The 72,089-nt window shown below is 39.4% G+C and overlaps 6 protein-coding genes across 8 annotated transcripts; 2 read left to right on the top strand and 4 right to left on the bottom strand.

Annotated features, from left to right (window-relative positions):
- Nucleotides 1-24,192: 24,192 nt before the first annotated feature.
- On the top strand, nucleotides 24,193-24,978 carry LOC109183991 (uncharacterized mitochondrial protein AtMg00810-like). Its single transcript, XM_019334018.1, has 2 exons — nucleotides 24,193-24,532; nucleotides 24,620-24,978. The coding sequence occupies exons 1-2, from the start codon at nucleotides 24,193-24,195 to the stop codon at nucleotides 24,976-24,978; spliced, it is 699 nt and encodes a 232-aa protein (XP_019189563.1).
- A 4,723-nt stretch (nucleotides 24,979-29,701) lies between these two features.
- LOC109183990 (arp2/3 complex-activating protein rickA-like) lies at nucleotides 29,702-30,757 on the bottom strand. Its single transcript, XM_019334016.1, has 4 exons — nucleotides 30,693-30,757; nucleotides 30,429-30,614; nucleotides 30,064-30,196; nucleotides 29,702-29,924 (listed from the first exon to the last, which is right to left on the bottom strand). Exons 1-4 carry the CDS (start codon nucleotides 30,755-30,757, stop codon nucleotides 29,727-29,729), a joined length of 582 nt encoding a protein of 193 aa, XP_019189561.1. The 3' UTR covers nucleotides 29,702-29,726.
- Nucleotides 30,758-35,282: 4,525 nt separating this feature from the next.
- On the bottom strand, nucleotides 35,283-36,854 carry LOC109183982. Its single transcript, XM_019334010.1, has 2 exons — nucleotides 35,834-36,854; nucleotides 35,283-35,513 (listed from the first exon to the last, which is right to left on the bottom strand). Exons 1-2 carry the CDS (start codon nucleotides 36,768-36,770, stop codon nucleotides 35,476-35,478), a joined length of 975 nt encoding a protein of 324 aa, XP_019189555.1. The 5' UTR covers nucleotides 36,771-36,854; the 3' UTR covers nucleotides 35,283-35,475.
- Nucleotides 36,855-47,848: 10,994 nt separating this feature from the next.
- LOC109183989 lies at nucleotides 47,849-48,676 on the top strand. The gene has a single exon (XM_019334015.1). The coding sequence runs from the start codon at nucleotides 47,849-47,851 to the stop codon at nucleotides 48,674-48,676; it is 828 nt and encodes a 275-aa protein (XP_019189560.1).
- Nucleotides 48,677-54,994: 6,318 nt separating this feature from the next.
- On the bottom strand, nucleotides 54,995-56,249 carry LOC109183977 (translation initiation factor IF-2-like). 3 transcript variants are annotated; one of them, XM_019334003.1, is made up of 2 exons: nucleotides 55,320-56,249; nucleotides 54,995-55,239 (listed from the first exon to the last, which is right to left on the bottom strand). In XM_019334003.1, exon 1 carries the CDS (start codon nucleotides 56,225-56,227, stop codon nucleotides 55,331-55,333), a length of 897 nt encoding a protein of 298 aa, XP_019189548.1. In that variant the 5' UTR covers nucleotides 56,228-56,249; the 3' UTR covers nucleotides 54,995-55,239; nucleotides 55,320-55,330. The 3 variants fall into 3 exon arrangements, with proteins under 3 accessions (XP_019189548.1, XP_019189549.1, XP_019189550.1); XM_019334004.1 differs by having other exon boundaries at nucleotides 54,995-55,125; XM_019334005.1 differs by having other exon boundaries at nucleotides 54,995-56,001; nucleotides 56,086-56,249.
- Nucleotides 56,250-62,312: 6,063 nt separating this feature from the next.
- LOC109183988 lies at nucleotides 62,313-63,322 on the bottom strand. Its single transcript, XM_019334014.1, has 2 exons — nucleotides 62,515-63,322; nucleotides 62,313-62,341 (listed from the first exon to the last, which is right to left on the bottom strand). Exons 1-2 carry the CDS (start codon nucleotides 63,320-63,322, stop codon nucleotides 62,313-62,315), a joined length of 837 nt encoding a protein of 278 aa, XP_019189559.1.
- Nucleotides 63,323-72,089: the final 8,767 nt, after the last annotated feature.

Below are 72,089 nucleotides of genomic sequence, written 5' to 3'. Positions count from 1 at the left end.
TCCACCACTGGCTGAGCTAAGAAGAATTGGTGAGGCTTCCAGTTTGCCCTCACGCACACTTTCGTTTCCTTGCTTGATTGGAGTCTCGTCCATGGGTTGGATATGCGGAACAATGGCACGAGATAGATCTTCGAGATGAGAAGTTGAGACTTCTTCCGAGTCATCACTGTCAGAGGGGAGTTTTCTTAAGGGAGATCTTTGAGGATAGGTGTCATAGTCAGGACCGATTAAGAATGTATGACTATCTTCAGGGTTGGCTTCTTGAGCACCTACATTACCCAACTGATCATCATTATCACCATCGTCATCATCATCATCATTCTCATCATCAGCATCGCCAACAACATCATCATCATTATCATCTTCATCTTCGTCTTCATTTTCAGCACTTTCGTCTTCTTTAATCTCTCGTCCAAGCTCATCTTTCGTGCCACTGACATTACAATTTGGATCATTTTGGTGTTCCTTCTCTAATGTGGTCTTGATCTTTGATAGCAACATGGCATATCGAAGTTGCTTCATTTCTTCTTCAAAAACTGGATCCAAGGGTGGCTTGTTAAGTTCGATGCAAATTGGAGCTTTATCCCTCCCGAGAGTGCGATTTGACATCTTGTAAGAGAAAACTCTATTGATTTCTTCAATTCGAAGAGCTTTCGAAACGTCATCAGTGCCAATCCACTCAAGTGCAAAGATTTCTTCGTCCTGCATTGCTTCAAATGTTTCAATGAACGTCCTTAGGGGGGCAGTGCGCCACTTTTGCCACTGCAGGACTCGTTTGTAATCCCTTTCAATGGATTCTCTAAGCAATTGATCTCGTGGAAGACGAGAAGCTTTTACTTCAGGAGCTGGAGCTGAAGGTTTCGGTATATCCAGAGATGTTACTTGCACAACGGCTGTCTCGTCTACCAACACAGGTTCTTGTGTCAGAATTACCTGCTCTGTATTGGTAGGTTCTTGTGGCAAACAAGGCAAAGCGATCAAAGCATCAGTCGCCTCTTTCGTCTTTTCTGGTGACCCAGGTTCTTGTGGAAGACTTAAGCGACTGGCCTCCATATCTACATTAGCAGGTTCTTGTGTCAGCTCTCGAAGGAGTTGATCTGCCAAAGTAGGTTCTTGTGGATGGTGGTCTTGAAGAGATCGAAGATCAGACTTGGGGTCTTGAGCATCAGAAATTTTCCCAGGAAGAACATCTTTCGGTTGAGCTTCCCCCTCAGAAAGTGCTTCTTTCGTGATTATTTCCCCCTGTGGGGATGCATCTTTCATGTCTTCTTCTTTCGGTGTAGAAGGTTCCTTTGGGATAGATTTAGCCTTGACAGGAGACCGAAAGTGACTCTTTTTGATGATTCTTGAGAGAATCAGATTGTCTTCGTCTTCGGATGAATCTTTGACAAAAATTGTTTCTGGTAGAGGAGAGGGTGGAATTGGATCTTTCTTCTCTTGTGGAGATTTTGAAGGGATTGGAACAACTGGAGTTTCTTCTGCCTTTTTCGCCTTACTCCGAGAGGAGTGTTTTTCTCGTTTTTGTCGTTTCGGCTTGGGTTGATCATCTTCTGAAACCCTAGGTGTTCTTGACTTCCTCTTGGCTTTGACCTGCTCAATAGGGACTCCCAACTCCAATGCCTTCTGCTTGTCATACCCTGATGGTTTTTGTTTCATGTGACATGCTTTCTGTCCAGGCCGAATTCCTGGGCGCAGAATGACTCCTTTCGTTGCCAGAAGATGGCTTATCACAAAACCATATCCTAACTTCTTTGCAATGTCTCCTGGACTCTTTCGATGAAAGGTGATGGTGTGAACAATATTGTTGAAGATGATCTTTGACCAGTCGACTTTAAAATCATTTAAGAAGGCATGCAGCATTTTCAACTTCTCCTTCGTCACATCATCCGTGCCCGAGGTCTTGTGATCAACAAGTTTATTGAAAATATCAACAGTAAACTCATAATCTAGCCGGAACCACTTCTTCTTCAACGGCCATGTGATTTCTGCCTTGGATGGTGCGTGATTGTTCTTGATGGATTCGTAGAACTCCTCTGGGTCGATATGATAATAGATAATATCCGACTTGTAGGACTCATCTCTCTGTAGAAACCCGTATGTTGATCGAACGTCCTCCGAGGTAAGGACCACATGATGATTATTGACTCTGGAAGTGATAGTCAGATAATCAGAAGATATTGAAGCATTCATATAGAACTGAGTTACATCAACCGGGTGCCAAACAGTATAAAGATGTGTGATGAAGCCATATAATCCTGTTTCTGTGAGGAGATGTATGATGTTTTCACCAAATTTTCTATCCAAGATATACTCAAGGAATCCATGCGCGTCCCACATACTTCCCCCTACGATGAAGGGTACTCTGGATTCAATGAATCTCAGGTCCTCAGTTGGAAAACTTGGGACTTCCAGGTTGGAAGGAGTTTCTGGTTCTGTATTAGATGGTGATGCTTGTGGATGTTCTGCCATAGTTGAGGATTTGAGAGAAACAGAGGGTTATGAAGAATGAGAGTGAGAAAAGTGTGAGAAAGGTAGGGTAAAAAGATCAAGAAGGTTTAAGTAGGGTTTTATAGAACTCCGGGTATCCGGGTATGGATGATCCATTTAGAGATGAATTATTTAAAATTCAAAACACTCCCGGTTCTTCTTCTCCAAAAAGGTAACTGATCAACGTGGGGGAGTGATAAGATCGTGTGCAGATAAAAAACGATCATTCCCTCATTTAATGAGGTGAGAGAAAATCACTCGAGTGCTTATGGGTGCATTAAATGCACGTCACATCATGTATCAGACAGAGTGGGGGAGTGGACCACTTTTCGCGGCCATATGATCCCATTAGGATTCATCTAAACGGTTGGAAATAAAAGCTGAAAGCATTAAGCATATTTAGGCATGATTCCAAACCCGAAAGTAGATAGGATTTTCATAACATTAGACTTGTGAGACAAATAAAGTCAAACAGGTCCTTTTTACAGCAACAAAAATGCTTCTCCCGAGAGAATTATTACACAGAACAATACGCAACACAAACGATTACGATCTCTCGTGCATTTGTAGGTCGGCTTCCCTTCTACACATTGCTACCCTTCTTCTTTCGTTCGTACTCAAGGTATTCCCTCTTTCGGATTTCATGAGCAAATACTTCAGCGATGAGGATCTCGTGATCTGCTCCCAAGGTTTCTCTAGAGAGACCTCGTCTCTCCATGTCATTTAGTTCAGCCATTACCTTGGCCTTAGCAAAAGAGTACAATGCACGATATCTTTCTTCGTGCTTTAGAAGAGGGGTAAGTTCAACAAGAGAGTAGAACTCTGAGATTTCAGGTTCCTTCTCAGATGATGAACCTTTTTCAACCGAGTTCCCGAGATCACGATGAGACATTTTTCCAGACTCAGATAGGCTCTCGGATGAGAGTGCCTTTTCTTTCCCTTTATCCATGAGATGAAGACAGAGATGAGTGATTTCATAGAAGATTGAGAGGGTCCATTATATAGAGAGATTGAGTCTCTCATAAGATGTGTCCAACTGATTTGACCAAGACACTGCTTAGGGAATATATTCTTTTTCAAGAATTTTGTCCTTGATTCGAGATTTTTAGACAGATGATAGATAAGACATATAAAGTCTCGTTCAAAAGGGAACCAGAGCCAATAAAGCTTTATTATTCGAGAGAAGAGAGTACATAAGATAAGACACAACAGACAAAAGATCAATTTTTCTTTCTCTCGTTTTTCTTGACTTCAGATGGTCCACCTTTGGCCTTCTTCAGGTTTCCCAGCATTTGCTTAAACCACTTTCCGGATCGGGGGTAGTTTGAGCCAGATGAAGATCCAGGTTCTTCCTCCTTATCATATCTCTCCTCTAAATCTTCTTGAGCCAGAAAAGCCATGTAATCTCTATCAACCCACTTGCTGGGATCGTCTGGGATGGCCTGAGCAGGATCTTTTGAGGGTCTTTCCTCACTTTCAGATTTTTCAATGATGAAGCCAGCCATCTCATCATATTGGAGTGATGAGTCTGAGTCAGAGAGGAGATCCACAGGAGCTTGTGGACTGTTACCAGGGTGAAGATCACCCTGTTCTTCCCTTATACGCCTAGCAACCTCTTTTAACTTGTGAGAGTCACCTCTAGTGAAAGGTTTCTTTGGAGCCATGGTGAAGGATAGAAGAATGAATATTTCGTGAAGAATTCACCTCCTTTTTTAGCAAGAGATTCACATAGCTCATGTGTCAGTTACACATTAAATTCAACGTCGCAATAAATGCTCATAGATAAGTTCAAGAGAGGTAATCAATTCCCAACAGGACTTTGACTGTTAACTTGTTTCTTTATGAGACTCCAACTTCAATGAGCTTAAAAGTCATGTAACTCATAATAAATTAAGTGATGAGATCTCCTGTGGTTTTTTACAATAAACAGACAAAGTTAAACACAGTTAAGAATTGCATTTATAGTACGAAGGGATAACATTTTTATTTGATCATAAGGGTGAAAGACAGAGAGTTCCAAGTCATGAGAGTACATCATACAACAGCTTAGAGAAAATGATAAGGCACGTGAAGTTCCAGACGAGTCATCTCTTCGGTCACATCAGTTAGATTTGCCTTCTTTGCATATTCATCCAACTCCTCAAGTGAGAGAGTGGGTTCGGGTGACTGAGTCAAGGACCGAGAGTGAACCATAGTGAAATCTTCATAAGATTGGTCACTGGGTTGAGGAACTTCATAAGATGTTTGCTTATTAGAGCTTTCCATCATCAGAATTTTCTCTTTAGCAAGCCGAGTGGCTTGTTCCATGCAGTATGCCTTCTTAGCCCTGGACTCATTGACCAATTTGTCATGAGTTTCTTTCTCCTTTGGTGCTGTGTTGGGCATGGAGTAGGTTACGATGACCCTTTCCCCATCTTCCTCCAGCCTTATAATGGTGGCATTCGGTAGCTTGTTGGCTTCTTGCATATGATGTTTTAGACGTTTAGCCCTTTTCTCAGCTTCATCGCTCTTTTCCTTGCCTTTGTCCATTTCCTGCAATCTTTATCCTTTTCTAAGAACTTGTGAATGAGTAAAGCTCATGAAATAGAAGAATAATTTATAGGCAAAAGATAACGTGCGAATCTTAACACAATCTTTTAGATACTGACATCAATTTGAAAGGATAACGAAAGATAAAGTCATAAACTAAAAGATCATGAACATGATAACATCACAGCTTTTCACCGTGGACTAACAAAGTTATTCAGGCTTTCTTTTTCTTGCTGCTTGCGGTGGACTTGAGAGGAGATGCTATCTTGGTAGGAGTGCCTGAGGGTGAGTAGTCAAAACTATCAGTTAGTTCCAGCACACTGTTTTCTTTGACATATCCAATGGGGTTGCCAACAGAGTGGAAAGATTCTCTTGACTCATTATCGGGCGTGTCACGGAGAAGGTTTTCGTATGTGTTGAGCGTGTTCAAGAAACTGATTAAGCTGTTGCTCAGTCACTAGTGGCTCACTGAGGATTTCACTCTTTCCCTCTCGTGCCTCCGTAATGTTTCTTTCTCTTCCCGTACTCATACCTGCACATGCAAAAACAAACACTAGAGTTTTCGTTAGATGAGAAATTTTATCCTCGTAGTGTACCTCATTTATAAAGATCCTTGCGTGTGAGGATAGATCAAATCTTTCGATTTTCGAGAGCAAGAATCTTTCCAGATTTGATTCTCTTGGCTTTATGTCATTTCAATCATTCCGAGTTCATGCCTTAGAGAAGGGAATCTTGCTTCACTCAAGGGTTTCGTGAGTATATCTGCAAATTGATCATCAGTATTAACATACTCAAGAGATATGTCCTTTTTCTCGACATGATCACGAATGAAGTGATACTTGATGTCAATATGCTTAGTCCGAGAGTGTAACACAGGGTTATGCGTAATGGCGATTGCACTTGTGTTATCGCATTTTATGCTCACTTCTCGTGCATTTATGCCATAATCTCTCAACTGATGTCTCATCTATAAGATTTGAGCACAGCAGCTTCCAGCTGCTATGTATTCGGCTTCAGCCGTACTTGTGGCAATAGAGTTTTGCTTTTTGCTAAACCAAGACACAATTCGTCCTCCTAGGAACTGGCAGGTTCCTGAGGTACTTTTTCGATCAATTCGACATCCTGCGAAATTAGCATCTGAGTATCCAACTAGATCAAATGATCCATCTTTTGGATACCAGAGACCGACACTTTACGTTCCCTTAAGATATCTTAGTATCTTTTTAGTTGCACTTAGGTGACTTTCTTTCGGTTTGGCTTGAAATCGTGCACATACACCAACAGCAAATGAAATATCAGGTCTGCTTGCTGTTAGGTATAAAAGAGAGCCAATAATACCTCGAAAGTTTGTTTGATCAACATCTTTCCTTCATTATCAATATCCATTCTGAGGGATGTGCTCATTGGAATTTTAACCGAACTTTTTCCATCAATTCCAAATTTACGGATTAAATCCTTGGTATATTTGGCTTGATTTATGAATATTCCATCTGGGCATTGTTTGACTTGCAAACCCAGAAAATAGTTCAGTTCACCCATCATACTCATCTCAAATTTGCTTTTCATAAGATTGGAGAACTTTTCACACAAGATTAGATTCGTGCTTCCGAAGATAATGTCATTAACGTAGATTTGGACTAAAAGAATATGATCATTATCTTTTATACGAAAGAGTGTTTTATCAACCACTCCTTTCGTGAAGCCACAGTTGATAAGAAAGAATTAAAGGGTATCATACCAGGCTCGTGGAGCTTGTTTTAAGCCATAAAGAGCCTTTTTGAGATGATATACCTTTTCAAGCTCATTATTGATTGCAAAGCCAGGTGGTTGTTCAACATAGACCTCTTCTTCAAGAAGTCCATTTAAGAAGGCACTCTTGACATCCATTTGATAGACTTTGAAGTTCTTATAGGCTGCAAAAGCTAGGAATATGCGAATAGCTTCCAATCTAGCTACAGGGGCGAAGGTTTCATCAAAATCAATACCTTCTTCCTGGCAATACCCCTTAGCAACAAGACGAGCTTTGTTCCTAACAATGAGCCCATCTTCACTCATTTTGTTTCTAAACACCCATTTAGTTCCAATGACATTCTAATGAGATGGTCTCGGAACAAGTTCCCATACCTCATTTCGTTCAAATTGATGGAGCTCTTCTTGCATGGCTATTACCCAGTCAGGGTCTTTTAGAGCTTCTTCTATGGTTTTTGGTTCCATTTGTGACAGGAAGCATGCCATCATACTTTCGTGCAAAGAGGCTCTTGTTCTTACACCTTCTTGGATATTTCCAATAACCTGATCTGATGGATGATCTTTTAACCATCGAAGGTCTGGTTCAAAAGCATCTTGTTGATTTTGAGCATCCATTTCAGGAATAAAAGGTAGATCAATGTATATCATTGGTTCAGATGTTGTGATAGATGTAGGATCATTCTGTTGAATTCCAACCTTCTCTTGAAACACAGGTTCGGGTTCAGGAACCTTTAATTGATATTTCGTGTAGGACGAGAGTATGTCTTCTTCGTCTGAGGTATTTTCGTCAATAGGTTGCTGAGAATTTTGATTTGACTTGATTGCTGTTTTACATCCAGATGGGTTCATCTCAGATTGTTCATCAAACTTGACATGAATGGATTCCTCAATTACCATTGTTCGCTTGTTTAGAACTCTGAATGCTTTGCTTACAGAGGAGTATCCCATGAATAGCCCTTCATCAGCTCTTTCGTCAAACGCTCTTAGATGATTCTTTCCGTTGTTATATATGAAGCACCTGCAACCAAAGACATGAAAATAACCGATACTAGGAGTTTTACCTTTCCATAGCTCATATGGTGTCTTGTTGTGAGATTTGTTGATCAAGGATCTATTTTGTGTATAGCATGCCGTGTTTATGGCTTCAGCCCAAAATCTCTTAGGTAGTCCTGAGTGAGAGATCATCGTTCGTACAGCTTCTTTCAAGGTTCTGTTTCTTCTTTTGGCTACTCCGTTTTGCTGAGGAGTTCGTGCTGCCGAAAGTTGGTGGAAAATTCCATTTTGCGCACAAAATTCCTTTATGACTTTGTTGACAAATTCCGTTCCCTGATCTGATCTTATTCGTATTATTTTGAGCTCCTTTTCTGTTTGAAGTTGTCTCAAAAGATTTGGAAGAGCTGCTTCTGTTTCATTCTTCTTTTTCAAGAAAAGCACCCATGTATATCTTGTGTAGTCATCTACTATAACAAGAGTATACTTTCTTCCACTCAAACTTGCTGGATCAACAGGTCCGAAGAGATCCATATGTAGAAGACTTAGAGATCGAGAGTTTGCATCTACATCTTTTGACTTGAAAGATGACTTGAATTGCTTCCCTTTTTGGCAAGCCTCACATATTTTATCTTTCGTATAAGATGCTTCGGGTAGCCCTATTACGAGATTTCTCTTGGCAAGTTTGTTTATCGTCTTCAAGTTCAGATGACTTAGTTTGTTGTGCCATTCTTGATTGAGATCTGCATTACTTTTGGCTACAAGGCAAACGTTAGCATTAGAAGAATTTAAAGATAATACATACATATTCTTCTTTCGTTGTCCCGTTAAAGCTGTCTTGTTATCCTTCGTGTTCACGATTTTGCATTCGTCTTTGAGAAATTCTACTTTGTATCCTTTTTCACAAAATTGACTTGTGCTTAGAAGATTGAACTTCAGTCCTTCAACGTAAGATACATCTTGAATTGTTATTCCCTTTTTTATGATGTCCCCTTTTCCACGAGTTTTGCCGCTAGTTTCTCCTCCAAAGATAACTTTGGGTCCATCTAATTCCTTAAAGTTGCTCAACATTGTTTTGTCACCAGTCATATGTCTTGAGCATCCACTATCAATATACCATATGACCTGTTTTTCCTGCATCAAAGATTATGTGTTTTTAGGTACCCATTTAGTTTCGGGTCCTTGGGGGTTAGCAGTCAACTTTGGAACCCACATCAACCTAGAGTATCCACGACTCATCCTTGGTCCTCTATATCCATTAGATGTACGATAATCATAATGGATGCTGGCAAAGACTTTAGCATTATATTTCTTACGTTGATCTTCCTGAGGAAGATTTTCATAATGCTTGAGATGATTGGTTTGTTTACGCAGATGAACCTTTTCAAATACTGCTCTAGGGAGAGGTTCTGGGTAATCAAACCAATGTTCTTCTGATGGCCCAGTCCATCCATTACCATATCCAGATCTTTTGAAGGATCTTTCGGGTTGTCTGATTTGTCCGCTTTTTGAGATTCCTTGAGTAGGATTCTTTCGTGTGAATTTCGGACGATATTGCCTCTGGTTAACATTCGTCTTTTTATTGGATTGAGTGTTCCAGTTAGGCTGACGCTTTTTATGGCGTGGATTCTGTTTATTGCCATTTGGTCCATTCCTTTTGACATAGATTTGTCTATGATTGCCATTACTAGATTTCTCCTTTCCAGATTCCACAATTCGTTGCACAGCCGTACCTTTCGGTTGGCTTGTTGATTGTGGTGTTTCGACATTGTTAACTACCATCATAGGCTCAGACACCTGGGTGGGTCCTTGAACAAACGCGGCCTCGAAGCTTTCGTGTGAATATGCATTCGTGGATTTGTTCAATTCGACTTGTGAAGAGGAGCTGGGGTTAAAACCAATTCCAGTTCTTTCCCCGGGCAGTCTGGATTCATTCATCATTCTATCCATTAGGTTGGATGAATTATTGAATTTATCCAAAACTTCAAGCAGTTCTTGCTCTCTCTTCTCTTTTGTTGTGCATTGCTCCTTTAGAGCGAGAACATCTTTCTCAAGCTGCTCCTTAGCAATGACTAGCACATTGTTCTCAATACGAACTTGCTTTAGTTCATTATAGCTAAGCATGAGCCGAGAGTTCTCCTCCTTGAGTTTGGAGTAAGTGCTATTTATCACATTGAACCTCCTTATCATTTCGGTGACAGATTCATTGGAGGTAAGACTTCTCACAGAACTCGACTCAGCTGAATAACAAGAGGATGAATGAGAATTTACCTCGTCTTCATCTGCCATGAGACATAGTTCGTCTGACTCTTGACTGAATAAGCACAGTAGTCCTTTCTCCTCATCAGTGTTTTCGTCTTCTGAGCTAGAGCTTGAGGAGCTATTTCGGTTGCGACTGTGTCAGAAGTTTCGTTTACTAACATTGCCTTCCTTCTTCCTTCCTTTCTGGAGTTTGATAATTCAGGTTTGTCGCTTCTTTTATATATTTCTCCAGTCTCTTTTGAGGGACTTGTGGTAGCATTGTTATCTTGATGTTTGCTTACTATGGGATGTGGACAGTTCGCCTTGAAGTGTCCTGCTTTCGGCAATTATAGCACAATAGCTGAGAGTCCATGGTTTCAGTTTTTGAGGTTTGAGGGAAGCTCTCGTGCTTCTTTCGGTGGCCCGATCGTTGTGGGTCTTGAAAGTTGTTCTTTCTCATGAACCTTTTTATTTTCCTAACAAATAGTGCATATTGTTCGTCAGATAAAAAATCACAAGAGTTAGATTTCGACCTGTTGGATGTTGATGCTGATTGATTTGCCATGAGAGCAATGTTTCTTGTTTCTGAATCTTCGGCATCTTTCGGTTCATGTTCGAACTCATAAGCTTTGAGATCACTGAAAATTTTGGCTGTGCTTGTTGTTTTCATATCTCGACTATCCCTCATTGCAATAACCTTCATTTCCCATGATTTTGGTAGACCACGAAGGATCTTCAAATTAATTTCCTTCTCAGTAAGTTCTTTTCCAAGATCTGATAAATCGCCCATCAGTCTGGTGAATCTGAGTTCCATATCCATGATTGATTCATTTGGCAGCATTTTGAAATCTTCAAATTTTTTCATAGCCATTGTCAGCTTGTTGTCCTTTTCTTGCTCGTCTCCTTCTCCCAAACTCATTAGGACATTCCACACTTCCATAGCATTCTTGCATTTTCGGACTCTGGGAAACAAGGAATCATCCAGAGAGTTGTAGAGAATATTTCTTGCTACATTGTCCAAATTCGCTCTTGTTCTCTCTTCCGAGGAGTACTGGTCTTTTGGCTTTGGTATCATTTGTGGAGCTCCTGCTCCCTGTGCGGCTGCTTGAGCATTCGCCATCATGATTGTGATTGGTCCGGTTGTTATGACGTCCCACATTTCATCATGAATAGAGCATAGAAGAGCCTGCATTCTTAACTTCTAGTCATCAAATTTAGCAAGACTAAATGCAAGTTGTTTGGAGCGATGAGCATGTTCCTTTTCCATTTTTGAGTAAAGAAAAAAAAAACATGCAAAGAAAATATGCAAGATTTTCAAGAGATTTTTGAAAAGGGATCTACCAGGCAGTAAATGCAAAGCCTTTACCGATCAAGGTATTGGCTCTGATACCACTTGTTGGTCCCGATAGAATGAAATGAGAGTCTAGAGGGGGGGTGAATAGACTCTTTTCGTGAAAAGCCCTAATCGTTACCTTTCGGTGTCTTGGCGTAGCGGATAAGATAGATTCGTTTTAAATACTTTGCACGAGTTTGCTTAATTAGACAAACTTTCGGTAACGGTGATAAATTGAATGATATGAACGCAGAAAAGAAAAGCGTAAGCAAAGAGATAGAAGGGACACGAGATTTTATAGTGGTTCGGCTAATGTTGCCTACTCCACTCTTCTTCCACAACTGTTGGAAGGATTGCACTATCACTCTTAGTACAATTACACAAAGACTTCCTTGATCACTAAGCCGGACAGCTTTCGTAGGTTTTTCAACTCCTCGAGTTTACTCCGCCTCTATCAACTTCTTCTCCTGAGTTGAGGTTGGTAGAAAATGATTTCTTGAATTCTCCAACGATGAGGTCTTGACTCTGAGATATGATTGCTTCAAACAGATGGCAAGACTTCCTTTGAGGTGTAAGAAAACGATCAATAATCTTCTTCAAGTAACTTAGCACCTCAAAACTGGTTCACAAAAGCTTTTAGTAAATTGTAGGCGTTTCAAGAGCTTTTGTAAGTAAGTCGAGTGAGAATGAACCAGCACCTTCTTAGTTGATGAAGGTGGGTTTATATAGGTGATGAAAATTCATCCGTTGGAGGGAGATGAAATTTTCGAACCTTTTAACCATTGGACAAGGACCGGGGAGCTTCATGCATTAAATGCTCCATTAATGAGGTTGTACCATGTAGCCGTTGGAGGTATGGAAAGCATTAGGTTTTGTCCTATAGCTTTAGAAGATGGTACATCTTCATTTAATGCTCCTTGAAAAGTGTGTCCCTTAAGGTGAGGTCCTTATTGTCCTAGGATGTTGTCAAAACGGACATCTAGAACATTCTTCTCGTTGTTGAAGAGAAGTAATGTTTGATACAGATCGTCTTCATAAAGAACTGTCTTTTCGTGTTTGTTGACAACTCCTTCTTGACTCTCGTTGATGTTCTTCATGTCTCGTGTCTTCTTTCGCTTTGGAGACCTTAACATCTAATCATAACTCATTTTCGTGTGTTTGTCTAGCTTAACACGAATTACATAGGAGTTATGGCAACTCTCGTCTAGGACGAAAGCAGTGATTGAAAAAGCTAAAGGTTAGGGGTCTACTTTTCTACATTACATTGGTATCATCAAAATCCTAATACAATGTTCCTAACATAAATTACTTAGAATTTGTTGTAATTTGCCTTCTTGGTTGTTGCTCTAGCTAGTTTGGCATAGTGTCTCTCACTTTCTCTCTACTTCAATATAGATAGGTGTATGAAATGTCAAAAAAACAATAACCCGAGCAGTGAGACCTTGCTTATATAACTTATATGTCATTAATATAGACTTTGTAACCATTACCGTTACAACCGTTACAACACCACTTAATGGCCATTTAAGAGCCATAATATCTTGCATCATTTAATCATTTTCTTAATGAAAAATGTTACAGAATAATGGTCGTTCATGGAGAGTTACGAAGGTTAATGCCCATACTTAATCTATAAAGGTTAACAATAATTGGTTTTCTAGTGGCCAAGCATGAAGATGACTATGGCCAAACCATTACCGTGCAAATGTTAGCAAGATTTGATAAATTTCTTAGGAAGAAAGTTATAGTATTATCTATGCTTTGTAACTAATCATGCTTCACTGTTTTCGAGCTCTTTCTCTCTCTCTTTGTGCATGTAGCATAACATGGACACCCAATATACATATATCAGTACGAGGTAGAACCCGACACCAGAACAATTATAAACCTTAAAGAGACATATGCATACTACAACCATGGGGCCGGGTGAGGAACCCATCTCAAAAAGAGACAAAGAGGATAACATAAAGGCTAAGCCAGTTGGGAAGGATTGAGGAAAAGAATGTCTTCTACTAATTTCGAAATCAGAGAAGTGTCGAGAGAAGCAGCAGACGAAACACCTGACTAAACTTACAGCAGCAGTAGCCTCTCAAATGATTTGAAACAACATGATTTACACATGAATTTTAAAATCAAATATAAAACGAAAACGAAAAAGTAAATATTATAGACTTGAAATAAAAATACACACGTGTTTTTTTTTTTTTGAAGGGCACACATGTTTTCCTCCTTCTACATTGGAAAAACATTGCTTCGTATTTCCAATTCAAACTTTGACATCTCTAAAGTTTCTTACCAAAACAATATGAAGAATTTGTTTTCTGAAAAAATATTAATAAAAAAAAAAAGAAGAAGAAGAAGAAGAAGCTAAGGGATTGTTTATCAAAATGAAAAAAAAGAAAAAAAAAAAGGAAAGATTTTCTGGAAAAAAAAAAAACAAATAATTGGAGTGGAATAATGGAAAATGAAAAACTTTTTTACTAAAATCAATTTTCAAACTTAGCTTTCTATCTCCATTTGGAAAATATAATTAACTCTAAGGTCCTAGGTTTGAATCCTTTAATTTTTCAATTTTATTATTATTATTATTATTATTATTATTATTATTATTATTATTATTATTATTATTATTATTATTATTATTATTATTATTATTATTATTATTATTAGATTGGGGTGGTAGTGACGTGAACCATTGCTGCGCTACACCACTTAGTGTTGAGAAGAAGGCATGGCAGTACATAGGACCATCCGCTCCTATCATCCTCATCCCTTTTTGAAAGTCGATCATGTGGTCATCGGGGTTACCCGTCCCGTCGAACGTGGGCATCGCAGGGCATTCAAAGTCTCTTGGTGCGCGATATTCTTGATTTTCTATAGTGAACGGGTTAGTGGACAACGGAGACCGAGTGGCCGACCGGTCCTTTCTACCCTTAGTCTCCATCTGGAGGTCGGGGGTCTCACCACAACTTTCTAGCAGACTATCTGGAGGACCTTCTCTATTACGCTCCTCCCCTTGTGATTTTTGCTCGCAGAGGAATGCCATTTGAGCGCCTCTCGCTCGTCGTTGAGGGTTGAGCCTTGTTTTCCGTTGCGATCGTTTAACTGTTGGGTTGTCCTGTCCTAGTCGTGGGGTGGGGGGTCGTTGGCTTAAAATTCCTAAACGGTCGAGGATTGAAACTGTGAGGTGATGTTCTCTGGATGGGTCAGATCCCTGTGTTCTCTCGGGTGATCTGTCCCTGTTGTTAGTTCTGTTCGAATGATACTCACGAGGGGGGTCCAGTGGGGACTCGCCTCTCAGTATGCAGTCACGCTGCAAGATTCCCAGGAGGTGCTCAGCGGCCTCCACTACAGTGGGAGGAAGTTCGACCGGTTGGGTCTGTGAGACGTCAGCGACCGGTGAGCGTGTGCTCGGATGAATTATCCCCTCTTCTCGAGGACTTTCCAGGTTGACACCTCCCTTCGAGGGCACTGACCGACCGGACAACATGCGAGAGGTAGGTTGATTGAGGGTTTCTCGCAGATCCCGAACGGACCAGCTAGTGCGGGTGTTATGGCGAGTGCTCCCCATGATTAGGGTTTCGATCGTGTGCTTTAGGTTTGAGGGACAAACGTAAACTTTTCGTATCGGTCCCCACAGACGGCGCCAATGTTGGTTTTATGACTTTTGGACAGTCAACGGCAGGCCAACACTACCGTTAGAATAACGAGAATATAGGAAAAATATAGGAGAAATATATGGAGAAAATATAGGAACTTTGTATTGAAGAGTATTGCTCGTGAATAGAGAAAGTTGTCCCTTCTCATCTATGTGAGAGGTCTATTTATACATATTTTGGGCCTAGAGCCCTACAAGGAATAAGAATTCTAGACTGCCTCATATTGGGAGTCTTAGTTACATAATAAGACCTAATTCTATTATACTAGAAATAATGAGTCCAATTCTGATTATATTGGGAATAATAAGCCCAATCCTTAACGAACTCTTGAGTTGTTCCGTACTGGGTATCCTTCTTGGGCTTCCTTGATGCAGTTGATTTCTTAGGCCGGTCCATGTGGCCCAAGCCTAGTATATTATCCATCAGAAATCATCACCGGCTGCTAGGAATCTATCTTAGTAGAATCAAATTTCACAGCCTCCGTGGTCTGCCCTTTAAGACCAATATATTCCCGCTTAATTGTTCCTGAAATGTCATTTCATGAAGAGTATGAATAAGACAGACTGTTAATTTTGTACCCTACATATTCAACACAAGAATAAAGTCCATAAACGAACCTCACTTGTGTTCCACACTTGGTGCACATATATAGCACTGTAAATGGGTTGAAAATTACAATTTATCATCAACTGCTCAAGTAACATAAGCATTTGCCAATGACCTTGTGGTTGAGTGCACTAGCATCTGGGTGGTTGTGGGTTCTTAGCCTCAGTGGATGCGGTATTGACTCTTTGTGCTTCAATAGATTGAGAAAAGTAGTTATGAACAGATACAACATTGTAACAGAGTCAATAGAACTCAAAAAAAAAATTTTAAAAAAAACAAACATATGTGAAACATGAGACTGATTAGCTGCCCTTCTCCATTACATCCCATTCTCTCTCCTTCAATGGCGAAAAAATTTGACATTATTTTAGTTTTCACCCTTTCTATGAGCTTTTATCTCACCTCATACAATTATACAAATTATAAGTCACATAGTCTCTTCTTCTGGTTCCTACCATCCATGACCATTTGTTGTAGAATAATGGTCGTTCATGGAGAGTTACGAAAATTAATACCCATACTTAATCTATAAAGGTTAACAATACTTGGTTTTCTAGTGGCCAAGCATGAAGGCGACTATGGCCAAGCCATTACTGTGCAAATGATGTTAGCAAGATTTGAGAAATTTCTTAGGAAGAAAGTTATAGTACTATCTATGCATGCTTTGTAACTAATTGTCACTTTTCTCTACCTCTTTCTCTCTCTTTGTGCATGTAGCATAACATGGACACCCAGTATACATATGTCTTGTACTGATTTTGAAGTACGTTGAGGACGGTGACGAGCTTTTCTTCATTTAATTTTCATGGCTTCCATAAAATTTTTGTTTCACATGTTGGAATAGGGTCTACATTAACGGTGAGAGGCAGAGGGAGAAGATTGAAGAAGAAGGGTCTACATTAATGGTGAGAGGCAGAGGGAGAAGATTGAAGAAGAAGAAGACTGTTATTATTCAAGTTTTTTCCTACAACTTTACACTGGTTTATATATATAGAAGATGAATGTAAGGGAAAAGACAATAATCTCCTTATGCTAAGCTTTTCTACTTCTTTATTTTCATCCTCTAACACCCCCCGGTAAGCTGGAGCATGCAAATTTTGTATGCCCATCTTAGATAGGAAGGAGTTAAACAGAGGAGTTTAACAACTACAGCTTGTTTGTCATCAGACCACACTCAGACACCCAACTATTCTGGCCATACAGTCCCATATTTTTGGCATATGACTAGGCACATCCAACTTGATGACCATCCTCAATGAATATCTGGATAGCTTTGGCATCCTTCTCTCTGTTTCCACTGGCAAATCCTTGATATGCCATATCAAAGAAGGCAAAATGTCCCTTGACCTTGAGATGATGAGAGATCTCATTCCATTGTTCCTCCAATCCTTCCATTGTACTGGAACCACCAATGATAGGCTGTTTTGCTGGGCAGCCCTGAGGATGAACAGCTTGGTTGGGACTGGCAGAAGGGATGAAGTAGATGCTGACCTTCTGTGCAGATTTTGTAAGGCTGGATCTGCAGATCTGTGCAGAAATGAAGCCCTCTCTTTGTCTGTTTTGCAGGTTCTGAAGACCATCCGGATTCCAGAGGCTACTATACACTCCCGTACAATCCTGAATGGCAACAACACCTCCTGATAATTTTGCAATTCTTTCGTTTAGCTTTTGTGGATTGAGGGACACAACCGCTATGGCTGAGTCGGAAATAGCTTTAGGGGAAACAATAATCGGAGCATTACACCTCTCCGACGATTTCCCTCTGGAAGAAACCAACGACACGAGCTCAGTGACGATATTTTCCTCTCTGAACCCTTGTTGTTGCAAACTCTCCTTCACTTGCTTCAGCAAAACACATTCTCTGTGAGAGGCCTCAATAACAGATTCAGGGCCATAAACAGCAGAATATGGTTCCTGTGCCTCTTCAATCACATCTGCCATTCCCATCCCATAATCACTCAAGATCCCACAGAACCTGTGAATTAGAACTTCTTTCATACCCAATGATCTAGCAATGGCACAGGCATGTTGAGGTCATGCACCTCCAAAGCAAGCAAGAGCATGGTTGCTTGTCTCATGGCCCTTCATCTCAGTCAATTGCCTTATTGGACGGCACATGGTTTCATTGGCCACATTCACAAATCCCTGTGCAATCTCCTCCACAGTCATATCCTTTGCTAAAGGATCCTGAGTCTTTCTATAGGAGTTGATATCCTTTGCAAGTTTCTCAAACTCTTGTCTAGTAGCATCAACATCAAGTGGCTGGTCTTCATTAAAGGACGCGAATGAAAGGCTCTTGAACCTCGCAGCACGACGAGCACAGTCGTCGTTCCTCTCACCCGTGCAGGTATACGGAGCGAACTTCGGAGCTCCGATTGCTGCTGCAATTGCCGCTCTCTTCGATCGGCAGGGAGTGTGTGGATTTTCCAGATCTTCTGGATTGTGATTTCTCTACGTGAACAGGTTCCGATGCGGAACGGCTATGGCTGTCACCTGAACTGGATATCGACTCGGAATCGACGGACGAACTCCTTCCTTCCGCTGCAGAACGACTATGGAGATCGCCTGACTTGGAGATCGACTCGGAATCAACGGAGCTCCTTCCTTCCGCTGCGAAACGGCTACGGAATTTTGCTGCTCCAGACTCAGATTCCTCTGCGGAATCGTCGCTGATGCTGATCGACTAACGATCGAGCGATCGGATTCTCCACATCTGCTGGATTTTGGCTTCTCTGTTGGTGCGAATTCAGATTCCTCTGCGGAATAGTTGCTGTTGTTGATCGGATTGGCGATCCAATGATGGCATTGTTGCTACTCTGCGTAGCAATGTTCCTCTGCGGATTGATCGGAGAAAATCGTAAAAGCAATCGAGCATCAGGAGTCGTCGAATAGCTTCTTCGACTGGACTCTCCGATGCCGACGACGGCGGCGTAGGTGAACCACCGTGGTGGCTCTGATACCATGTTGGAATAGGGTCTACATTAATGGTGAGAGGCAGAGGGAGAAGATTGAAGAAGAAGAAGACTGTTATTATTCAAGTTTTTTCCTACAGTTTTACACTGGTTTATATATATATAGAAGATGAATGTAAGGGAAAAGACAATAATCTCCTTATGCTAAGCTTTTCTACTTCTTTATTTTCATCCTCTAACATCACATAATATTTTGGAAAATGAATAAGAAAAGTGTTGAGTCTGCATGTACCTATTTTGCTGACAATGAAGAAAAAAGGTGCTATGTTGCTAACGTGAATAATTGTTAAAAAAATTGCAAGTGTTTTTTTTTTTTTTTTGAATAGTCATAATTCTTTACAAGGTAGCTAGTATACTAGTATCTGTTTGATCTATACTCATTTGGAATGGTCACAGGGATACCATCACACTACATGATAGTTAGCAATTGCAAATGTATTAAAACAATCGAGAAAATATAATCATTTCAGTAACCAATTCGACCATTTCTTCACAAAAAAAAAAAAAAAAACATAACAAACACACATTTTAAGTTCTTACAGCACGTTTGGTTCACGGAATGAATTTTGAGGTAATAGGAATGTTATTCCATAAGGAATAGAATAGACAAGGAATAGAATATGAATTGTATTCTATTGTTTGGTTCGCGAAAGGAATAGCCTTTAGGAATTATATTATAGTGTTTGGTTGATTTAAGGAATAGAAATGAAATATGTTTTAAAAGACATAAATACCTTTATAAAAATATGTGATGGTGGCGGTGGTGGTGGTGGTGGTGGTGGTGGTGGCGATGGTGGTGGCGGTGGTGGCGGTGGTGGTGGTGGCGGTGGTGGTGGTGCTGCTGGGGTGGTAGTGGTGGTGGTGGCGGTGGCAGTGGTGGGGGCGACGGTGGTGGTGGTGACGGTAACGGTTGACGGTGACGGTTGTGGCAGTGGTGGTGGGGGCGGCGACGGTTGTGGCGGTGGCGGTGGTGCTGCTGGGTGGTGGTACTAGTGGTTCTGGTGGCGGTGGCGGTGGTGGTGGCGGCGGCGGCGATGGTGATGGTGGTGGCGGCGGCGATGATGGTGGTGGTGGCGATGATGGTGTGGTGGTGGCGGCGATGGTGGTGGTGGCGGCGGCGACAATGGTGGTGGTGGCGGCGGCGGCGATGGTGGTGGTGGCAGCGGCGATGGTGATGGTGGTGGTGGCGACGACGGTGGTGAAATTGGATAAATTTATATATAGGATAAACAAATTAGGTTAAAGAAAGGGGTAAAAAAGGAAATAGATTTTAAAATCTATTCCTAAGCGTTCAATAATAGGCTAATACCAGGGGGACCCTAGTATTAGCTATTACCTTATTTGAGGTAATAGGTTATTACCAGGAATATTATTCCTGGTAATATAAATGGTTACCAAACAAAGGAATAAGCCTATTACTGGGAATTCTATGCCATTCCCGGCCTATTCCGTGAACCAAACGGGCCATTAGAGTTTAATTAGAAACTCTAATAAGAACTAAAAACCGAGATGTACATTTGTATTACTCCCTAACAACTAGTTAAATGTAACGTGTTGTCGAACTAAATAAATGTCTAATATGAAAAAGAAATTGTACATAATTACATTATAAAATTAAATAGAAAGTTACTATATAGTTTCATGTACAACTGGTCATTAAATTATTAATTTGTTTAGAATTTTATATTTATACTAGTTTTACACGCGCATTGCACGAATGAATTAATGTCAAATATTTATAATTAAGTATTTAAAAGTATTTCAATGCAAGATTATATATGAAAAGTTCATACATAATTGGGATCTTAAAATATATCAATGCAAGATTATATATGAGAAATTCATACATGACTGGAATCTTAATGTAAGAAGCTGTGAATTTTCGTTGTTGTATATATATGACTTAATTTGACTGTGAAGCCGTTTCGACTTCTTAAATGACAAGAGCCAGTTTAGCTGACTCACTGCTTACTCATCAACGGATGGGCAAGCTTAATGTTAGAATTGGAGCTATAGGAGGCTCAAGACTCCCATGCCACTTTTCCCCACCGATGTAGGAAAGATCAGTGGGAAAAGTGGCATAACTAAAGGGATTCGAAGTTCGGCTCCCCATATGTTTTTATTTTATTTTATTTTATTCGTTAAATTATTATTGTTATTGTTATTATTATTATTATTATTATTATTATTATTATTATTATTATTATTATTATTGTTGTTGTTGTTGTTGTTGTTGTTGTTGTTGTTGTTGTTGTTGTTGTTGTTGTTGTTGTTGTTGTTGTTGTTGTTGTTGTTGTTGTTGTTGTTGTTGTTGTTGTTATTATTATTATTATTATTATTATTATTATTATTATTATTAGGTCGTTTCACATGTTAATCTATTACCCACCGCTGATATAATTCGCTGGTCAAACCTGCTAATATAATTCGCTATTTGCTAACTGCTAACACAATCCGCTAACCGCTGATTGCCAAACAAGGACATTGCGAGGTAGTTTCTCACTTCAATTTGTTGTGTGATTTGAATACTCTTTGTCAACAAATTCCCCAAGTATTTAATATGATTGGCTTTTTCCTTACACCGCCACCGACGCCGCTGCCTCAACTGCCGACAGTCTCACGGCAGCGAGCGAACTCGTCGCTCGGCAGGTAGCTTGGAGGAGATAAGACAAGGCTATCTTGTCCCTCTTAATTTCGTCTCTTTCGGAGGAGACGATGCGGTTCGCCGTTGGTCGGTCTACTTCCCGGCAACTCTGGCTCACCATCAAACAATCTCTCGCCTCTTCCTCGCGTTCTCGGGCATTGCGGTTATTCGGTGAATTGCAAGCCCTTCGGCAAGGTGATTCTTCCATCGCAGATTATATTGGTCGTGCACAGTTGTTGGTTGATGATTTGGCTCTTGCCAGTCGTGATGTTACATTAGACGACCAAAACCTATACGTCTTCCGTGGCTTGCGATATGAGTTTCGTCCGCTTGTAGCAACCCTAGCTCGGGGTGCTGCAGGTTCCGCTTGCAGAGGTGGCGGATTTCTTTGTGTCACAAGAGTGGATTTGCGCTGCTGATGGAAACGGCGGGGTACCGCCGGTTGCAATGGTCGGTGGCCGAGGCGGTACGGCCCCTAGCCACGGTGGCTGTGGCAACGCGACACAGCAGCACGATCGCGGTCGAGGATCGGGCGGCGGCAGACGCGGTCGCGAGCGCGGGCATGGCGCGGGCACAGGTCCTCGGTTCCAAATATGCAACAAACAAAGACACGGGGCTCTCTCGTGTTGGCATCGCTACTCCACCTCCCCGGCTCCTCAGGCGAATGTGGCAGTCTCTGGTGAGAATGGTGATTACACAGGTCCACATGAGTGGTTCCCAGACATTGGTGCTACGAATCATGCTACACCTGATTCGTCCTTGATGACTTCCGCAACAAGTTATGATGGCCCGGAAACTTTGCGAGTCTGCAGTGGTACATGTTTGCATATTGTTAATGTTGGTTCTGCTTCGTTAGCCACTAATTCTAGATCATTTACATTGCGTGATGTTTTGCATGTCCCTGGTCTCTCTACTTCATTATTATCTATTCAGCGTTTTGCCAAAGATAATAATGATTTCTTTGAGTTTCACCCTCTTTGTTTCTTTGTGAAGGACACTTTGACCAAGAAAGTCCTTTTTAAAGGGCATGCGTCCGGAGGTCTCTATTCCTGGCCTGCGTCTTCTCCTGCTCCAGCTGCTTTTGTTGCTGCGCGCTCGTCCTTCGTTTGGCATATGCGGTTGGGGCATCCGCACTCTCGAGTCTTACGCAAAATTTTAGAGTCTTCGTCTGTTAGTACATTTAATTCGAAAGATCTTCCCAATGTTTGTTCCTCTTGTCAATTGGGATAGTGATCTCGTTTTCCATTATCTCGTGTTGAAACTACCAGTACACAACCTTTAGAATTAATATATTCTGATATTTAGGGCCCTGCGCCGTTACTTTCTACGAATGGGTTTAAATATTTTGTGTTGTTTGTGGATGATTACACACGATATATATGGTATTATCCGATGCGTGCCAAATCTGAATTATATGGCATATTTGATAAGTTTGGATACTTGTTGAACGTTCTTTTTCTCGCAAGATTATTTCTTTTCAATCTGATTTATGGGGAGAATATAAGAAGCTTGGTTCCACCCTTTCTTCTCTAGGTATTCGTCACAGGCGGTCTTGTGCATATACTCATGAACAGAATGGATAGGTGGAGCGCAGGCATCGTCATGTTGTTGAGACAGGACTGTCCTTAATGGCTCAAGCATCTGTTCCTTCTGGTTTCTGGGACTATGCTTTTTAGACTGCTGTCTATCTTTGAGACTGCTGTCTATCTTATAAATAAAATTCCCACTCGTGATTTGTCTGATGAGTCACCACACTTTCGTTTGCATCGTTAGTTCTCCCCCATCCTACTCTTACTTGCGGGTATTTGGTTGTTTGTGCTTTCCTGTTTTGCGTCCATATAATCGAAATAAGCTACAATTTCGTTCATCTCCGTGTGTCTTTCTGGGTTACCCCCCGTCTTATCGTGGCTATCGTTGTTTAGATACTAACACTAACAAGGTCTTTATCTGTCGCCACGTGCAATTCGTTGTGTTTCCTTTTATTTCTCCTATTGCCTCACAGGTTCCTAAGCCACGGTCCAAACCGTGGGCCACCGCACTAGTTGTGACGAGCCGAGGGAATGATGTCTCGGCCACTCTTGTTGATGGCACTCGGCAGGTTGATGAGCCCGTGTTGGCTCTTGGCCATTATGACGGTGCTGGTTACGAGCAGTCCGCATCGAGAGAGCGAACCGTCTCGTAGCTCGGGTCCGCATCAACATGTTGCCTTAACCACTACTTCCACCATGGTGTCTGAGCCTACCTGTTACTCTCAGGCGGTCAAGTTTCCTGAGTGGCGTGATGCAATGGACGCAGAGTTCAATGCCTTGGATCATAATCATACATGGCGTCTTGTTCCTTCTCAACCAGGTATGAATGTTGTTGGTTGCAAGTGGATTTTTAGAACCAAACGGAAGGCCGACGGTTCAATAGAACGTCATAAAGCACGATTGGTGGCCAAGAGTTTTAATCAGGTTGCTGGAGAGTACTTTTTTGAGACATTTAGTCTTATGGTTAAACACACTACGGTACGTCTTCTCTTATCTTTAGCCGTATCGCGTGGGTGGTCTATTCGCCAGTTGGATATTCACAATGCCTTTTTGAATGAAGAGCTAGCTGAGACCGTTTACATGCGCCAGCAACCTGGTTATGAGGATCAGTCATTACCTGATCATGTGTGTTTGCTTAAAAAATCTCTCTACGGTCTCAAACAAGCTCCGCGTGCATGGTTCACAAGGTTACATGATTTTCTAGTCTCTGTGGGCTTTGCGCCCTCAAAGACTGATGTGTCTCTTTTAATCTATTCTCGTGATTATGTTCATCTTTATTTCTTGGTGTATGTTGATGACATTTTGATTATGGGGTCTGAGTCAGACCTGTTACTGCTCTATTGATAAATTGGCACTTGAGTTTAAAGTTCGTGATATGGGTGTGCCTTCTTTCTTTTTGGGAATTGAAAATGTCCCGTTATCTGGTGGTATGCTTTTATCTCAACAACGATACATGAAGGATATTCTCAAACGTGCTAGCATGGTGGATTGTAAGCCAGTGGTCACGCATGTCTCTATCGCGAAAACCGCCGACGATGTTGCCACTCCCTATGCCGATCCAACACAATACAGAAGTCTTGCTGATGCTCTCCAATATCTTACGGTAACTCGTCCTGATCTGTCTTATGCTGTTAACCTATTGTGTCAACATATGCATGCTCCTACTACTACGGACTGGGCCTCTCTTAAAAGAGTCCTACGATATATCAAAGGCACCCTGCATTTTGGTCTGCGTATTTCTCGGTCTGCATCGTTGGATATTCACGCCTATTCTGACTCAAACTGGGCTGGCGGTCTGAATGATCGCAAGTCTACTAGTGGTTTTGCTGTGTTCTTGGGGAGTAATCTTATATCTTGGGTCTGTCGAAAGCAACGGACAGTGGCACGTTCTTCAACTGAAGCAGAATACAAAGGTCTGGTTGATGTATCTCCTGAGGTTACATGGTTTGTTTCTCTGCTACACGAGATCGGCATCCCACCTGCGTCTCCTCCTCGACTATGGTGTGATAATTTGGGAGCTACTTACCTATGTGCCAATCCAGTGTTTCATGCCCACACGAAGCACGTTGGGATTGATTATCATTTTGTTCGCGATAAAGTAGCCAAAAAGGAGTTGGAGGTGCACTTCATTTCAACTAAGGATCAACTAGCAGATATCTTCACCAAGTCTCTTTCATCTATCCGTTTTAATTCTCTACGTGACAAGCTCAACGTTTTGGCTAGCCAACCTTGTGTTTGAGGGGGAGTATTAGGACTATGTTATCCATATTAGACTAGTACTATATTATTCGTGTTAGACTAGGATTCTATCTAGTACCTATATATTTGCTCTCTGTACTCTCAGACATTACGATTGAATACAACACAATTATATTCTCATCGTTCAAACCTAAGGCATTTCTTATTGAAATCATATAATTAAGGATAAATTCATTTGCTTTAATAATTTGACGGTCATTTTTTTTTACCCATTATAGGTCTAAATTCTTTTGGCTCAGGTTATCTTTATCGCTGTAATTTTCTCTCATTTGCTAAAATGGGTCCCACTCACGCATCATCATATTTACAAATTCTCCACTATTTATTCTACATCCTTGCAAATCTCTTTTACCCTTTTAAAAATGGGTCTCACTTTAATATTATATTATAAATATAATACTAAAATAATAATAAACGAAATTTTAAAGAATTTAAAAAAAAATAAAAAGTACGCTGCCTGGCAGCTTTTGCTGCAACAAGCAACTTGGCTTGCAAATTTGCAAGCCACATGGCAATAAAAAAAAAATTGAAAACAACATTTGCATTTTTCATGTTTGCAGGGATAATCTTAGCCTTATTAGTATAGTAGATATGTATCATATTTTATTCTAACAAAATATTTGTATAATATATTAAGTAATTGAAATTCTCATCAATCAACAGTAAAAAATTTAAACTAATTTAAGATTTGAATTACAAGTTTTATATATACCAGCACTATAAGAATTATTCAGTTAAAAATAAAATTAGAAAATTGTTGTGAATTAGGATGTATCCTCAACTCGTGTGAATCTTGTGTGATCGTACGCTATGATCATATAGAGAAAAAAAGGAGAAGAAGATCAAGTTGATCTCAAGAACTCCAGAACCACATTCTGATTAGATAACAGCAAATATATACATATACAACATGGGGTAAATAAATAGAATACGTGATCCAAGAAAATAGGATAATGGCCATAAAATATATATTTACAACACTCCATATTGGCCATTATCTTACTACACTCATGCCTCGTTAAAACCTCACTAGAAAATGAAAACATTGTAGGAAAAACCTAGTCGAGGAAAACACTACATGATGTATGTCAAATTATATGTTGCACGGTTTGCCTTATTGAAAACCTTAGGCTAAGAAAATCTAGTGAGAAAAAACTTAGCTAAGGGAAAACGAGTTCAACTATAAACCAACCATAAAACTTCAAGGCATAATCTTCAGGATTTTGGGGTTTGTCTATTTAAGTATTTATTTGTAACTTTTCCCTTGTTACATTACTATACCATACTCATGCCTCGTTAAAAAAACCTCACTAGAAAAATTCAGTGGAAAAAAACTAGTTGATGAAAAGAGTACATGAGATATGTATATTCATGTGTTGCACTAACTGCCTCATTAAAAAACCTTTAATTATGAAAATTATATCAACACTCAATCAAAGAAACTAAGAGTACAGTTGTTGGTCTTCAAGACCCAATCTTCAAAATTGATTCAAGTAAATGTCACTCCCCATAAAGATAACAATCTTCAAAGTCTACACGTTATAATATGAAAACATTTTTCAAAAATAAGTGTAAGAAAAGATATGGTACAATCCTTAATTAAGATTGTCACTAGAGTGAACATTTTGTATAATAATCTCGTGACTCTTCTAGAGCTCACGTAGGTCGAATTTTGACGTTATATTTGCTTTGTCAAAAAATTCCTTAACATACACATTTTTCATTTGTGCAACACAAGCTTTATTATCCTCATATACTGTAACACCCCCTAAACTAAAATGCAAACTAAGGCAAAAACATCTAAATAAAACTTAAGCTATAATTAAAACGCTGCGGAAGCAAACCAAATTCAACGGGGGTGTTATGCCACATTTAGGCCATAATAAACCTAAACGCACAGGCTACAAAGGTTTTCTACTCAAATCCAAATTACAAGGTACGATACAACTAACTATAGAACAATTTAGGTTCTACTCAATCAACTATATCATCCATACTAGACAACGCGCACTCGGGAAACATCTCTAAGCCAACCTGAAAACATTTTAGAAAAATTAGCAAATAATACTAAGTAAATCCACTATAACATGTAAAGCTATGTACATATACTTTTATATTCAAATAGGTTTTGCAACGGTATGACTATATATATATATATATATATATATATATATATATATATATATATATATATATATATATATATATATATCTACTATACTAATAATAGCCCAAGAGAGTTAGGCCTATAATGGGTAGAAAAAATGGCGGTCACAGATTTTAATCAAATGAATGGCTCAGATTGATTAAAAGATTGATCAGATTTAAATTTTACACTAAAATTTCCTAAAATACCCACACATCGTTACTAATTTCGTTAAAATTTTAAGAATTGTCGTTAGTTCACCGTTAACTTACTCATTGATTTCAATAAAAAAAAAAAAAAAAAGTCTTAGGTTCAAACCCCATCCCAATCAAAGTTGGAATAATTAGTACTCTATTTTACTCTTATTAAATTATATAAATAATAATTTAGTAGTTACAACAAAAAATAATACATATGCATTTCTTTAATTTAGAATTATGTGTCCACAATGCCTTTATTCAAAAAAAAAATATTCATTATCAATAAATTAAATAAGAGAAATAATTTTATTAGTTATATTGTCTTTATTTTTCTTCAATATAAAAATTCTTTATATTCAAATTTATTAATTGATTATATTCGCTACATTGTCCTTACAATGTCTTTATTCAGTGAAAAAAAATTATTAATTATCAATAAATTAATTAAAAGAAATATTTTCATTAGTTATATTGTCTTTTTTTTGAATGCCATTAGTTATATTGTCTTAATTTTTCTCAAATGTAAAAATTTTTACATTCAAATTCATCAATTGATTATATTCACTACATTATCTATTATCTTTTTTGTGCACTATTTTTCTAATTAAATATCAAAGTTATAATACAAAATAATGCTATATATTTATTTACCAAGTATTTTATTAATACCATGAAAAAATTAAAAAAAAAATATAATTAATAAAGCCAACCATATTAACTACTTGAAAGATTTTGTGACAAAGAGAGTATTCAAATCACACAACAAATTAAAGTGAGAACTACCTCGCAATGTCCTTGTTTGACAATCAGCAGTTAACGGTTAGCGTTAGCGGATTTGATCAGCGAATTTATTTAATTATTAACATTGGGTAGAAAAAATGACCGGCCAAATTATTAAATCAAATGAATGGTTCATATTGTTCAGGTTTTAATTTTTTTCTTTTAAGATTTTTAAATTTATCCTTAATTATATGATTATCCATTTAACTTTTCCGTTAATTCATCGTTAGTCTAATTCTAATATTAAAGTCTAATATAGAATTATAACTACACTATTAATCTAATTCTAATATTAAAGTATTAATAGAACTTAACCACAAATCCTAATGTCGGAATCTCCTCAAACAATATTAGTATATATTTAATATTTTATGCCCTAATTTTTATTTGTTCTCCCTTATGTCCCGTATTTGGTTTCAACTATACCTATACAATTATTTTATTGACAATTATAATCAATCTTGACTATATTATCTTGCATTTGTAAACTTAGAATTACCTATTCAACTCGCACGAGCTTAGCTCAATGGTTTAGTGGGTAGTATTTGGGAGAAGAGACCAAGGTTTGAACCTCAGCGACGGCAGTGCGGGAATTATGTCCAAAGTGGGCAGATTCCTTGTGCGTATCAGCATTTGGCCCTGTCTGTTGAACCATTGAGTCACCGTGTGATTTACAACTTCCCACAATGCTCTGTCGGGTCGGAGTGTGGGGGGCCCTTGGGGTTGGGGACTCAACCTTTGGGAGAATAATTACCTATTTAAATACGCAAATTCAACCTTCAATTATCTATGCATGAACAATTTCAATATAATCCTGCCTTAATATACTTTAAAGTACTTATTTAACAAAAAAGCATTGGGCATTATCCTATGCGCGTAAAAAACTAGTATATATATATATATATATATATATATATATATATATATATATATATATATATATATATATATATATATCATACCAACGAACTCAGCTGAAGAATTCCCAAGATAGATACTCAATCAATAAAGCTCAATTTTAGGGGCACTAGGCTCATTTCAAGAAAGATAAAGGAGACAAGCTCATATCAACATAGATTCAAGAGATCAATACTAAAGCATAAACAAGATAGAATTCCAAGATTTCTCACATCAACAAGTTACAGTGGTATATAAATACATAGCCAATGAATTATATATCAAATAGCCAAATAGTAATACAATATCCAACCTTTACACCAGTCCATCCGAAACACCAATCCAACCTTATCCACCAAAGTGGAGCCAAAGCTCTCGCCACCGATACAAATGGAGCCGATGTAACAACTCGAAAATTTTTCTTCCAAATTAAGCCTATTTTATAAAGAGTTAATTCCAGCAATGGTCTTCCAACTATTGCGATTTTCCAAAATTGGTCATCGACTTTAAATTTGGACAAAAAAGACACTTGACTTTCCGATTTATTCTAACAATGGTCCTTCCGTCAAACATTAGTTAAGGTGCCGTTAAGTAGAGGGGTAGTGTAGTCATTTCCTTAATTTTTTTCTTCTTACTCTTGCCAGGGGCACTTCACCCGTGTCCCCATCATCTTCCTTTGTTTCCTCTTCCCCTTCTTGTTCCATATCATCCGAGGATGTTCCGGCCAGGATCAACCGATGTTTGGAGGAAGGGGCGGAGGAGTTCTTCTTGAAGCCGGTGCGACAGGCGGACGTGAACCGCCTCAGCTCCCATTTGCTCAGACCCAAATACCATAAGCTTTGCCCAGCCAAAGAAGGAAGGCGGCGGCGGCGGCGGTGGCGGAAGCGGAGGAGTTCTATGTCTCTGCGCAACCAGATCTAATTAAAAGGCATGAATATGTGACTCATACAAATGCAATTTATAAGACATATTTTCATATCTAATTCATCATTATTAATTTTAACTAGTCAAAAAACTAGTATAAATGTCTATGAAAAAAAACCTTGCTGAGTGGCTGACCGGGTGGGAGTCTGAGAGAGGGGCTGCGGCGCGGCAGTCTATGGAGCTCTGGTTGCTGGTTCACGGTGGACGGAGGCGGTGGTCTGGTACGCTGGGACACTGCGGTCACTGGTTCACTTCAGTCAGCAGCGGCAATGGCCTCTGGTTCGCGGTGGCCTGTACGACTGTGCCCTGCAGGCAATGAACGGAGGATTGGGAAGAAACCAAGAAGGAAATTATACACACTCTTCCTTCCTGCTGGAGTTCTAGGTCATCAATTCAACCTAAGAATCTTCATTGCTGTCAATGGCTTCTGCCTCCTGGGAAGACAGTTTCTGCTAGACAACAAAGATGAGGACTCAATTCAACCTAAGAATCTTAGCAAATTTACTTAACAGAGGTAAACCCACATAAGCCAAGGACATAATGCTTACATTTGAACTGAATGGTTCTAGCTTGTTCAACTTGGCAAACATGTTTCCGTAGAATTTGGCATCCTTCTTATTGTATTCTTTTACCTTTTCTTTGAAAACCTTATATTCAAGTTTCACCTTCCTTTACCAAACGGGAAAAATAATCAGATTCATATCATGGCTAACAGAGTAGTAAGAGGGGGAAACAATTATACAATACCTGTTGTCAGGATCAATTTCAAGAGCTTTCTTGATATCAAACTCAGCCAGATAAAAATCAGCCATGTGCATATATTCTTGAGCTCTTCTGTAGATTGCTTTAACATTAGTACTCTCTACTCTCTAGTTCAAGGACCTGCATAGCACATTCCCTAAAATTTATTACCTGACTAACATAGACTTTTTGAAACTTACAAATAGCTTGTACTGGTTTAGTTAGTAAATGAATACATTATATGACCACAAAAAGGGTCGAGAAAGAAGATGTATGGAGTGGGTGGAGTGGGGGTAAAGAGGAAGAAGAAAGAAATTAAGGAAATGATTACATTACCCCTCTACTGAACAGCACTTTAACTGATGTTTGACGAAAGGACCATTGTTGGAATAAATCTGAAAAGTCAAGTATCTTTTTTGTCCAAATTAAAAGTCGATGACCAATTTTGAAAAATCGCAATAGTTGGAGGACCATTGCTGGAATTAACTCTTTTATAAATAACTAGTCAAAATCTCTTCCCAATATTTTGTTCCTAAGTTGACTAGTACCTTTTATAAATAAAGTATTTATTCAAAAACCCTTATGGTGAATAAATAAGTCTATACATATACCTTAGTTTCCAAAACTCAATTTGAGAAAAATATTCTTTCATTCAAAAGTCAACCCAAAAGTCAATCTAAGAGAAACTTGTGAACATGATAGCCAAGTTTTCTTTCAAAATTGGATCTCAAAATAAACCTATCCTATTTCTATATTTACTATATTGTATTGTAATCCTAATTTGACCCAACTTTTGGCCCAAAATTATAACTCAAAGCTCAAAACCCAATTTCCCCAAATACCCTCCACTTTGGCGTGAATGTGGCTGATTCATGACCTAGGGCTTTATGCCCTAGGTATATCTATAAACTTACTATTTTATTGGTTGCCTTCAATCCCTCATCACTCCACACTTCACTCATTTCCATTCCATCTCCTGAGAACTAAGAAAGCAAGGAGGCAACAATAGTGAGGTGGAGGAAACAATCAATGTTGAGGTCTAGGGAGGGATCCTAGCTTTTGGAAGCTTCAAGCTTGAGATATAACCCATGGACATTCAAACCATATTATATTCCTGCATTAATATGAAAAATGTGTATGTGTTGTTGTTGACGATGCGTGAGCTTTGGAAATGATATTAATCTTGTGTTTGATGTGTGGAATGTGTTGAATAATGTTGTATTGTGGATAGTATGCTATGAAATGGTGTTTGGGGTATTGCATCAGGTCTGGATGTGGGCAAAATGCCCAAAGGAAGAAGGAAACAGAGATAGACGAGGCTACTGCCTCGCCCCTCCTCAAAGGCATGCAGGCTCTACCGTGAGTCCCGGGAGACCCGCCGGCAGGGCTGCGTGCCCGATGGCACGTTGGGTGGCAGGCCCCTTGCGGCCTGCCACTTCGCCCAAGTCGTGCGGTTGGCGCGGCGGGTCTCGCATAACCCGTCGCCCAGCCCGCACGGCTTAGGAGCCCCTGCGGCAGTGTACACTGCCGCGGGTCCGGCCATTTGGGTTTTGCGGGTTTTCATAATCCGTGGGACTCGGGGAGTTGTTCTAAAGTAATATGTGTTGCGTGATACTTGACCAAAAATAATTTTACCAAAAAAAGAGTGATGTATCGATTTATTTGTTGTTTGAACCAACCTTGATGTTGATGGATGTGACCCAAGATTGTATTAAGTGTTGAATAGTATGAAGTAAGTTGTATCTTTGTGTTATGTACGCAAAAATACATGAAGAAGGAGAAAAAAAATATTAATGGTGTATATTAACTTGCAGTGTAGTAAGGATTACATGGCATATATACAACTACATTCTAACGGTAAAAAATAATAGAAAAGATAGAAATGCATGTTATTAGGCTATTTACCTAAAAAGCTACATTAATAATATGGAAATAATATAACTAAATATATACATAATTAATATAGCAAATATTCTTCTACACTCCCCCTCAAGCTCAAGGGTGGTACATGAGCTTGGAAGTGATGGCATCGAACGGTTGAGGAAAGAGGCTCTTCGTAAATATGTCGGCTAGTTGTTGATTAGATGGAACGAAAGTAGTGCGTAGTGTGCCGTCATTAATTTTCTCTCGTACGAAATGACAGTCGATTTCCACATGTTTAGTCCTTTCATGAAAGACTGGGTTATTGGCAATGTGGAGAGACGCTTGATTGTCACAATGCAATTGTGCAGGATGAACTGGTATATCTAATTTTGATAGGAGTAATTGAAGCCAAGTGATTTCACTAGCTGCATAGGCCATGACACGATATTCAGATTCAGCAGAGGATCGTGATACTGTTGTTTGCTTCTTTGTTCGCCAAGATAGGGGACTTGTTCCTAGAAAAGTGCAGTATCCCGTAGTTGAGCGTCGTGTGGTTGGACATGAAGCCCAATCAGCATCACAATAGGCATGTAACTTTAAAGAACTATGTGTAGATAAAAGAATGCCAAGATCTGGTGAATTTTTGAGATAACGTACGACCCTAAGCGCGGCTTGCCAATGCATGTCACGGGGTGCAGACATGAATTGCGAAAGGAGATTAACTGCATAAGTGATGTCTGGCCGAGTGACTATGAGGTATAGCAGGCGACCAACGAGTCGTCTATATGCGGAAGGGTCTGCAAGAAGTTCGCCTGTGTTAGGAGTGAGTTGGTGACTAACCTCTATAGGAGTTGAGGCGGGTTTACAAGCCAACATTCCTGTATCTGAGAGAATTTCAAGGGCATATTTCCTTTGATTTAAAAAAATTCCAGCAGAGGAACGTGCAACTTCTATCCCAAGGAAATACTTCAATGATCCCAAGTCCTTTAGTTGAAATTGATGCGCTAGGTACTGCTTGAGGATAGTAATGATGGTTGGATCATTACCTGTGATAACAATATCATCAACATAAACAAGCAAAATAGTTAGAAATTTTTCACGTTTGTAAGTGAACATGGAATAATCTGCTTTAGATTGTACAAAACCAGCGTTGGTGAGGGATGTGGAAAAAGTCGTGAACCATGACCGTGATGCTTGTTTGAGCCCATAAAGAGATTTGTGGAGACGACAAACCCGATTCTCCCCCTTTCGCCTAAAACCTGGAGGGACTTGCATATAGACTTCTTCATGAAGTGTTCCGTGAAGGAAATCATTAGAGACGTCAAGTTGATGAGTAGCCCATCCTCGTACGGCTGCGATGCTAAGAACTGTACGGACTGTGACAAGCTTTGTGACAGGAGCAAAGACATCGGTGAAATCAAATCCTTCTAGTTGAGAGTATCCTTTTGCTACCAATCGGGCTTTGTATCGCTCAACAGAACCATCAGGTTTGTATTTGATACGGTAAACCCATCGACATCCAATAGCGGACTTACCAGGAGGTAGAGTTGTTAATGACCAAGTATTGTTAGCTTCTAGAGCATGTATTTCTTCTTGCATAGCTTTTTTCCACTTAGGGTCGGTTTGTGCAGCAGAGAAAGATGATGGTTCAGATTCTTTGGTGATATTGTTGATAAAGCAAATGTGATTGGGATTGTATGCTTTAGAGTCAAGAAAATGAGAAATGGGATATTGTGGAGTTGTAGACACATTGCATATGTAGCTAGAAAGGTAACTGGGAGGTTTATGTTGCCTTTGAGATCGTCGAAGGGAGTTTGGTGGTGGTGGTGGTGGAGAATTGGAGCACGGTTGTGCATGTATGGGTGAGTTAGTTATGGAATGATTGCTTTCAGGAAAAGGTGTTTCTAGAACAACAGGCATATTTGTGGTTTGTGCTTCAATGGGTGGTATAGGTAGTGGCAATATAGGGTTGAGAGTTGCTTGCGTAGCTAAAGTAGGTTCATATTTAAAAGGAAAAATATTCTCATAAAAAACAACATCTCGACTCACAAAAACTTTATTAGAGTTAAGGTCATATAGCCTATAGGCCTTTTGACCTTGAGGATAACCAATGAAAATGCAACATTTTGCTCTAGGATCAAACTTATTAGGGTGATTTTGTATGGTAGATGCATAACATAGGCAACCAAAAGCACGTAAGGTAGTAAAATCAGGGGAATGTCCAAAAAGGACTTCAAAAGGAGTTTTATTTTGCAAGACTGGGGTAGGGGTACGATTGATAAGATAAGTAGCAGTTAAAACACAATCGCCCCAAAATTTAAGGGGCAGTCTTGCTTGAAAGCTCAGAGCACGTGCCACATTGAGAAGATGGCAGTGCTTGCGTTCAACAACTCCATTTTGTTGGGGTGTGCTAGGACAACTGAATTGTTGCAAAATTCCATATTGAAGTAAGATATTTTGAAAATCAATTTTTGTGAACTCAGAACCATTATCAGAACGGAAAGTTTTAACGAATGTATTAAAATGATTCTTAACATATGCTAAGAAACGAATAAGCAACAAAAAAACATCAGATTTGTATTTCATCATAAAAATCCAAGTAGCTCTAGAATAATCATCAACGATAGTTAAAAAATAATGATGTCCAGTCCGGGTAGGAATAGAATACTTACCCCAAATGTCAGCATGAATTAAATCAAAACAAGCAGTAGTTGAAGTATGACTGATAGGAAAAGATAAGTGTGTTTGTTTGGACATATGACAAATATCACAAGGATCTTTAAAATCAGAACAACCTAGTGTAGAAATTAAATGTTTAAAAACTGAATGAGATGGGTGACCAAAACGAGAATGCCATGTATTAGGAGTGATGGTGGTTAATGCAGTGGATTGCGGTGCATCACTAAAGAAATATAAGTCATTGCGTTCATGGCCCCGACCAATCTCCATCTTCGTTGAAAGGTCCTGAAACACGCAATAATTAGGAAAGAAAATGACAGTGCAATTTGAATCTTTTGCCAATTTTTGCACAGATAGCAAGTTAAATTTAAATGTAGGGACATATAAAACATCAATCAAATTAATATTCGGGGATATACGAGCATGTCCAATACCACATACAGGAATTGCATTACCAGTAGGAACAGATATATTTTTCACAATATTATTATATTTAGGCAACTCAGTAAAAATAGAGAGATTGAAACAAACATGATCAGTAGCACCTGTGTCAATAACCCATTCATTTGAAATATTGAAAATAGAAGTTAAGGCTAGAGACTTACCAACGAGGTTTGCTTTAGGCTCCTTTACCTCTTGTAGCAATCGGATTAATTGTTGAAGTGATTCGGAAGGAATAGGTGAGGTTGACTGGGCCGTCATAGGTTGACTATTAGTATTTTCTTTTTTGTAGAATTTGTGCCCGGGAGGATACCCGTGAAGTTTGTAGCAAACTTGTTGCGTATGACCAAGTGTCCCACAATGAGCACACTGTGGTCGTGCTCGATTGTTACCCGGACGAGATGGGGAGGATGATGCATGCATCCTGTTTGTAGAAGATTGGTTGGCAGCGGCAGTAAATTGAGGCATGGAGGATATATGAGATTGCAACGGGGCTGGTGTATCAATATCAATCCAGGCTGCTTGAAGAGCTGAATGATCCACTGGATGTCCGTAACTTTCGCTCTGTACACGTTGTGATTCATCTTGAAGCAATAATGAGTAAGCATTTTTAACTGTAAGAAGCTTACCATTAAGCAACAGTTGGCTCCGTGGTTGAGCGAAAGTGTCTCGAAGGCCCATGAGAAATTGCATCAGTCGGCGACGCTCCGTTTGTGCAATGTATTCCTTGCGAGCAGAGCATGAACATTTAGGTGGAGGATCCAACAGGTTTAATTCGTCCCAAAGCGCACTCAAATGATTATGATAATCTGCTATGGATGCATCACGCTGGGAAAAGGTTGCTATACGCTTTTCAAGTTCATAGATGCGAGGTCCATTCGCGGTAGAAAATCGTTCTTGTAAATCTATCCAAGAGGAGGCAGCGTCGGTGGCATATAGGACAGTGTTAGCCAGTGATGAGTGTATTGAATTGAGGATCCATGACATCACCATGTTGTTCACCCGATGCCAACGAGCGTGATTGGGATGGACAGCATCTGGCATGGGAAGGGATCCGTCAACAAAACAAAATTTGTTGCGCCCTTTAAGGGCCATTGTCATCGCCCGTGCCCACGGATTGTAGTTATCAATGCCGGTGAGAACATTGCTAACGAGCGTGGTGCCCGTGCCATCAGAAGAGTGGAGATAATATGGATTTTCAGCGTCGAAAGGGACGATGACGGGTTGCTACTGAATGGCAGAACCACTAGTGTTGATGGTAGATTCATCTGTAGGTGTTGTAGCCATCTTTAGAGACTAGAATGAAGTGCCAAAAGAAATCAACAAAGATGAATAAGCTTTGAAAAATAAAAACCTTCTGATACCATGTTATGTACGCAAGAATACATGAAGAAGGAGAAAAAAATATATTAATGGTGTATATTAACTTGCAGTGTAGTAAGGATTACATGGCATATATACAACTGCATTCTAACGGTAAAAAATAATAGAAAAGGTAGAAATGCATGTAATTAGGCTATTTACCTAAAAAGCTACATTAATAATATGGAAATAATATAACTAAATATATACATAATTAATATAGCAAATATTGTTCTACACTTTGTGAGTTGAAGTTACAAGGACCCCTTGAGTATGAGTCATTGCATGTGATCCACATTATTTTGATTAAACTTGTTATCCCATATGCCTATCCCGTATCCCCTATTTCTCAAACTACATTTTGAAATATTATGACACATGTGTGCTATGATGTAATATACTAAAATGTTATGAAATAATGAGACCTGGTGGAACACTCCCGGAAATGTTGTGATGTAATGAGACCCGGTGGAACACTCCCGGAATTATGATGTAATGAGACCCGGTGGAACACTCCCGAAAATGTTGTGATGAAACCCGGTGAAACACTCCCGAAAATGTTATGATGAGATAATTATGATTATATATATATATATATATATATATATATATATATATATATATATATATATATATATATATATATATATATATATATATATATATATATAATCGCACTCAGGTGCGAATGCTTCGCCCAGGCGCGAAATAGGAATGAATTCTGTCCGTCCACGTGTCCAGATCTAATGGATGAGAAACACTGATTTTTTTTAAAAATGCGGTGATATTTTCGTAAATAATTGAATATCGAAGTGCAAGTAAAATGTATTACAAGTGCATGTAAAATGTATTATAGGTGCAAGTAAAAATTTACACTGAGCATCAATACTTAGTTGCACCTATAGTTCTAAGTAGTTGCACTTATAGTTCTAAGTAGTTGCACACATAGTTATAAGTAGTTGCACCTAGGTGTATGAATGTTTGCGAGTGGTTTTCAGGGGTATTACTACCCGCTAAACTCAGACCAATGAATGTTAACTAGGCAAAATTACATGCACTTATAGGTGAAAATAGGTGCACCTATAGTTATAAGTTGCACCTATATTTATAAATAGTTGCACATATAGTTATAAGCACACCCAGGTGCATGAATGTTTGCGGAAAGTGAATGCTAACAAGGCAAAATTACATGCACTTATAGGTGAAAGTAGGTGCACTTGTAAGTGATTTTACTTGCACTTCGATGTTCAATTATTTATGAAAATGCCACCGCGTTTTTTTTAAGTTATTAGATATGGACACGTGTAGCGCGCGGATTCGTTCGCATATTCCTTCCTGGGCACTTATTCGCACCTGAGTGCATCCCTCTATATATATATATATATATATATATATATATATATATATATATATATATATATATATATATGTATATATATATATATATATATATATATATATATATATACATATATATATATATATATATATATATATACATATATATATATATATATATATATATATATATAATACTCTTATACTAGTATTTTTTATGCGCGATGCGCAAAAAATAGGTGCCCAATATTAATACGTTATATTAAAATTTTAAATTTATTTATATTTTAGATATTTAAATTATTCTAAATAATAATAATATTAATGTAAATCATTTTTATAAATTTGATATTTATATTTATGTAATAATTAACATATAACTCAAATATTTAATGTGTATATATTATTATTAATGAAGAAGATAAGAAAAATATATAGTGGATGCATGTGCAGGGTAACAATAGTGGAAAAGATAACGGAAGTTATAACGGTAGGGGTATGTTTGTCCAAAATATTTTAATGTACAACCTTTATAGCATAATGTACAAAAAAAAACTTAACGGAAAAAACGGACATAAATCAGGGGTATAACTTCCATTCACACTTATTATGTTTTTAGATATATATATATATATATATATATATATATATATATATATATATATATATATATATAATACTCTTATACTAGTATTTTTTATGCGCGATGCGCAAAAAATAAGTGCCCAATATTAATACGTTATATTAAAATTTTAAATTTATTTAGATTTTAGATATTTAAATTATTCTAATAATAATAATATTAATGTAAATCATTTTTATAAATTTGATATTTATATTTATGTAATAATTAACATATAACTCAAATATTTAATGTGTATATATTATTATTAATGAAGAAGATAAGAAAAATATATAGTGGATGCATGTGCAGGGTAACAATAGTGGAAAAGATAACGGAAGTTATAACGGTAGGGGTATGTTTGTCCAAAATATTTTAATGTACAACCTTTATAGCATAATGTACAAAAAAAACTTAACGGAAAAAACGGACAAAAATCAGGGGTATAACTTCCATTCACACTTATTATGTTTTTAGATATATATATATATATATATATATATATATATATATATATATATATATATATATATATATATATATATATATATATATATATATATATATATATATATATATATATATATATATAATACTCTTATACTAGTATTTTTTATGCACGATGCGCAAAAAATAAGTGCCCAATATTAATACGTTATATTAAAATTTTAAATTTATTTAGATTTTAGATATTTAAATTATTCTAAATAATAATAATATTAATGTAAATCATTTTTATAAATTTGATATTTATATTTATGTAATAATTAACATATAACTCAAATATTTAATGTGTATATATTATTATTAATGAAGAAGATAAGAAAATATATAGTGGATGCATGTGCAGGGTAACAATAGTGGAAAAGATAACGGAAGTTATAACGGTAGGGGTATGTTTGTCCAAAATATTTTAATGTACAACCTTTATAGCATAATGTACAAAAAAAACTTAACGGAAAAAACGGACATAAATCAGGGGTATAACTTCCATTCACACTTATTATGTTTTTAGATATATATATATATATATATATATATATATATATATATATATATATATATATATATATATATATATATATATATATATATATATATATATATATATAATTCTCTTATACTAGTATTTTTTATGCGCGATGCGCAAAAAATAAGTGCCCAATATTAATACGTTATATTAAAATTTTAAATTTATTTAGATTTTAGATATTTAAATTATTCTAAATAATAATAATATTAATGTAAATCATTTTTATAAATTTGATATTTATATTTATGTAATAATTAACATATAACTCAAATATTTAATGTGTATATATTATTATTAATGAAGAAGATAAGAGAAATATATAGTGGATGCATGTGCAGGGTAACAATAGTGGAAAAGATAACGGAAGTTATAACGGTAGGGGTATGTTTGTCCAAAATATTTTAATGTACAACCTTTATAGCATAATGTACAAAAAAAACTTAACGGAAAAAACGGACATAAATCAGGGGTATAACTTCCATTCACACTTATTATGTTTTTAGATATATATATATATATATATATATATATATATATATATATATATATATATATATATATATATATATATATATATATATATATATATATATAATACTCTTGTGATTCTTGAAAGTGAGAGTGTATTATTGTTTTCATGTCTAGTACTAGCTTCTCTATGTTGTTCCATTATTGATTCATAAGTTAGCGTTAAGTTGTCATGCCACTTGATTCCAATGTTATGCATGATATGATGTTGCACCTTCTTGCTATTATTTTGGTTATTCACAAGATCGCATGTCACTTTGCCTATTCCTTGATCCATTAAATCAAACTTGATTGATTCATATCCCGTTAGTGTGTAGTAAGTATGTATACTTAAGTATGAATTGCATAAGTGCTTGTATATGAATTACACTTGCATGTGAGCTTAATGCCTATAGATAACTATTATTATTATTATTGTATAAGTATACCTATACACATGTGGTCCAATTTGTGTTATATCCATGATATTGATTGACTCGACGTGCCAATGTGTAAAATTATCTATTTTCAAAATCTATATCTATATCTATTTTACAAGATGGAGTGGTTTATACTTTGCATTCGTGCTAACGGGTTATTTTCGTATACTTTTTACTTAACCCCTTTCAAGTTTGACGATGACTGCTAAGCGCGAATAGAAAGAGCTAGTGTAGTATAGAGAGTTTTGGGTACTAGTTCCTAGATGTTTGTCAAACTCATAGACTTATCTTGATGTTAAACTCTAGTGGCTTAGTTACTTCGTATCATGTTTTGTAGTGCGTGACACTTTTTTGTTATGAGCTTGGACTCAGATTTACATTGGGTTATGTGGGCCCCTTTTTTGGAATAATATTTATGTTTGATAATTAGCCTTTCTGTGTAGTTGCTTTGAGGAGGGTGACTACGAAGTAGCATCTCCTTTGGTTGATTACTTGGGTTATTTAGTACTTTACCTATTGCGGGGTTGGCTCACGGGCACCAACCACCCGTGAGTCACACCCGCAAGGCCAATCTGAAAGCAGAAACAGTATAGACACGATGCAATACAGTAGGTTTCCTCCAACAATTCAACAGTGAAGAGATCAGACAAACAATAACCAAAACCAACAAGAATACTAAAAAACAAGGCTAGATCACTATCAATATCAACAAGGAATTCAAGAACAAGAGATATGATACAATAACAACACAAGAACACTTCCAAATCAAGACCTAACTCAAGAATATCAACAAGAACATAGTCAAGAGATTCAAGAACATCAAGAACATTTATATAAGTTGGAAATATATTTTGATGAACATGGAGTTTACCTTTTAAGCTAGCAAACCAAACCTCAAACACCAAGCAAATCACCCTAGCAATTCTTCTTCCTCTTGAACCTCTAAGAATTCTAAAACCCCAAAATAGAATAATAAAGATATGCAATAAAGATCATGAAATATGAAGGGAAAATGCATGGTAGGAGATGATCTTACTTAGTCTTGTAGTGAAGATGTATAAAAGATGAATCTAATTGGTGGAATTTCCCTTGTAGAAGATGAAAGTTATTTTCTATTGGATGGGAAGGATGAAGATGACGTGAGAGAAGAGTGAGAGTGGAATGCGGAGAAAGACAAATCTAGGATATTTTATGTAGGAGTAGATAGGATAAAATGATAGATACCAGGAATATATGCATTAAGTTAGGAAGATATAAAATTGGGTTATGTTATAAGGCAATCATTATTGCATGGACCATGGTCCACACAATTGTGTGAACCATAAATAAAAAGTACATTTTTAATATACTAAGGGTATATTATTTATGTACATAAGGTACATTTTTTTTAAATACATTTTTAATATACTAAGGGTACATTATTTTATATAATGTACCTTCAGTACAAAAATAATGTACTTTTAATATATTAAAAATGTACCTGATATTCATGGTCCACACAATAATTTGCCGTTATGAGGCACATGGGCTATTTTAATACATATAATATGCATGGGTCAATATTATACAAGTTGGGCCTTTTAATGAATATAATATAAGTAGGAAATAATACTAAGGTCCAAGAATAGTTTAGTCTTAGGAAATTGGGTATTTAATAATAATCCTTAGGAATTTGGACCATTAATGAATTTATATAAGTTAGGGATTTATTTATACTAAAAGGATTGTGCTAAATTGAAAGACTAAATCCCTTAGAGAATTATTACAGGATATAATTATCGGAATGAAAAATACGGGGTGTTACAATATAGGACATTGAGGGTAAGACATACCATAACTAGTTTCGGACTTGGCATTATGGGGATCAAACAAAATAGCCAGTACCCAAGTAGTCCATCAAAATCATATATATCTTGCTATATTGCATAAATGCCAAAATCTTTTGTAATCCGAAGATACTGGATAATATGTTAAACACTATTTCAATATTTCATTATATGATGAGCACTAAATGTTGCTAGCCATTTAATCACAAATACAATAACAGGCTTGTTGCGATTATAGAACTTCTGGTCCTAAATTGGTGCTCCAACGACAATGACGTAATGGTCTTTTGGTCCCAAGATATCCTCATTATCCTCATCAAGCTCTTTATGCATTTCAAACTTATTTATACAATCAACATAGATCAACTGGATTATAAATAAATAACTTCATTAGCAACTCTTTAATGAGCACATAATGACACATATTATTTACATATTCCTTCTTCAGGTGGAAAAATACTCAGTCAATCATAACCGTTTCAAGTCATACAAAGACCTTTGTAATTCAATGATATACACGTTGCGATTTTCATCTCCCTCATTTTGAGAACTTTAAATCCATCAAGGGCTTTTCCAAATAAATATTAGCGACTAATGACCCATTAGTATTTGGTCATGATGTTTATAAACTGCATATCTATATTTATCACACCCAGGGCCGTATTTTAAATTTTTGTAGCCCTGTTTTGGTAAATAAATGTGGCCCTACCAAAATCACAATTTTTATGTTTCGAACCTTTGACCTCCAAGTTAAAATACAATAAATACACATTTTTACCATCACTTTATAGAATCTCTTAAATTTAATTGAAAACTTTTAATTTTTATTTCTAAACTAGCTAAGTAAAAATTAAATATTGGGACCCTAAAATTTGGGGCCCCTCTAAAATTGGGGGCCCTGTGCGGTAGCCCAGCTTGCACAGCCTAAAATCCGCCCCTGATCACACCAAATCATTATTCCTATTTCTCTTTCGTACAAACATCTATTTGTAACCTACAGGGTTAACATTTAATGGTGTACATGTTATAAAGAGAATACATTTATCTAGTGAGTCGAGTTATGACTTAATTGCTCCTTTATATATTAAATTGTTAAGACACTTCTGGTGCCTATCTCTGGATCCAGATTGTCATATGATGTGAGCAAGTGAAAGCTAATTATGTTGTCGATAACTATAGTATTTGTATTATAAAATTTCTCCTTATTCATAAAATTCATGGCATTTTCTAAATCAACCAAATTGTTGTCATTTCCCAAATATATTTAGATATGGTTGTTTCGCACCCTCAGTATTATGATTATTTGGTGCACCTATAGATTTATTGGGTCTTTTGCCTTCTGGACAAACATTTCCAGAACATAATTCTATAACAGATTTCAAGAGTGACAAACTTAAGTTTCTTTAATAGATTTAGCTTTCTGCAAATTTTTAGTTTCTACTCCGATAGATATCATACACTTTTGATGTCAATGAATATCGGTAGATATATTTGATCCAATTTGGGGATGGTATATGGGATCTAGTCATTCTGTTATGATTAGTATTATCAATAGATATTATTTGCTAAAGTTGAAAATTGATTATATTTTGAACTTCCATTTCAGTCTAACTAGTATGTGGTTCAAAATATTGAAGATCATTTCATTCCATGAAATTTCTCAGCATTCTATTAAATTTGGGCTCTTATTTCCCCTAATGCCGAGAAACGACATTCATAAAGTATGCAGTCAGCGTACTTAATTATATATAGATCCCCCCTATCATGGGCTCTAGCTAGGTATTTAAGAAGCAGACATAGGTTTATAACCAAAATGTATACTAAGGAGGGTGTATTCAATCATGACTTTCATAGACTTTTAAAGACTTTTATGAACTTTAAAAGTTTGAAGGTATTCAATTCAAACTTTTAGGGAGTCTTTAAAAGTCAGACGGTATTCAATCAAGATTTTTAAAGAGTCTTTAAAAGTCGGGTGATATATATTCGATTAAGACTTTTAAAAAGTCTTTAAAAGTCATGTGGTATTCAAAAAGTTATGAACTTTTGTAGACTTTTTCTTCTCAAATATAAATAGTTAAAATCCAACCATCAACCCCAAGATTTCAAAATTTTCTTCCTACTAACTTTGACTATTTTCTCTCTCTATTTAAACTCTAATTTTTTTTCTCCCTATTTAAACTTTATAAACCTTATACCTAAATTCAATAATTTATTTTTTTTCTTCATTATCCTATATTTCTTCATACCTAAACTGTACCAATTTTTTATCTCTCCTAAACTTTACAATCTTCCTCTAAAAATTCGAAATAATAGTATTTTTACTTCATTATTGCTTGTTTATTTGTTTTTATTTTTATTTTTTTCTACTAACTTTTTATTTCTAACTTCTAAACTTTCTCCATGAACTTTTCTCCGTAACTTCTAAACTTTCTCTAATTCTCCCTAAATACATGAACATAACAAATTTTTCATCTATCACCGTCAAATTTTACTATGTGTTTCATAATATTCATATAAATACTTATATATCTTGATTTTTATTCTTTTTATGTTTATATTCGTAATATATTTTCTTTAACAACAGGTTACTATGAATAGCGAACTACTGTTTGCAACAGCAATTTGGGGCTGCAAATAGTAGCAAATTGAAGAATTTTATGATATATTATAACATGTTTTGTAAGAAAATTATATAAGTGGTAAGAATCAAAATCATTGAAAGTATGTAAGGATATAATCAATTTAGAATTTCAATGATTTGTGTAGACTTTTTAAAATAAAAAAGTTGATAAAAGTTTATAAATGTTTTTTGTAGACTTTTATAGAGTCTTACAAAGTTTTAAAAAGTTTTGAACGATTCTATAAAAGTCAATCGAAATTTATTAAATTCTATCATTTTAAAAGTCTTTAAAAGTCAACAAAAGTCATGAGTGAATACACCCCCCTTAGTTTCTTTGATATCCTTAGAAGTACACTATGGTGGTGACGTATGAATATAGATTGCATACTAATACTAAAACATAGATTGGAAATGCTTGAATATAAACCACGTACTAGGTGTTATAAAAAATAATTGTGATATGCAGTAGGTCAGATTTGGACAAAAAATAACAGTATGTCAAAATTGGATGTCCTCAAAACAAAAACAGATAATTTTCCCAACAAGATGTCCAACAAGTTTAGTACAAATTTGACTCATTATGTGTGCCTAATGTGACCCAACTGCTCAAGCTCGTCATAATTTAAAATAATTAGGTCATTAAATTTTAGAAATTATCGCAACACGATGAGTACTTAAAAGTATATACAATTCACCACAAGTGACATATAAAATTAGATAGTGCAAACACACACACATTAAACAAAAGTTATTAGAACACTCAACAAATTTTACAGAGATTAAATGCGAAATGGATATATAGATGGTGAGACCATTCAGGATTTCTAAAATCCATTTTTCTCTATTTATGAAGGGTAATCATCATCAAGTATTCACAACTTGCTTCCTTTAGGCAAACTAGCATGATGTGATCCACTTCTGACTTTCAAGCGCATAGCATTTTTGGCAAAGTAGCATAGCACTAAAGATAGAAGTTGTAGACCTCATTCATGATTCAAGAGTCATTAGTCACCCAAAGAGTAATATCCATTTTAGACGACCTTTTAGATCTTATTGGAAAAATATTCCAATGACCAAGCACATTATCAAGCAAGGGAATACTCAATAACTTAGGCATAACACTTAGTAAAATTTTGTCATGTATTACTACTAAAGTACAATGTAATCTGACTATCATAGAACACAATGAGACTCACACTATATTTAGTATGATTTTTTCATGTAGAAGACTTCTGGAGTCTTGTATTAATCTTGTTTTTCTATAGTTCTAATATAGTTTCACTTGTAAAACAATAATACTATATTATATTGGTCATATTTAGAGACGAATTCAACATTATGAACTTTCATATTTAGTTAATAGAATGGTAGAATAGAGTGGTCCTATCTTCATGCAAGTATGGAGTGTATGGGTTTTGAGAATTCTTGGATTGAGCTTATTATGCTATGTGTATAAGGTTAATATGAATGGTTTTATTACTGATCATATCATCCCCATGCGAGGTTTGCGGCAGGGAGACCTTCTTTCTCCCTACCTATTCATTTTATGTGCTAAGGGATTATCTCATTTATTAACCCAAGCACTCAGGAAGGGCAAAGCATCTCCTTGCGTTGTGGCACGGAGCTCCAGGTATATCCCACCTCTTCTTCGTAGATGACAGTTTACTATTTTTTAAATCATTGGTGTCGGAAGCTTTGGTGATAAGAATGTCTGCATGATTATGAGCATATGTCGGGAAAAACGGTCAATTTTTCGAATTCATGTATTGTTTTTAGTAGGAATATGGAGATGGAATGTCAAACAGCGATTTCGAGTATTTTTTTTTTGTGTTAATAGAACAAACAGAAAATACTTGGGCTTACCTTTGGGTATTGGTAAAAACCGAAGAGAGGTATTTGCGTTCATTGAGTCCAAGATGAAACAACGGCTAGGAGGTTGGTGTGAAAAGATATTATCTCGGGCTGGGAAAGAGGTGTTACTTAAGAGTGTAGCACAGTCCTTACCTACTTATATCATGAGTTTATACTACCTCCCGACAATTTTTTGTGAGCACCTAGAATGAATGATGAATACGTTTTGGTGGTAATCGAAGCAAGATGGAGGAGGTGTTAAATGGCTTGCTTGGAACCGTATGGCAGTCCCGAAAACTGAAGGAGGGTTGGGCTTTAAAAATCTTTCTAAGATTAATATTACTAGACAATACCAGCTCAGCAGGCAGCAACCAAATCAAGTCAGGGGTAGATCAGGCTTTTGCTATCTTGTTTTCAGCTGCAATGATTATAACGGCTTTTTCCGCCTCTTCCTGCTGTATATACTTCACCATCTTGTGATTAGGTGGTTAATAATTCAGTTCTCCTTTTTCCCTTTTCCTTTCCAAAATGTTTCACGCAAGTTCTTCCCTCACCTGAGCTCTCTGAACCTAGCCTCAACATGGTATCAGAGCGGCAAAGAGCAACCTATGCCGCGGCGGTGACCGGTACTGGAGAGTCCAGCCAAAGGTCACATCCTACCACGCCGACGTCGATCGTCCACACTCCGCCGATCGTCCAATCTCATTCTCCTGTTCACACATTTCAGGAAAACATTCCGCAGAGGAATGGCAGAACAGAAGATATAGAGAATCCTCTATACTTTAGCAGTAACGAGAGCTTTAACGCCATTCTCGTGAGTCCTCCTCTCACCGGCAGTAACAATTACGGCACATGGAGGATCGCGATGCGTGTTTCTCTAGAGGTTAAGAATAAATGGACCGTCGTTGAAGGAAGCACTGCCGCACCGGACCGATCGCACAACCGATATGCCGCATGGAGGAGATGCAACCTTATGATTTTCTCGTGGATTTACTCCGTTCATCCATCCATTGTACAAAGCATCATGTACATGGATAATGCCAAAGATGTCTGGAATGACCTGAAGAAACGATTTGCTCAGCAAGATCCACAACGGATCTCAAGCTTGCAGCACGAGATCTATTGTTTGAAGCAGGGAAGTCTTTCTGTGAGTGAATACTACACCAAATGCCGAGCTCTTTGGGAGCAGATGAACGAACTGAGGCCGCTTCCAATGTGTAGGTGCAATCCACGTTGTTCGTGCAATTTGCTCGAAGAAATCAGAACCGAGAGAGAAGTTGATCAGATCATCAAATTCCTCCAAGGTTTAAACGATGAGTACAATTCTCTTAAAACTAACGTGTTAGTTCTTGATCCGTTGCCAGATATCCACAGGATTTTTGTTATGGCTGAGAAGTACGAAAGATAGATAAGTGCTGCAAATCTCAATAGCTTAGACATAAGCCATGCTAATGCCATACAGACCACACAAGCAACGAATGAGGAGGTTGTGGCTGCAGTTAATTACTTTAATAGCAGGAAAAATATGAATAACAATGGTGCAAACAAGACTATTGCTAAATGTACGTTTTGCGGGATGAACGACCACACCGAGGAGAAGTGCTACAAAAAGCACGGCTATCCTCCCGGGTGGGTACATGGCTTCAAATCGAAGGGAAAGCAACAGGCACTGACAGCCTCTGCAAGCAGTGATAGCAGTAGTTCATCCGAACAAATTCAGAAGCTCATCTACTTATTACAGACACAAATGGGACATAACAACATCTCTACCTCTGCATCTGTTTCTCTCATCCCTGCATTCAATAAAGAGGAATCAAATGAAGGTACATGCCTGGACAATGCCTATGTTAATTCTGTTAATTTGGATTCTTCTAAGTGGATATTAGACTCGGGAGCTACTGATCATATAGCATGTTCACTAGACTTATATGATGATTACCATACTATAAGAGGGGCAGTAGTTAATTTACCAAATGGTAGACACATTACAGTGGAACACATTGGAAACATAAGGCTCAAAGAGGACTTGTGGCTAAGAAATATTCTGCACATACCAAGCTTTCAATTCAACATATTATCTGTCAATAAACTTCTCCAGGATTCATCTTATACTCTTGTTTTCACTTACTCCTGTTTTCACAACCGATCAGTGCCTACTTCGGGGGAAAGATGGGAAGATGACTGGTTTTGCTAAGGAAGAAAAGGGGGGGTTATACTTGCTGCTTGAATCACCAGGAAACTGTGGAAAATCATGCAACCATCTTGTTATGTCTTGTAGTATTGATGTTTGGCATCAACGGTTGCGACACTTCCCCATTAATAAAATGCAGCATTTACATAATTTCCCTGTGCCTAGTAATAAAAGCTTAGCATGTGAAGTCTGTCATCTTGCCAAACACAAAAGGTCTTCCTTTCTTACAAGTAATACTGTAACAAAGTTTTGTTTTGAACTACTACATGTAGACATTTGGGGCCCGTTTATGGTTCAATCGTTGGGGGGAGAACGATATTTTTTAACCATTGTAGACGATCATTCGAGGTATACGTGGCTGCATTTAATGAGAATAAAATCTGAAACGCAAGATTTGATTAAGAAGTTTCACAGATTTGTTCACACACAGTTTGGCTTACCAATTAAGATCATACGCAGTGACAATGGAGGGGGGGTTTAATATGATGAAGTTATTTGATGAAAATGGCATTATTCATCAGCGGTCTTGTGTGAATACGCCTCAACAAAATGCAGTGGTAGAACGAAAACACCAACATATATTGAATGTAGCAATGGCCCTTCGATTTCAAGCAGATCTCCCTTTGAATTTTTGGGGGCAGTGTGTTCTTCATGCTGCTTCCTTAATCAACCGGCTTCCATCTCTAGTTATTGAATGGCAGAGCCCGTACCAACGGTTGCATGGGAAGGCTCCAGACCTCAACAACATCAGAGTTTTTGGCTGCCTTTGCTTTGCCTCCACCCTACCTCACTCAAGACATAAGATGGCAGCAAGGAGCAGAAAAGGTATTTTTATTGGTTTTCCTGCAAATATCAAGGTTATTTGGTTTATGATGTTCATGAAGAGGTGGTTTTTCCTTCCCGTGATGTGGTATTTTATGAAAGTCAATTTCCCTTTGGCAAGGAAAATCGAAAAATAGCTGAGAACTCTACATCAACATGTGAACCTTCACTGCCAATCATCCCAGTCTCCAACTGTGAAGAATTTGATTTTCAAGAATCAAATGCTAATGTAAATCCCCCTCAGACAGAGAGCAGCAAGTTTGATGATGAGGCAGCAGTTTCTGACAGTAACCAAATCCCAGCAAACTTCTTCAATGAGACAGTGCACACAGATAGCCCCCAAAACATGGTTCAGCCCGAATTGGAAGACAATGCTGCAGATTCGATGGATACCACAAGCTCAGCAACTAGGGAATGTCAGCCTGACCCTTCCATCTGCCTCAGACGATCAAGTAGGCAAAGGCACATCCCATGCAAATTACAAGATTATTATTGTGATGCAGTGGCAAAGAATAGGACAGCACCTCATGTTCTATCCAAGGTAGTCTCTTATGATGGCCTTACTTCTGATCATAAAGCTTTCTCAATGGTTGTTACTGTTATACATGAACCCAGGACCTATAATCAGGCCATCAAACATGCTTATTGGAGAGAGGCAATGAACGCCAGAAAATAACACTTGGGAGTTAACTGACCTTCCCCTGGGCAAGACACCTATCGGTTGCATGTGGGTGTATAAAACTAAGCTAAAAGCAGATGGCAAGGTGGAGAGGTACAAGGCAAGGCTCGTAGCCAAAGGCTACACACAACTTGGTGTAGACTACCTCGAAACCTTCTCACCGGTGGCAAGAATAACCACAATCCGGACCTTCTTAAGTGTTGCTGCTAGAGGCTGGCATATCCACCAAATGGATGTCAACAACGCCTTCTTGCACGGTGATTTAAATGAAGAGGTGTACATGGAATTACCACCCGGCTTCCAAGCTGAAAAACCAAACCAAGCTTGCAGATTATTGAGATCGTTGTATGGCCTAAAACAAGCAAGCAAGCAATGGAATTCAAAACTGAATATGGCATTACTAAGTCTTGGTTTTATTCAATCAAAGTCTGATCCATCTCTATTCACCAAAGGAGCTGGTATAAACTTCATCGCATTGTTAGTATATGTCGACAATATCATTGTATCCAGTGCACAAATACAATTGATTCAAGAACTCAAGGAATTCCTGGACACTACCTTCAAGATTAAAGACCTTGGCTGCTTGAGCTATTTTCTGGGCATCGAGGCAAAATATTCAGTTGAAGGATTAAACATATGCCAAAGGAAGTATGCGTTGGAAATACTTGATGAAGCCGACTTCCTTGGTTGCAAGCCTGTATGCACACCAATGGCACAAGGTTCAGCTTTAGTTCATGGTGATGGCACTGCAGTTGACAATCCCAGTAGCTACAGACGTCTGGTAGGGAGGCTGCTATACCTTACTGCCACGAGACCAGACATAGCCTTCGCCGTTCAACAACTAAGCCAGTTTGTTGATGCTCCCACGAATAAACACTTGGCAGCAGCTCATAGAGTCCTACGCTACATCAAAACATCTCCTGGCCAATGCATTTTCTATCCCTGAAATACAGCCCTGCAACTCCAAGTCTTCTCCGATTGAAAATCCATTACGGGTTACTATGTGTTTCTAGGAGGAGCATTGATCTCATGGAAAGCCAAAAAGCAAGCCACAGTTTCAAAGTCGTCTTCTGAAGCAGAATACCGTGCTTTGGCTTCCACCGAATGCGAAGTCCAGTGGCTCACCTATCTTCTTCATGATTTACAGGTCAAGATGGATAAACCAGCAACTATATTTTGTGACAATCAAATCCGCCATCGCCATAGCCGAGAATCCCGTGTTCCACGAACATACAAAGCACATTGATATTGATTGCCACATCGCCCGTGAAAAACTATCTCAAAAGTTGATCAAGCTTCTATCGGTCTCTTCTTCAAATCAGATAGCCGATGGGTTTACTAAAGCTCTCTCTGCTCTAATATTTTAGAATTTCAAGTATAAGCTGGGTATGCAAGACTTGCACACGCCAGCTTACGGGGGGTATTAGACAATACCAGCTCAGCAGGCAGCAACCAAATCAATTCAGGGGTAGATTAGGCTTTTGCTATCTTGTTTTCAGCTGTAACGACTGTAACGGCTTTTGCCGCCTCTTCCTAATGTATATACTTCACCATCTTGTGATTAGGTGGTTAATAATTCAGTTATCCTTTTTCCCTTTTCCTCTCCAAAATGTTTACGCAAGTTCTTCCCTCACCTGAGCTCTCTGAACCTAGCCTCAACAAATATTGCCTTTCTAGCTAAACAAGGATGGAGAATGATAGATAAACCGATGTCTATTGTTGCAAGGCTTTATCAAGCTAGATATTTTAATGGCAAGTCTTTTTTGGAGGCAACTCTTGGTACTAATCCTAGCTATTGTTGGCGGTCAATTCTTGCAGGCCAAGCTGTTCTAGAAAGGGGATATTTTCGTCGAATTGGAGATGGGCGCACCACTAAAATCTGGGGCCAACTTTGGTTACCAGATAAAGAAAATCCATACATTCAAACTCCAGTATCATTTATGCATGGTGAAGCAGTTGTTGAGGCATTGATTGATCCAAGCTCTAATGACTGAGATGTGAATTGAATCTCCTTCGAGAGTTGTTTATCCAGAGGGATGTTGATCTTATTCTATCACTGCCGGTTACAAATGATGTGGCGGACAAGCGGTGTTGGCATGGTGACATAAGGGGAATATTTTCAGTACGCCATGGTTATCGACTATTGATGGAAAATAACTCGCTGTCTCCCACTCCTTTCAAGGCTTGGAGTAAACTATGGCAGTTGAAGCGGCCTCCCAAGGTTGTAAACTTCGTTTGGCGTTGTGCACGTTCAATTCTTCCGACTGTTGTTTCTTTGGCTTTTAGAGGTATTGACGTTGATATTCAGTGTCCACTTTGTCGAAGAAGTCCTGAAACTCTGAAACATGCTCTCCTTGACTGTCCCGAAGTCTCCGAAGTATAGCGAGGAATATTAGATCCTACGATTCATGCAGATGATATTTTTTAGGATTGGTTCTCCAGTCTTTTCATGCAGGATGATAGTATGAAGCTTATGAAGTGTAAGGCAGTCTGTTGGAGCCTGTGGAGGCGACGAAATGACTGAGTGTGGAACCAGAAATGCTGAACAATTGAAAGCATAAAAGCAGGGCCCATTTTTTGAATTTTGTAGTCTGGTTCTTATAAATAAATGAAGCTCTATCAAAAGTATAAAGTGTAATCTTTAAAACTAATACCCTAAAATATATGGTTATTCTTTTCAGAATGGTTTTTTCATATTCAATTAATTAGGTCCTAATTATTAATTAGGATAGAGAAGTGATTTGGGAAAAAACTAATGAGTTTTAAGATTAATTATAATTTTTTTTTATTTCTTAAGTAGCTTGGTCAAAAATAAATATTATTGAGGCCCTCTAAATATTGAGGCCCTGTGTTGTTGCTCATCTTGTACGCCCTAAAATCCAGCCATGCATAAAAGTGATGGTAAATGACTGTATGATGGAGTGGCAAGCCTATAATGAAGCACCTATGAGCCCAGTGAACATTCCGCCTGCTTTGAACCTCCCTGAAGGCTGAAGCTATCCCAGTTTCGACGATGATTGTGGAACTCGATGCATCCATTCCTCGTAACATTGAGACCAGTTATTATGGTATTATGGTTCTAAGTAATACTGGTTTTTTTGTGGCTGCGAAGAATTGTCCGGTTCGTTGTCTGAATAACCCCCATCTAGCGGAGGTTATGGCTGTGAAAGAAGCACTTTCCTGAATTCTTGAACAAGGCTGGCGAAGGGTGGTAGTTCATTCGGACTGTCAGATGATATGCAGATTCCTTAATCATGATTTACCGGATTATTCTTATGCTGGTTGTGTATTATTAAATCAATGTCGGTCTCTAAAAAGACACTTTGAAATAGTGTCTATCAAGTATGTTCCTTGATCAGTGACTAAGCTCGATCATGCATTAGCAAAGGCTGCAAGTTCTCAATAACATGGTCATTCTAGTTGTTTTTCATATATTTCGCATGAACATTTAATGTCTTAATTTGAATAAAGGTTGATTGCTTTCAAAAAAAAAAATATTGAATATAGCAATCATTCAGGGATTGATATAGGATCTATGGATCCTTTTCGATCAAATACTCATAATCGGGGGCTTGAGCCAAGGGGTGATAGATAAAAATGAGTGCCCTTAGTTTACTTTTAAATACTCAATTTGAGATTTATTTTACTGTGGAAGACTCATTTATAATAAAAATTAGCACCATAAATAAATTTCAATTTGGACAAATAACAATTAACTTTTAAATCAATACCAAATCAATTTTACATGGGAGTTATTGTCTTAGTATTGTTATCTTATAATTAGTGCTATAAATTTCGCCTTCTAGACAATACTATATTTATAATTTAGCCTGCAACTTCATTTATAAGATGTGAAATTATTGACATTATATTTTGCCTTCTAGGCAAAACTCCTATTAAGATTTTATAATTTATGACAAATTTTTACTATCAAGAGTCAACAAATTTTCTTTTATAATAGTAGTTGACATTGCTACAAAACAAATTTGAGCAAATGAATATTCTCAAATTTGAGACAATATAATGGATGAGTATTATGCAACATACCAATTATATTACCTATATATCACTAATAATAATCCATTGACGTAATTATTATATGCAATAACATGAATTATCCGTAGTAGACAATTCCATCTTCCCTCTTGGATTCTTCTGGAATCATCTGAACCAACCCTAGGATGAAATACACACTTAGGACAGAACTGCTAGAAATTGTTTGAAGATCCCAAACTGACCTTCCAGTAGTGGTAACTTCAAATTGCTCGAGTATCAACATCTAAAGAAAAACGTGTAGTTGATCTTAATCGAAATAAAAAATTAAGAGTAGAAAAATAAAAGTGAATTTTGAAGGGTTACGTTTTTTGGGATCAGAAGATGTCGAGAATTTCGAGGATGAAATTGTTGCAGAGTGGACAAGTTTTCCCCTTCTCAGCCCAGAGCTCCCTTGAGCAGAGCCTGCAAAATGTGTGTCCACATGGATCGAATGCTTCCCCCTTGTGTCTAACCATACACACGCAGCAGTTACGGAATTCTCCTCCGTAATCCTCGCAACTGCCTCCGTCTTCCTCCTCCTCCTCCATCAATTGATCTCCCAAAAGCGCCATTAACGACATCCTCATCGGTTCATCTCCTTCTCCCTCCTCGCCTCCTTCGCTCTCCGCTTCTCCGCCTCTTCTGATCGACATCGAGCCCTGCAACTTCAAGCTCCGATTTCCCGTCCGGCTTTCGTTCCTCGTCAACGACATTCGATTCGACGGAGTTGACCTAAGCTCTCTTCTCGACGACGATGCCGTTAGCTCCGGCTTATATTCGCCCCCCGGATACTCCGCATCCGCGACCCGATTCGAATGCCTCCGGCTCATACTCCGGTTGTTCATCGGCACGTCCGAGGCGGGGACGGGGACGGTGGAAGTCCAGGCTGCGCCGCCGGACGGCTTCAGCCGGAGCTTCTCCTTGAAATGTTTCCATGTCTTCTTGTTATCCTTGCCATTCGAGTCGTCTTTTATCACATCCAGGAGAGTCCTGGTCTGCTGAGCATGAGACTGAGACTGAGACTGAGCCTGAGCCGGAGCCGGAGCCGGTGCTGGTGCCGGTGCCGGAGCTGGGGCTGGAGCTGGAGCAGGAGACGTCGCAGGCGCCTCATCTCCGCCCAATATAGCGAATAGCGTTAGACCGGCTAGATTGTCGCGACGGTTGTGATGAGCATCGGCGCCTTTGTCATCGGTTAACTGCTGCTTTTTCCTTCCTCCGCCTCCGTGCTTCATTCGCCTTTACTGTTCTGTGATCGACACTATTGTTAATTAGGTAAAATTAAGTGGAATTATTTCTCCGAATTGAATGTTTTGGATCTGCGTTTTCCTTTATTGTTTTGTTTTGGCTGTCTGTTTTGTTTGGTTAGAGATGAAGGAAAAGAAGGCAGCCATTGTCCGTGAGACGAGGGAGACTTGCTTAGCTGTGCTACAATGGAGCGAGTCAGACGGGATAGAAGTTTTCTGTTGGACATATATATTACTCCGTATAGCATTACAATAGATGAACATTCTTTTTACCACGTTATTTTTACTATTTAGAATCAATATCCATGGTTAATTGTTTATTACTACGTATTACTTTCCGTTTCTAGTGTTATATAATTATTAAAGGGAAAATGACATTTTTTTTCCTAAGTTATATACTTATAGCACTTTTTCTCCTTAAATTATTTAAGTGGCCCTTTTTCTGCCTGAAATGTTAAATGAACATATTTACCCTTAAAATAAATATTTTATTTATTTTTCTTCTCTAACAAATTATTACTATAATTTGGTTCAAACCAAAAAGATACTATAGCAACCAAACCAAAATATTCCAATTACAATTTAGAATCAAAACGCGATATTTAGAGTTTATTAAAATCGCGAAACGAAATGACCGGTTCATGTTCCAAACTGAAAAAATAAAATACATTTTTGTTGAATTTAGACTATTTTAAAATAAAAAATAAAATTTTAAAATTCAAAATCGTGAACCGGATCCGAAACCACCGGTTCACAGTTCAGGGTCCAGTTTTTTTGTTTCATAAATTTAATAAATAGAAATTCAAATATTGGGTTTTAGATCTGATTCGTAACCGGAAACTTTTAATTCGATTAGTATAGTGTCTAGTTCAGTTCGAACCAAACCGTAGTCATCGCTACATATACGCAATAATTTGTTGGAGAAGTAAAAATAAATAAAATGTTTATTTTAAGGGTAAAAATGTCAATTTAATATATCAGGGGGAAAAATCATCACTTTTAAAATAATTGAGGAGGCTAATGTGCTTACATAAATAATTAAGAGGAAAAAAGTGCTATAAGTATATAACTTAGGGGGAAAAAGTGTCATTTTTCCATTATTAAATTTAGTTATTATTCTTTTTTTGAGGTTATTTTGTTATTTAGAATTAATTAATATTTATGATTAAAGTTATATTTTCAACACATGATCTTCATTTTAAACAGTGAATATAATATTAATTTTTTAAATGATCAAAATACCTGCATATGTTAATGAAATTTGGAAAACGACACTTTTGGCTCATGAATTGTTTCAATTTTGAAATTTTGGTATCTATAAGTTAATTTAAACAAATTTAGCTTCTTAATTGTCCAATGTTATACTTTTAGTGCCTATTGTTATATAATAATCAAACTCAATTAACATATGAGTTTAATTTTTTCATTTAGAATCAATTTGCACAGTTACAAATGACGTTCACATGGAAAAAATAAAACTTTAACTATGGATGTTGATTCTAAAACATAATCTCATAAAAAAAGAGTTTGGTAATTATATAATATTAGGGGCTAAAAGTCAATATAATGGACAATTAAGGGACTAAATCTGGTTAAATCAATTAAAAGGGACCAAAATTTTAAAAGTGAAACAATTCACAAGGAAAAAGTATTGTTTTCCTTATTGCAGTTTAAAAATTATATAACACTACGGACTAAAAGTGCAACATTATAAATAATTAAGGAGCTAAATTTGTTTAAACTCCTGAACAAAACTTAACATGTGACATTTTAACACTTAAGGTGCGTTGTTATAATACTTAAGGTGCGTGTTTCTATCACTTAATATGTGCCATTTTTAACTCATTTCTTCCAGACACACATTTTTTTTTTAATTTTCATTGATTTGAGCCGTTGATTTAGATTTTAATGTTTGAGGTGCGTCAACCGCACAACCACATGGGAAGCTTTTACCACACCTGAATCCTAATTTCATTTGGTGATTTTGGTCCTCCCTTTGTGTCTGCGAGTCGCCGGTCGTGAGCCGCCTCTGGCTTCACCCGTCACCACCGTCTAGTCGCCGCTTCACCTCAGGTTTGTAGTCTCAGACCATCAATTCTGGATCAAACTGTACTGTTTTTAAATCCATGTGCATCAATTCTTGATCAAACTTGTTGGAATAAGGACTACATGATGAAGCTATGGAGAGGAAGAGAGAATGGAAAATGCAGAGAGGTTTATCTATTATGTTACCCAGAAGCTAGTACAGATAGGAGATATATATATACATGGTGTAAGGTATGGAAACGGTTTAAACAAGCTAGTGTAAAGACTTTAGTGCCCCTTTCTCTAGTGAGTGTATATCATCCTCCAACACCCCCCCCCCCCCCCCCCCCCGTAAGCTGGAGCGTGTAGACCCTATACGCCCAGCTTAGATATAAAAGAACGAAATCGGTTAGCTGCATCACCATAAATGAGAGCCTCTATCCTTCAGCAGATTCAGATCCAGAACTCAGCTCATCCACTGCAGCTTTTTGTAGATCAGATTCATGCCACTTGCAAATCATTCACATCATCTAATCTCATCAATCATCTCAACAAATTTCAATCCCAGAAAATCAGCAACATCAAGACTCATCAGATTGCTTTCACCTTGCTTTTGTCTTCCAGCTATTCAAAATTCCCATTCATCATGAGGCAATAGCTCAGAGCATCACAGCTGCTACATCATATACTTCTATCAGCTCAGCAAATTTTGCAAAGGACAACTCAAGCCAAAGGTCCACCTAGTTAGGTGAACCCTTCCTTTTCAAGACATGGGGACTCATTTCTTAGCACAGGATCATCCCCATGGTAGCTCTAAATAAACCATCCAACAAAACTCAATCACACATCATCTCTACTCTTCTGTTCAGATCAGTACTCTTCAGAGCCAGAACAGATCCTTAGCATATCAAAAGAGACATAAGGCATCTTTTCCCATTGTGAGATCAACCCTATGGCAGCACTTTCCTCCACCACATAGGCTTTAGAGAGTGCTGCAGCTCTTACCAACCTTCCAATCAGCACATCATTTACAACAAATTCCAAACTATTTCATGTTGATCCATCCCTTCCAGAGATCCACCAAGCATGTGCTCAAAGGCTTTCTTCTTCGTACAACTCCATAGCCTGAACAACAATTGGAGCAGTTTTCTAAAACCTTCACTGAAGAGTGACAGTGGAATTTCTTTCCATAATCTACAGACAAACGCTCCAGAAGCAAGGATCCTAAACCAGAACCAACTGATGTGTCACTAGACATCATGCCGTCGGGTTGAATGTCATGCTCAAGGCAATAGAGCTCCCAGCAGGCATTGCCGACCTGAATTCCGGCCTGGCCGATATGTACGCTGATGATCTCTCTCATCTTTCTCTCTCTCTCTTTCTGCTGAGTCCAAATTTGCAGACGAATCGAGAGAGATTTGGATGCTGGATTTTCCAGATCTTCTGGATTATATTTTCTCTACGTGAACAGGTTTTGATGCGGAACGACTATGGATGCCTTAAGCTCTGCCTCCAGCAATGCCTCTAGTCATCTCTTCAGTGCAGAAACGGCGTCCTTGAGCTCTGCCTCCAGCAACGCCGCTTCCTCCGGTGCAAGTCCGGCTCGCACCAGGTTCTTCACCTGAACTGGAAATTGAATGATCAGTAGCGATGGACAGACTCCTTGGATCGTCTTCCGCTACGGATCGGCTACGGAAATCTGTTGCTCCGAACTCAGATTCCTCTACGGAATCATTGATGATGCTGATCTGAATGGTGATCGAGCGTCGGCTTTGTTGCTACTCTCCGTAGCAATAATCCTCTGCGGATTAATCGGAATCCTCTGCGGATTGATCGGCGATGCGCCATGCCCCAATGTTCATCTGTAGGTGAATGCATGAACTAACACAGGCGATTCACGGAGTAGGACAAATCTGGCTGTGTGATCGTCAAATACTACAGTGCCCCAACAATACGCCGGTAGTGCGTTGGGTTCTCATACGAGGTTGCTGTAGAGATAGCTGATGCCGTGATGGCCGCAGGTGTAGTGAGAGATTTACAGTCAAGCATCCCAGCACGGTTGAGTAAGTCTGTCATGTACCGTCGTTGAGAGAGAATGAACCCATTGTCTGTAGATATAGTTTCGATCCCCAAAAAGAAGCCAGGTCTTCCAAGATCACGGATCTTGAAGGTGGATACGAGAAGCTGTAGCAAGGTATTGATTAACACAGCATCATTCCCCATCATGATGATGTCATCGACATACACTAGCAGGAATACCCGAGATGTGCCTGACGTGTAGTGGAACAAAGAGACATCTGTCTTCGACGAGGCAAACCCTGCAAGAAGTAAGAAATCATGTAGCCTATTGAACCAAGCCCGTGGGGCCTGCTTCAACCCATATAGCGAGCGCTGCAGATGGCATACGTGATCCGGGTGTGCTGGATCTTCGTAACCAGGTGGCTGCTTCATGTACACAGTTTCGGCCAAGTGCCCATTTAGGAAGGCGTTATGAACGTCTAACTGGCGCATTGTCCAGTTGGATGATACAGCAAGAGAAAAAAGCAGCCGAACAATGGTCGGTTTAACCACCGGACTATAGGTGTCGAAGAAGTCCTCGCCTGCGACCTGGTTGAACCCTTTGGCCATCAGACGGGCTTTATAGCGCTCAACTGAGCCATCAGCTGTGCGCTTGGTGCGAAACACCCACTTGCAGCCAATAATGTTCATGTGTGGTTACGGTGCAACCAAACGCCAAGTTTTGTTGTGAAGAAGCGCATTGAACTCCTGATCCATGGCCTCTCGCCACTGTGGATGGCCTACAGCCTGGGAGTAACAAGTAGGATCAGTTGTTGTATGTAACGCTTGAAACTGTTCATCTGTGCCCCGAGTCTGATGACGAAGGCGCATCACATGGCCTCGGTCCTGGGGCTCGGTACGACGCCGTTTTGTCCTGGCACGAGGAGGTGCAGTGACAGCTAGAGGCATGGGTTCACGTGTCAAGGGCACGGGTTCAACCTCCGGTACCGGGATGATGCTAGACGGTGGGACCATCGGGGCAAGTCGTGGGACTATGGGCCCGGATACCCACGGTAGTGAAGCAAGCGGTGTAGACGAGGCGGGTGTCCGTGTGGCAAATGGAAACACCGTCTCGTCAAACCGCACGTGACGACAGATATAAACTTTCCCAGTCGAACGGTCCATGCACCTATATCCCCTAAAGGACAGGGGGTAACCTAGAAAGACACAAGGTGCCGAGCGGCATTCTATCTTATGCCGATTGTAAGGCCTGAGATAGGGATAGCACTGACACCCGAAAATTCGAAGAAACGTGTATGGAGGAGACACTTTATGTAGACGAGAATAGGGGCTGTCAAAGTTTAACACTGGTGTGGGTAGGTAATTTATTAGACACGTGGTAGTTTCGAAGGCAAAGTCCCAATACTCAAGTGGTACAGGGCCTTCAGCAAGTAGAGCAAGACCCGTTTCGACAATATGCCTATTACGGCGCTCAACTCGCCCGTTTTGTTCATGTGTGTAGGCACATGACTGCCGATGATTGATGCCCAGTGTTTGGAATATAGTGTGTCTGTATTCACCCCCTAAATCTGATTGGATACACTTGATAGAGCGCGAAAATTGCCGCTCTACCAACACCCGAAACAATTCAAAGCTTTTATAAACGTCTGATTTTACCCGTAACGGATAAAACCAGCAGAACCGAGAATAGTCGTCTACAAATAGCAAAAAGTAGCGATGGCCACTAGTAGAAACTACAGGAGCCGAGCCCCATACATCAGTGAAAATTAAATCTAAAACATTGGTACTAGATTTATGAATTCTATCTAATTTAAACCGGGACGACTTGCCCAGGTGACAAGCCGTGCATGACTCCGAGGACTTTGGCTTATTTGGTGAAACTGGACAATCTTTTAGAATACGGTTCTGAATGACACCGTGCGGGTGACCTAGCCTTCAATGCCAAACGTCTTATGTGGCACGGGAACTGACGAATGCAAAATGGGTGTGAGACAACGGAAGCTTGTATAGTCCCCCAGAAGTTGGTCCCTTAAGCAGAGTTGCCCTGGTTTTGGAATCCTTCACAATAAAACAGTCGTTATGAAACTCAAAATAAACGCTGTTTTCTTTAGTAAATTTATGAACAGAAAGTAAAGGGACCGACAAACGTGGAACATGTAACACATTGGACAAACTTAAAGATTTTGACATGGACGGGATCGATACATGACCGACACGTGAGATAGTCAAACCTGCGCCGTTCCCGACTCGTAGCACATCGGGTCCGTTGTACTCATCCGAACGGGACATCATGCTTGCATCCGGCGTGGCGTGCGCGGTGGCACCGGTGTCAAGGTACCACCCGTCTGCCGATGTAGCCGATGGTGTCGCCGGGAGATCGCCGGCAGTGGCAACATGCGCTTCTGCCGGCGGCTGCGTCGTATACCGCTTAAAGCAGTATATTGTCGTGTGGCCTTGAGCACGGCAAATTTGGCACCTTGGAGCGCCACGGCCATTCCGGCCACCTCTGTCACGGCCGTTGCGGCCATTACCACCTCGACCGCCCCACCACTGCTGCCCAGTGCCGGAGCCTCTTCCGCCATCACCGCTCGAACCACGACCGCGCCCTACGTACATGGCCGTGGGGTGACCACCATTGCCGTCGCCAACTGCAGAGTACTCATCAGAAATGATGAACTCTTGTGCCTGAAGGAAGTCAGCCAGTTGCGAGAGTGAGACGGCGTTGTTGGTGGCAGTGAGCGATGCTGCCATAATCCACAAATCTTGACGCAGACCTCGTAGCACATACAGGTTCTGCTCGGTGGAGGAGAGCGGCCGGCCGGCTTGAGCCAAAGCTTCCACGAGAACCTCGGCACGTCCTAAATATTCAGCTGTAGATGAAATCCCTTGCCTCAACGACTGGAATTGGCCTAGGAGGCTGACGCAGCGAGCTTGCGTAGAGGATCCTAGGGACGTTGTGATCGACGTCCACACCTCTGCGGCTGTCTCCCGTCCGACTGCTAGGTGGAGCACTTCATCGAACATGGAGGAGATCAGCATGGATAGAATCGACTAGTCCTGTAAGACCCAGGCTTTGTGCGCTGGGTTGGGAACGACCGCGGCTGTCGTCGTCGCACTGGAGCCCGAGTCGCCGGACGAGGCAGCGGCAATTGTTGCTGGTGGACACGGTGTTGAGCCGTCGACGTATCCTAGCAAGTCCTGCCCCCGGAGGAAGGGGACGAGCTGAGTTCGCCAAAAGAGAAAATTCCTACTGTTTAGCTTCATGAAGACGTGGTGGTGTGCGCCGGAGAGAGGATTGGTGTTCGCCGGCGAAGGAGAGCCACGGGCGGTCACCGTGCACTCGGATGAGTGCGAAGACATGGTGGTGGGACTGGATTTTCGATGGCGTTTAGGGTGGAGAGAGAAAATGGATCGTAATCCTATCTGATACCATATGAGAGTTTGAATTCAGTGAATCACTTACAACCAACTGAGATTACATCAGATAAAAGATAACCAACGAGAAACTCTCCTATCTAACAGAGAGCTCAAGTCAATTAAACCTAAACCACATAAATAAAGACTATAGAATATAAAGAATAATAACACTTATTAACAATCCCCATGGCAGCTCTGAATAAACCATCCAACAAAACTCAATCACACTTCATCTCTACTCTTCTGTTCAGATCAGTACTCTTCAGAGCCAGAACAGATCCTTAGCATATCAAAAGAGACATAAGGCATCTTTTCCCATTGTGAGATCAACCCTATGGCAGCACTTTCCTCCACCACATAGGCTTTAGAGAGTGATGCAGCTCTTACCAACCTTCCAATCAGCACATCATTTACAACAAATTCCAAACTGTTTCATGTTGATCCATCCCTTCCAGAGATCCACCAAGCATGTGCTCAAAGGCTTTCTTCTTCGTACAACTCCATAGCCTGAACAACAATTGGAGTAGTTTTCTAAAACCTTAACTAAAGAGTGACTGCGGGATTTCTTTCCATAATCTACAGACAAACGCTCCAGAAGCAAGGATCCTAAACCAGAACCAACTGATGTGTCACTAGACATCATGCCGTCGGGTTGAATGTCATGCTCAAGGCAATAGAGCTCCCAGCAGGCATTGCCGACCTGAATTCCGGCCTGGCCGATATGTACGCTGATGATCTCTCTCATCTTTCTCTCTCTCTCTTTCTGCTGAGTCCGAATTTGCAGACGGATCGAGAGAGATTTGGATGCTGGATTTTCCAGATCTTCTGGATTATATTTTCTCTGCGTGAACAGGTTCTGATGCGGAACGACTATGGATTCCTTGAGCTCTGCCTCCAACAATGCCTCTACTCTTCTCTTCAGTGTAGAAACGGCGTCCTTGAGCTCTGCCTCCAGCAACGCCGCTTCCTCCTGCGCAAGTCCGGCTCGCACCAGGTTCTTCACCTGAACTGGAGATTGAATGATCAGTAGCGATGGACAGACTCCTTGGATCGTCTTCTGCTGCGGATCGGCTACGGAAATCTGTTGCTCCGAACTAAGATTCCTCTGCGGAATCATTGATGATGCTGATCTGACGGGTGATCGAGCGTCGGCTTTGTTGCTACTCTCCGTAGCAATAATCCTCTGCGGATTAATCGGAATCCTCTGCGGATTGATCGGAATCCTCTGCGGATTGATCGGCGATGCGCGGACTACGGTCTTCGGATGAACCTCTCTTTGATTCGGTTCTTCGGCGTCAATAGCAGCGGCGGCGTGGATGCCCCGCCGCACTGATACCATGTTGGAATAAGGACTATATGATGAAGCTATGGAGAGGAAGAGAGAATGGAAAATGCAGAGAGGTTTATCTATTATGTTACCCAGAAGCTAGTACAGATAGGAGATATATATACATGGTGTAAGGGATGGAAACGGTTTAAACAAGCTAGTGTAAAGACTTTAGTGCCCCTTTCTCTAGTGAGTGTATATCATCCTCCAACACCCCCCCCCCCCCCCCCCCCCCCCCACGTAAGCTGGAGCGTGTAGACCCTATACGCCCAGCTTAGATATAAAAGAACGAAATCGGTCAGCTGCATCACCACAAATGAGAGCCTCTATCCTTCAGCAGATTCAGATCCAGAACTCAGCTCATCCACTGCAGCTTTTTGTAGATCAGATTCATGCCACTTGCAAATCATTCACATCATCTAATCTCATCAATCATCTCAACAAATTTCAATCCCAGAAAATCAGCAACATCAAGACTCATCAGATTGCTTTCACCTTGATTTTGTCTTCCAGCTATTCAAAATTCCCATTCATCATGAGGCAACAGCTCAGAGCATCCCAGCTGCTACATCATATACTTCTATCAGCTCAATAAATTTTGCAAAGGACAACTCAAGCCAAAGGTCCACCTAGTTAGGTGAACCCTTCCTTTTCAAGACATGGGGGCTCATTTCTTAGCACAGGATCATCCCCATGGAAGCTCTAAATAAACCATCCAACAAAACTCAATCACACTTCATATCTACTCTTCTGTTCAGATCAGTACTCTTCAGAGCCAGAACAGATCCTTAGCAGAGCAAAATAGACATAAGGCATCTTTTCTCATTGTGAGATCAACCCTATGGCAGCACTTTCCTCCACCACATAGGCTTTAGAGAGTGCTGCTGCTCTTACCAACCTTCCAATCAGCACATCATTTACAACAAATTCCAAACTGTTTCATGTTGATCCATCCCTTCCAGAGATCCACCAAGCATGTGCTCAAAGGTTTTCTTCTTCGTACAACTCCATAGCCTGAACAACAATTGGAGCAGTTTTCTAAAACCTTCACTGAAGAGTGACTGCGGGATGTCTTTCCATAATCTACAGACAAACGCTCCAGAAGCAAAGTTCCTAAACCAGAACCAACTGATGTGTCACTAAACATCATGTCGTCGGGTTGAATGTCATGCTCAAGGCAATAGAGCTCCCAGCAGGCATTGCCGACCTGAATTCCGGCCTGGCCGATATGTACGCTGATGATCTCTCTCATCTTTCTCTCTCTCTCTTTCTGCTGAGTCCGAATTTGCAGACGGATCGAGAGAGATTTGGATGCTGGATTTTCCAGATCTTCTGGATTATATTTTCTCTGCGTGAACAGGTTCTGATGCGGAACGACTATGGATTCCTTGAGCTCTGTCTCCAACAATGCCTCTACTCTTCTCTTCAGTGTAGAAACGGCGTCCTTGAGCTCTGCATCCAGCAACGCCGCTTCCTCCTGCGCAAGTCTGGCTCGCACCAGGTTCTTCACCTGAACTGGAGATTGAATGATCAGTAGCGATGGACAGACTCCTTGGATCGTCTTCCGCTGCGGATCGGCTACGGAAATCTGTTGCTCCGAACTCAGATTCCTCTGCGGAATCATTGATGATGCTGATCTGACTGGTGATCGAGCGTCGGCTTTGTTGCTACTCTCCGTAGCAATAATCCTCTGCGGATTAATCGAAATCCTCTGCGGATTGATCGGAATCCTCTGCGGATTAATCGGCGATGCGCGAACTACGGTCTTCGGATGAACCTCTCTTTGATTCGGTTCTCCGGCGTCGATAGCAGCGGCGGCGTGGCTGCCTCGCCGCTCTAATACCATGTTGGAATAAAGACTACATGATGAAGCTATGGAGAGGAAGAGAGAATGGAAAGTGCAGAGAGGTTTATCTGTTCTGTTACCCAGAAGCTTGTACAGATAGGAGATATATATACATGGTGTAAGGGATGGAAACGGTTTAACAAGCTAGTGTAAAGACTTTAGTGCCTCTTTCTCTAGTGAGTGTATATCATCCTCCAACAAAACTGTATTGTTTTCTTGATCAGCCTGGATCTCCGACCACGCGACTTCCTTCAATTTTTTTTTCATACTCTGTGAGCCCCTTTGGCTTCCTCTCTTTCCTCCGTTTCCTTTCCTCATCCAACTTTAATTTCCACTGTTCTCTACACATCCAGTTGGTGCTAAGTAGCATCTCACAATGCAATATTCAGGTAATGATATGGAAAATGGTATTCATAGGTCCCGTTGAGAAACCTTATATGATTATCAATTATGAATACAAGTATGATGACTGATTGTGAATAATCTATTATCCATTACAAGTTACTTAGAAGTGTTGTACAATTTTTTGTCTATAATACTTGCCAAACATGTAGTAAAGTGGATTATTTAATCTATAATCTAATTAATTTGACAAAAACATAGAGAATTATAAGAGACACTTTGGTTGATCAATAATACGTCCCTTATAATGACACAATTTGAATATCATCAACCACAATTGCCTAAGGATTAAGCAGTTTATGCTGGTTTGGTGGTGTTTTGCAAGCTGGTTGATGGTGCCATATAATGAGGGAAGGTTTTGGCACGGTTGAATTTAAAGGCTCGGACCTCTTATATTTTGAAGTTTTTTTTTTTGTTTAGCTTGAGCTATCAATTGTTATGCCGTGGAACCGTGTCTACAAGGGATAGAGCCAGAAATTCTGTTGAGCGGGGACGAAGAAGCAGGGACGGGTCCATAAATTTTTTCGAGTGAAAGCGAAACATGAAAATAAAAGAGATAATTTGATAAAAAAAAATTATCCAAGAAATATAGGTATAAATATTGTTGGATATGAATGAAAAATAAAACACATCAAAATTTTATAAAAATATTCATAACAAAATATTTGAAACATAATTAATTTGAATAGAGAACACATTATAAATTACACACACGTCTCATTATTAATATAAAAGAATGTTATATATATATATATATATATATATATATATATATATATATATATATATGTATATGTTTAAGTTTAGGTGTGGATCTGTGGTTAAAGTGTGAACTTGTGCACTGCTATCATCCGTTAATTTTGTTTAGATTGACTTAGATCGACGCACAAGGCCGGTGGTGCACGGCCCAATATGTGCATCCGTATCACTGGATTGGTACCCGTGTAGGTGGCGTTTGTGTGTTTTACTTCTTCTTCGACTCTTCCACTCATTCGCGTTGTATTCCACTCGCGTCGGTCCGTCGAGCTCACTTCACTTCCGTGCTGTATCACTATCTGGCAGTCGATCAGAATGGGTGGTCGTTGCTCTAAGCGTGGAAGGTCCGGCCGTCAGTTGCCGCCGTTGAGCCCTTCGTCGGGAGGTTCATTCAAATGCCGGTCGCGTCGCCAGACTGCTAGCTCCCATTCGAACGGCAGTCACCGGGGGGGAGTCGGCTGGGCTGCGTTGGGGGTCGCATCTCGAGTTTCGGCACGGATTAGGCTGGCGCAGCGATTTAGGCAGAAAGGTGAGTTATTTGTATTTTTCTCCAGTGGGGAGGGGTTTGCGGGGTTCGGTCTGGGGTAATTAGGGTTGTTTAGCTGTGCAAAATCTTGACATCAAATCATGGGGTGATTACTGGTTACTAGCAATTTCAATTCGGGACATAAAAAATGGGGGGTGATTATAGATTGCTTGTAATTTCAATTCGTTTTTTAGGTTCGATCATAAATTAAGGGGTGTTTAGCTGTGCGAATATTCGGAATTTTGACTAAATGGTGCAATGAAGTAGGGTTTTGTCAGTTTGTTGTTCATGGATTACATGTGGGTTTCGTTTTGGTTATTCCTCGAGCATTTATTTGTCTGTATGTTTATGTCCTTTTGGAGTGCTTTCGAAATTTCATAACTCTTCACCCCTAAAATAAAGTCCATAACAGAGAACTTGAATAAGTATGGGACTACAACTAATTTTTAGTCTTATAAATCCTGGTTATTTAATCTGATAAATCCTGGTTATCTAATCTATATTTAAGGCATTAAATTTTTAGTTATGGGGTATCCTTGCCCCATGAGTTTGGCCGTTAGCTTAGCTTAGTCCCGATGCAATGGTAAATATAGACTCTAGCTAGTCCTATACATGCACTCCAACAAATTACATAGCAGATATGTGCACTGTGTCCACTGTGCTTTGTTGTAATTATTTTTTTATATGATTACTGTTGTACCATGGGTGTGTACACTACCTAGGAAGTGTATTTAGGATTTTTTATGTATGTTTTATTATTTAAATAATCTCTGCAGCATGTATTTAGGTATCGGAGTTTTAAGTATGGCATCTTTGTCTTGCGTGGTATAAATTTGGAATGTGATGTTGACCATTGCATAAATATAAACATATGTGCATATTTTGCTACTAGTTATGTATTATGATATGCTGACAAAGGTCAAATTTTATTACTAGTATAAATTTCATTATTGTTATAGACCAGGCAGTGCAGTGCGGGGGGTTTTGGGTGGTGTACGGTGTTAATGTTATGTTGGTATTTAAAGTTGTACATTCATTCGTTATGTGGTGCTCATGGGCTCTTATTGTCGTGCACAGGATCTGATGACCGCCACTCAATCCACCTAAGTGATGGTGAAAGTGGGGAGGATGATGTTTTCCAGACTCCGCCGCTGGTGTTGGATGAGGGTGTGGGGATGGAGGTACCGCATGTGCAGCGTTCAACCACAGGCCAAATCAACACACGGGGGTCGCCGAAGGATCTTGCAACCTTGTGGGAGCCCTAACTCCGAGGCAAAGGGAGGATGTTATAGCGATTGGCCTTGGTGCGTTGTTGGGGTTTAAGATTACTGAGGTACCGCTCGCGTTGGGGCATTGGGTGGTCACCAATTTTGACCAGGCTAAGAAGAGGATCAACTTGGGGAATGCGCGGTACATTCCTGTCACAGAGGAGGATGTTGCTGCCATCTTTGGCCTGCCGTGTGGACCAATACCGATATCTGAACGGGATAGCCAGGCTGTTAGCCCGGAGTTGCGGGAGTGGAGGGACGTGGTGAAGCAACGGAAGGGGAGGATTACAGTTAAGGCGATATGTGCGCTGTTGGAATTAGGCGGCAGTGGCTCGTGGTTCAAAATACATTTTAGCGTTGTAGTTATGACCACCCTGGTTGCGAGCACGCCGAATGGCTATGCAAACCAGAAAACTGTCCACATGCTAAGTAGTGTGGACACGATTAAGGATCTTGACTGGTGTGGGTACTTGATCCGTTCGTTGGTTACTACCCATCGGAGTTGGACCGAGGTTCCCAATCGCAAATTCACTGGCCCGCTTCTATTCCTAACGGTAAGTGTTCATGGGGTTGGTCCCTTAGCGTATGTGTGTTTTACCTTTGCTAATAATGTTGTCTATGTCTTGTTTTCAGCTTCTGTATTTGGATAGGGTTGTGGTGGGTGTGCGCGAGGTCTCAAGGACGATTCCACTGGTGGCGGGGTGGACCACAGAGTCCATCAAGGCACGTGTGCAGGTCGAGCTTAATTCTGGGGGGTTCGGCAAGGGGGTGGTGGATGCTCCGTTTAGTGCGTCCAACCCTGGTGATCCTCTTTGTGTGTGTAATTCTGGTGCACTATTACTCGGAGCCGGGGAGAACCACGCCAGGGGAATGCTCGCGCCGAGAACATGGTATGTTTTTCGATGGTTCCCTATTTTCCAATCAGTTTGTAATCTTCATGTGTAACATTAGTTGTGTCTGTGAGGTGGGGGTCGTGTGGGGTGGGTGGTGCAGGGGTTTGTCCAACAGTTTGCAGGTATTACCGATGAGTTGCTTAAGCTGACTTCACGAGTCGTCGACCTGGTCGCCCAGCACCCCAATGAACCGCAAGGAGATTGCAATTTCCGGAAGGTGGTGGACGCAGTCAAACAGTGGGAGGCTATTGTGAATATGCCGGGCAAGGCAACTGATCCGTCTCCTCAACCGCCCGCCCTTGTAACAGGTGACGAAGGGCCTTTGGTGTATGATGCAGACTTCATAAGGGAGCTGGACGAGGCCGAGTTGGCTGCGACCGGGACCTACGGTGTGTCTGATGTGCCGAGCTTTAGCTTAGGGCTTACGCAAGAGTTTGCAAGGAATAAGCGGTCAGGCAGCATGGGCCAACAACCGGACACTGCTGCACCACTTCGACAGGTATACTAATGCATTTGTCTTTGCTAGTGCAATTTTCATATGTTAACTTGAGCCAACATTTGCAGGAACCAAGTACCGCACGTATTACATCACATCCTGCGGCACTGTGCACAGCTCCAGTGGACGTGCCAAAGCCCAAAGAACAGGAGCGAGTTGTTCAATAGGGTCAGTTGGCGGGGATTTACTTTAGCACCACGTTTGGGTACCCGTCTACGCCACTGCCGCACGTGTGCGTTCTGTGGATGTGGATTTTTAGTTGTCCCACGGGGGTCGGTGAGTGGCTTTTATGCATCCGAGCTTGGTTTTGCGTTCATAAATTGATTGTGTTTGATATCTGTGTTTGGGCCCCCTTTTGATACCGATTCATTATGGTTTTTATCTCGTAGCGATGAGGTGTTATTTCAATATGCTGATCGAATGGTAAAGTGGGCACAAATCCAAACCCTTAGGGAGGGGTCGAATGTCTCCAAGATTGTTGTGGATGCCTGGTGCTATGTCCTCAATGCTCGGGAGAAGGTGACCACAACTGGTGGTGTGACCCGGCTGTTTCTACCCACCAGCACGACGGTACGCGACTGTCTGCACACCAGCAAATTACTCTATATACCATAGTTTCCAACCATTTTTTACGCGGAAACTAGGGGGTGTTGGGGTGCGCTATGTGCTTTAAGGCCTTCTAACTAGCAATTGTAATATGCAGATTGGGACTGTTGTTGCGACATCAGCTAGTGAAGATTCGAGGATCTCTTGGTTTGGGAACCGCATGGACGCGGAGTTGCAGCGAATGGGCCGCGGGGAGACTGCTGACATAGATCTGGTGACGTACCTTGCACTATAATTTAATTGCAACATCTACCCTCTATTGACTAATA

Source organism: Ipomoea nil, unplaced genomic scaffold (genome assembly GCF_001879475.1).
Source record: "Ipomoea nil cultivar Tokyo-kokei standard unplaced genomic scaffold, Asagao_1.1 scaffold1237, whole genome shotgun sequence".
Taxonomy (NCBI): domain Eukaryota; kingdom Viridiplantae; phylum Streptophyta; class Magnoliopsida; order Solanales; family Convolvulaceae; genus Ipomoea; species Ipomoea nil.
Note: the sequence above shows the minus strand (reverse complement) of the source record. Positions and strands in the feature narration are given on the sequence as shown.

Excerpts from the sequence above, each read along its gene's own strand:
- LOC109183991 (XM_019334018.1), top strand. The coding sequence starts at position 24,193 with ATGAAGGATATTCTCAAACGTGCTAGCATGGTGGATTGTAAGCCAGTG. Across the intron at positions 24,533-24,619 it reads TGACTCAAACTGGGCTGGCG|TGGCACGTTCTTCAACTGAA; the intron begins GTCTGAATGATC and ends AGCAACGGACAG.
- LOC109183990 (XM_019334016.1), bottom strand. The coding sequence starts at position 30,757 with ATGGCTGATTTTTATCTGGCTGAGTTTGATATCAAGAAAGCTCTTGAA. Across the intron at positions 30,615-30,692 it reads GAAATTGATCCTGACAACAG|GAAGGTGAAACTTGAATATA; the intron begins GTATTGTATAAT and ends CGTTTGGTAAAG. Across the intron at positions 30,197-30,428 it reads AAATTTGCTAAGATTCTTAG|TGAACCAGTGACCGCAGTGT; the intron begins GTTGAATTGAGT and ends TGCTGACTGAAG.
- LOC109183982 (XM_019334010.1), bottom strand. The coding sequence starts at position 36,770 with ATGACAATGGCCCTTAAAGGGCGCAACAAATTTTGTTTTGTTGACGGA. Across the intron at positions 35,514-35,833 it reads GCCTAAAGCAAACCTCGTTG|GACCTTTCAACGAAGATGGA; the intron begins GTAAGTCTCTAG and ends TGCGTGTTTCAG.
- LOC109183989 (XM_019334015.1), top strand. The coding sequence starts at position 47,849 with ATGGTATCAGAGCGGCAAAGAGCAACCTATGCCGCGGCGGTGACCGGT.
- LOC109183977 (XM_019334003.1), bottom strand. The coding sequence starts at position 56,227 with ATGAAGCACGGAGGCGGAGGAAGGAAAAAGCAGCAGTTAACCGATGAC.
- LOC109183988 (XM_019334014.1), bottom strand. The coding sequence starts at position 63,322 with ATGCTGATCTCCTCCATGTTCGATGAAGTGCTCCACCTAGCAGTCGGA. Across the intron at positions 62,342-62,514 it reads ACGAGTCGGGAACGGCGCAG|GATTCCAAAACCAGGGCAAC; the intron begins GTTTGACTATCT and ends TTTATTGTGAAG.